We start from the raw sequence: 72,089 nt of genomic DNA, 5'->3' as shown, positions 1-72,089 counted from the left end.
CCTCTAACCTGATTCCAGCTACTCCATTGCTGTGTGCGCCTCTTACCTGAATCCAGCTACTCCATCGCTGTGCGCGCCTCTTACCTGAATCCAGCTACTCCATCGCTGTGCGCACCTCTTACTTGAATCCAGCTACTCCATCGCTGTCCGCGCCTCTTAGCTGCATCCCGTCACTACCAGAGTCGTATCCTTCTTCTCACCTGATCCGGGCGTCCAGCTACCCAGAGCTCCACTTCGTTGCTTTTCTTCGCTGCATCTTCACCCTGCAACTGCGGAGCTGCATCGGGCATCTGGACTTTGTTCTTCACCGTCGGCGTTCTCCTGCAAGAAAAAAGAGAGAACACAACAGGTTAGAATTCATAACAATAACGAACACTTGGACGCCATACCAGTGACTAGAGTTCCATTATAAAGGCCAACTTACCAGTTCCATCAGGCTCAAGGAACTCCCCGGATTCGCTCCACGACTCCGATCTGCTTCTTCCTACCTATTGGGATGAGATTAGACATTGCAAGAATTATTATTGAACAAAACAAAGACATTATAATAAATGAACTATAATCACAACCAAAAGACTTACCTTCTAAGTGGATTGGTCACAGCCGGTCTGGATCAACACTTCCACAGACCATTGAAGCAACTCGGTCTGCTCTACACGCCCCTACTACGATAAGCAGGATGGATAGCTCAACATTACAACACAACAGATGGGCTTGCATGGGAAAATGCTTGCACACTTCATTTTGGCACGAGAGGGTTGAGGGAAGTCACGGCACCCCCACATCATTCTCATTAGCTCTCATCTTCTCTCAGGGGCAATACCAGCATCCAGAACAGCAGGCTCTGCAGCAACAGGGAGAGGGAGGCGATCCAGAGGAGCCAAGTCGAGGGAGGGCTCCAACCGTGCCCCAACACCCCCGCAGAGACCAGGTGAGCATAACAGTATACCACCAATAGGCCAACGGGATCATGGAATGGTTAAAAGGGGTTTGTACGTACCTGTTAGCAGAATTATGTAGTGATTTAAGTAAACCATGGTTACACTGGCTGCAGCTTTGTTTTATTTGAGAAATCAGCCAGGGAAAGAGAACCACCTTAGCCCTCATAAGATTGTGACAGCGTAGATTACCTATACCATTCTCACCTGCATACACAGCATCGAATGCAAATAAGACCGCTGAGGTCGGGGTGAGGAGTTTAGGGGGTACCTTAGGGCTTTAATGAAAAAAAAACATCTGAATTATATCTTCACAGGTTGTGTCTTGTCGCCAACAGTCTACAGGAGGAAGCAGCAAACAATCTGACGATCAGCACAAGCCATTATTGCTCCCCTTAGACTGGATATTTATCCAGATCTTCATGCAACGCTGGAATGATCAGTGTCTCCATGGGCCACACTGTGTGATTTTCACAACTCCGACTGCGTGAAGGAGGAGGGCCACAAGTGCTGGGTCCATATCAGCATCATATGAAGGGATACCGGTACCCCTCACTGACACAGGAGCAGGCTCAAAGTTAAGTATGTCCTAAGTTTTTGCAGTTCATTCCAGTGGAAAAGGGGGGTGCAGAAAAAAAAAAAAAGATTTAACTTTTTTCAAGAATAATAATATCTTGGATTTAAGATGTATATAGAATGATTGTTTATATGTTTTTTCTACTTCTTTTGTCATCATGTTCAAAGATGACAAACGGTATGGATGTGAATGGTTTACATTTATCTAGGATGTTAAAATGTAGGTTACAAAGAAATGTTGATGCTGATTTCCTGAGCAAGGATGCCAATGAAATATAGACCCGGTAGTTGATGCACATGGGTGGCATCAGATAATGTATGGTAAATCCACAGAGAGTTGGGAGAGAGAGATCTGTGGGATTTGCTACACCTGCTTTCTCATCCCCCATGCTTCTGGTGCCCCTTTGTTAGGCCATACATGGAAATAAGGCACAATAAACATATACCCAATGACACGTCAGTCGTGAGGTTCGATTTCCAAGCAAGTCTGGTTTTATTCAAAGTATCTCAGTCGGCTGACTGGGTCTCAACCCCTCACGACGTGTGTTCCCCGACACTGTGAGATGAGAGAGAGAGCGAGCAGCGCTCAAGCAGTCATATATATACATAATACATCATCATTTGTTAATGCAGTTCATCCCGCCCTTATACATGTCATACAGTTATGACACAACCTTATTTAGTCTAAACAATAGTTATTCTAGCAAAGGCTACAGAGACACTTTTCTGTTAAGAGGAACATGGAATGCTGGCACAGGAAGGATATCTTGTTCTTAGCAGAGAAACATTCCATACAATGTTGTCTGTTTGCCGCGGCTCATGAGCTAAGGGTCAGACAGTTCTGAGGCAGAAATTCCATCCTTCGTGAAGGAGCACCGCTAGCTGCATATAATTCATGTTTAACTGCCTTTTACAACAGCGCTTGCAAGACAAACCGGCACCTGGACTACTGATTAGGCACAGCTTCTGCACAGCTTCAAGGCCTCAGTGAGAGGGAAAACAATGTATTTTTGCATGGCTCTACATTCCTGCCTACGTTAGTATTTCAGAGTTCAAGCTGTGGCCTCGAACCGTGTGTGAGTCTAAAGCATTTAATATATTTTGCACAGCGTCTACTAAAAGAAAAACAAAATAGCCTGTACTTACAAAATGGACTCCCTCTGGTCACATTCAGGTTTCTTAATTTGCAAAGTTTGTCACATGATGCGATTCGCTTATGGCCAACATACTATTCATATTATTCGGGCTATGTGATTACTTTTTCGGTATAACAAACCCTCCTTTTGGCCTTAAGCCAATAGCATCATTATCCAAACATTGCATCCTCATCAAACCAGGTGTCACTTTCTGAACTACCCATGTCACTATCATCATCAGAAATATTGATTGCCATAAATTCCTTCATAATTTCATTTTTGTGCTTCAGACCATCATTTATCATTCTGGGAGGAGGCTTCAAAATCGTTGTACTAATTGTTTGTACACATTATTTCGAAATTATATAACAAATGTCTGGCAAGCACTGTATTCAGCAGATTATGAGGATACCGAATATCATAACCAAAATTGCAATTAGTTTCCATCCTCAGGATCATAACAGTTCCCAGAACCATGAACCTATGTTTAGATTCCAGCCACCTGCGGGAACATGAATTTCAGAACTTAGGACATGTAATTTCTTAATTGCTTCAAATATTGTAGGTGAGGAGTCACTTACAAATAACAGCACGCTGACCCTACTAATTTGCATACACCTCCATGGTCAGCCAAAATAATATCAAGAACCATTCTATTCTGAAGGGCAACTAGTCTGATTGCTTTTTGTTCCAATGTCATATTGTAATGTATGTCAGTGGTTCCATTTATTGTTTTCTCTAATACCATGGATAGTTTTCTTATATTCCATGAGTGTATTGCTTGTCCCCAGAAAGGTATAAACAATTTTGCTACGTCCCCAAAAATTTGCCCAGCAGTATCATCTCCTCGTGGCCGAGATCTAGAGATTTTTGCTATTTCAGAGGTTTTGGAAAGGTACACACCAGGTAAGAGTATCCCTAAATAACAGGTACCTTCCCAATTTCTAGGTAACCATGGATAAGCTTGGTCTCCACACACAAAATAGACAGAACCTCCTATATGTAACGGTTTCGCTTCTTGCTCAAGTACAGCAGTATTCATACACCTAGTAAATGTTCACACCGGGTAGGCCTTTTTTATGCAATCAAAATGGAACAGAATGTGGACTATGATTAATGGTACAGGAGGGAGGCTTGGCATCCTTGTTTCCAAACGGAGCCATTTTGAAAGTAATCAGGGACTGTTGAGGCCTAGACAGTATATCTATAGGACTAGTGGATGCAGTGTTTATTTTGCTTTGGTTTGTGAACACAGAACAACCTAGCGGATGTTAATACCAATCTTTAAAATTCATTTATGTTTGTTTCATTAAAGTTTCCAGTGACACTATCATTCCATTTTCCAAAAAATAGAGCTCTTAATGATGCATAAAAGGCAGTATTAAGCGGTAGAGGATGTATATACCAACCCATTCCTCTTTCCCCGTGCTGGGGTAAATATGAACAAACCCAACAATTGGATCTATTTAAAATAGCATGTGTCATATTCATAATCAGTAATAAAGTGTTATTGTCATAACCTTTTCTGTGTTTCACCTCTCGTGACGGAAGAGTGTAAGAAAGCACATGAGCTGGGGTAAAGGTTGTGGGAGCATTTACAGTTGGCAATAGAATCTTCATAGGATACATAGTTTCCAAGTACCAAAACATTGGTGTCAATTTAACTACTATACAGATAGGTATTGTAATCAGGAGCAGGTAAATCTTTGTAGACCAAGTCTTTCTTGAGGCAGGCTTAATGTCAATGTCTGTATGTCTATGAATGGCTACATCAGTGCAGGTGGCAGCAGAAGCGAATACAGGCATGATCAAGGAAAGTTTCTCAGCAACCATCGGAAAAGTTCTCCACGGCAACACACGTTGGCAGCAAAGTTCAAACAAGTTTGGTTCAGCCTGCTTATGATGGCAGCAAGCGGGTGTTTACCTTGACAACTCCAAAAAGGCAGGAGCAAGTATCGATCTCAATTTTATAGTGTTGGTACCTTTTGCCCCCGCTTGTTCACACTAGGTCGCAAAGGCCTTCACATTCAATGGTAGCACAGGGAAACTGCGTGTCAGACTCTTATCCGATACAGCTCATGCGGTCCCTTTCCCTAGGCCTCCATTCCCAGCTCTGAAACAAAGGCGAAACAAAAGCTGCTGATTACTTCCGATTTCGTGAACGAAGATTGTACCTTACAGCCTCAGGTACGGTATGATCAATGAACAATGCACTGTCCTTGTTTGCAGCAGATGCAAAAACAGTGCCAGTCGGTGATGCAATTCGTGATGATGAGACAGCAGTCGAACAATGTTGAGGTAAAACTGAAGTTTCAATTTCCGCTGAAATCTCCCCAGGCCCCTTCTCGGGCTTAGGAAGAACTTCTGACTGAAATTCGGTGATGTCTTTCTGATCGATCATTGCTGTCTGACTTTCGACGTCAGGATCAAAATCTCTTTCTCATGTGGCAAAGGAAATGGGATTCTTTTTGTGTGTGTTGCGTGGATCCAATGCTTTCGACCATTCACTCAGACTGCAGTCTGCGTACCCAGTAACACCTGGTAGGGACCCTTCCAGCGCGGTACAAGCCAAGATTTTCTTTCAAAGTTAATTGTGCTGGGGATATATATCTTGTCTTGTGAGCTCTCTTGCGCTTTCTGGCAGCTCCCTTCCAGGCCCATGATATCAATTGTCCACATGGCCAGGCCAGACCCAGTGTCTCCCAACTTCCCTCTTCACGACCACGTCCCTGCAATTAACATATGTTTTTGTCCGTTGAACAGTGTTCCCGGCCTATGGCACTCAGCTCGTCCCCATCCATCATCCTCCCTAGTATCAATGGCAGTTGGCACCTATGAACAGGGTCATATAGGGCCATATAATTGTCTCGGTCACCGATGAAAACATGGCACACAGTTCTAAGTTGCTATTCATTTCTTTTTAGGCACTGTTTGATTATTACCCAAAGGTGAGTATTTTGATGAAAAGGTGATGCATATTGTGCATTTCAAATAATATATATTCAGCAACAGTGTTCACTACTACTAACCGCTTATTGAAGTAACTCATCAAACTGGCACACATGGTCCAAAAAAGGAAGCCACTTTCATTAACAAGAAAAAGCCCACACAAGCATTTTGCGTTTGTGTTGCAACCCTGGCCCTATTGCCCTATAGGCTGTACGAGCAGGCCTATGCCTGTTCGCTCGCAAGGGTGCTTGGTGGGTGGGTCGTGCGAAGGAAAGGACACGTGTTATGTTACAAGATTGTCGAGACAGGCCACAGTATTTTAACGTGGGAGCTCAGCAAATGCAATCCCTGACCATGCCATATTCCCCAGGTATCTGTGCAATCGCAGCAGGCACGGCTTGAAAGATCTGTGCAGCCCCCAGCAACTGGGGCTGTACAGACCTTTGTGATTCACCCAACTATGCCAGCACAGGCACCAATACAAATATTGGAAAAAAATCATTTAACTCAAGGAACAGTCACCAATTACAGCAAGTGTTTTCAGAGGGAATCCTTTCTCGTTCCGCAGTGCTAATATGTACCAAGAGTAGGACAGCCCAGAGGGATCACTGATGTGTCCAGTCCTGTCCGTTACCACCGATCCAGAAGAGGAACCCCAGATAGGTGTGCAGGTAGGTGACCAAACATTTACATTCATGGTCGATACAAGGACTACGAAATCTTGCATCAAGGAAAGTGTGTTCCCGTTGGCAGGCAAAGCGATTGACATAGAGGGATTCTTTGGAGCTACCTTGTTGGTTCCTTATGCTGAAGATCTACATATTAAAGTAGGTACACAAAATGTACCTCGTCCTTTGTTGTATTGCACAGATATCCCGGCAAATATCTTGGGCAGGGATCTCCTAAGTAAGCTCCACATGTCGATTGCTTTCACGGGAAAAAAAAGTATATTATGCCCGGGTTCAGGCTTGTATCCAGTAAGATAAGCAGGATGTTTGCATCCATACTGTAGTGATGGCGCAATAAGAGGGCAGGGGGTGGGGGGTACCTGTACATTTAACTTTGTTTCTTTATGGAGTAATCGTTTTGTTGAGTTGGGTCCTGGGAATCAGAGATCAAACATGCCAGGTACCGACTGAGTTTTTGTTTTCGACTTGTTGTGCTGCAGGAGGTAACACCAGGCACCATTGATATGATTCTCCTAAAAGCAGTAGTTATCAAGGAGAACAGGGTGGTTCTCCCAGGCACGGATAAAGGAGGCGGACAGTGGTTAACAGTTCTGTGCAGCTATCCAACCTTATCGCTAATGGGCATGTCTGATGAGCAATGGTTATTGAGATGGGTGCTTTGTGAGATAGCGATAGAGCAAAGGGAAGTTTGGAGTACATTGCACATTGGAAGGAGGATTTGGTAAAAGTGTTGGGCCATTTATGGACCAGCAATCTTTATGATGTGGGGCTACTAAATAGTGTTTGAGCAGTACGGATAAAATGAAAACCTGGTGCGATAGTACCATCGGTTGATCAGTATCCCATGTCTAGAGAGGCAGACGAAGGGATTTATGAGCCATTATGGTGTTGTTGAAGCAAAGCATAATACAACCTTCTGTGTCCCCATGTAACACAGCCATCTACCCTATGATGAAGGCGAAAGAGTTCAGTTGGAAGATGGTTGAGGATTTGCGCCCCCTCAATAATATTGTTGCGGTGGAATTTTCAGTGGCACCAAATTCTGATACCATTCTCTGTAATATCCCTACTGTGTCGACCCAATTCACGGTGATTGATTTAAATAATGCATTTTGCTAGGTCCCCTTAACCTCCGATCCTCAGTACCTCACAGTGTTTACGTATCGTGGTCAGAGATTCTAGCACACGAGGTTGCCCAGGGGTACTTTGAATCTCTAAGTGTTTTCAAAAGGGTGGTTCAAATGGATTTGGGGAATTTATATGTGACCAGTAAAGTAATACAGTACGTGGACAATTCACTAGTCTGTAACATTTTAGAAGAGCAGTGTCAAGGAGATTCAATAACGCTCCTCACCCTGCTTGCGGAGAAGGGGTACAAAGAGTACAAAGAAAAATTGCAGTACTGCCAGACAGAGGTAGCAATTTTGGGGCAAGTGATATCACCCACAGGAAGGAAGGTAATGCAGAGAGAGCATTTCAGAATACACTTCAGCCAGTCACATTGAATCAAATGCTGTGGTTTTTGGGACTGTGTAACTATTGTAGATCTTGGATCTTGGACTACACTTATTAAGTGAGGCCCTTACTGCAGGGACTTAAAAGTGCAGACGGTGAGGTCCAACAATGGAACCCACTTTTGTAATGCCTTGTTCTCAGAAATCACTTCGCTCTTGGGAATCAAGCACAGGTTGTGCTTGGTATATGTCATGGCCACAGAACTAAGGGCCAGTGCTCCCTCAACCCCAGGGTCCAAATGGACCCAGGCCTGGCACCTCTGGCACCAGGCTCATGTAAAAGTGTGCCTAGTACACTCTGTGCCTAAGGTACATGCAGCAGGGCCGGGCGTGGCCATAGAACAACATTGGAAGGCACGTGCAGAAGTCCCTGGTGGGGCAAGGTGGAGCCACTAGGCGGGGCTAAAGGGAGGGGCCAGGGCCAACCTATAAAAGGCCAACCTATCGACATGCCTCTGCTTCGCGTTGTTCTACTTTTGCAGCGTAACACTTACCGCTGTTCTTACCTGTGCATCCACTTGATTCATCTCTGAAGACATCTTACCAGATTCCAGCATCTCCACTGCTGCGGGCGCTTCTTACCTGCTTCCAGCCGCTCCATCACTGTTCGCGCCTCTAACCTGATTCCAGCTACTCCATTGCTGTGTGCGCCTCTTACCTGAATCCAGCTACTCCATCGCTGTGCGCGCCTCTTACCTGAATCCAGCTACTCCATCGCTGTGCGCACCTCTTACCTGAATCCAGCTACTCCATCGCTGTCCGCGCCTCTTAGCTGCATCCCGTCACTACCAGAGTCGTATCCTTCTTCTCACCTGATCCGGGCGTCCAGCTACCCAGAGCTCCACTTCGTTGCTTTTCTTCGCGGCATCTTCACCCTGCAACTGCGGAGCTGCATCGGGCATCTGGACTTTGTTCTTCACCGTCGGCGTTCTCCTGCAAGAAAAAAGAGAGAACACAACAGGTTAGAATTCATAACAATAGCGAACACTTGGACGCCATACCAGTGACTAGGGTTCCATTATAAAGGCCAACTTACCAGTTCCATCAGGCTCAAGGAACTCCCCGGATTCGCTCCACGACTCCGATCTGCTTCTTCCTACCTATTGGGATGAGATTAGACATTGCAAGAATTATTATTGAACAAAACAAAGACATTATAATAAATGAACTATAATCACAACCAAAAGACTTACCTTCTAAGTGGATTGGTCACAGCCGGTCTGGATCAACACTTCCACAGACCATTGAAGCAACTCGGTCTGCTCTACACGCCCCTACTACGATAAGCAGGATGGATAGCTCAACATTACAACACAACAGATGGGCTTGCATGGGAAAATGCTTGCACACTTCATTTTGGCACGAGAGGGTTGAGGGAAGTCACGGCACCCCCACATCATTCTCATTAGCTCTCATCTTCTCTCAGGGGCAATACCAGCATCCAGAACAGCAGGCTCTGCAGCAACAGGGAGAGGGAGGCGATCCAGAGGAGCCAAGTCGAGGGAGGGCTCCAACCGTGCCCCAACACCCCCGCAGAGACCAGGTGAGCATAACAGTATACCACCAATAGGCCAACGGGATCATGGAATGGTTAAAAGGGGTTTGTACGTACCTGTTAGCAGAATTATGTAATGATTTAAGTAAACCATGGTTACACTGGCTGCAGCTTTGTTTTATTTGAGAAATCAGCCAGGGAAAGAGAACCACCTTAGCCCTCATAAGATTGTGACAGCGTAGATTACCTATACCATTCTCACCTGCATACACAGCATCGAATGCAAATAAGACCGCTGAGGTCGGGGTGAGGAGTTTAGGGGGTACCTTAGGGCTTTAATGAAAAAAAACATCTGAATTATATCTTCACAGGTTGTGTCTTGTCGCCAACAGTCTACAGGAGGAAGCAGCAAACAATCTGACGATCAGCACAAGCCATTATTGCTCCCCTTAGACTGGATATTTATCCAGATCTTCATGCAACGCTGGAATGATCAGTGTCTCCATGGGCCACACTGTGTGATTTTCACAACTCCGACTGCGTGAAGGAGGAGGGCCACAAGTGCTGGGTCCATATCAGCATCATATGAAGGGATACCGGTACCCCTCACTGACACAGGAGCAGGCTCAAAGTTAAGTATGTCCTAAGTTTTTGCAGTTCATTCCAGTGGAAAAGGGGGGTGCAGAAAAAAAAAAAAAAAAGATTTAACTTTTTTCAAGAATAATAATATCTTGGATTTAAGATGTATATAGAATGATTGTTTATATGTTTTTTCTACTTCTTTTGTCATCATGTTCAAAGATGACAAACGGTATGGATGTGAATGGTTTACATTTATCTAGGATGTTAAAATGTAGGTTACAAAGAAATGTTGATGCTGATTTCCTGAGCAAGGATGCCAATGAAATATAGACCCGGTAGTTGATGCACATGGGTGGCATCAGATAATGTATGGTAAATACACAGAGAGTTGGGAGAGAGAGATCTGTGGGATTTGCTACACCTGCTTTCTCATCCCCCATGCTTCTGGTGCCCCTTTGTTAGGCCATACATGGAAATAAGGCACAATAAACATATACCCAATGACACGTCAGTCGTGAGGTTCGATTTCCAAGCAAGTCTGGTTTTATTCAAAGTATCTCAGTCGGCTGACTGGGTCTCAACCCCTCACGACGTGTGTTCCCCGACACTGTGAGATGAGAGAGAGAGCGAGCAGCGCTCAAGCAGTCATATATATACATAATACATCATCATTTGTTAATGCAGTTCATCCCGCCCTTATACATGTCATACAGTTATGACACAACCTTATTTAGTCTAAACAATAGTTATTCTAGCAAAGGCTACAGAGACACTTTTCTGTTAAGAGGAACATGGAATGCTGGCACAGGAAGGATATCTTGTTCTTAGCAGAGAAACATTCCATACAATGTTGTCTGTTTGCCGCGGCTCATGAGCTAAGGGTCAGACAGTTCTGAGGCAGAAATTCCATCCTTCGTGAAGGAGCACCGCTAGCTGCATATAATTCATGTTTAACTGCCTTTTACAACAGCGCTTGCAAGACAAACCGGCACCTGGACTACTGATTAGGCACAGCTTCTGCACAGCTTCAAGGCCTCAGTGAGAGGGAAAACAATGTATTTTTGCATGGCTCTACATTCCTGCCTACGTTAGTATTTCAGAGTTCAAGCTGTGGCCTCGAACCGTGTGTGAGTCTAAAGCATTTAATATATTTTGCACAGCGTCTACTAAAAGAAAAACAAAATAGCCTGTACTTACAAAATGGACTCCCTCTGGTCACATTCAGGTTTCTTAATTTGCAAAGTTTGTCACATGATGCGATTCGCTTATGGCCAACATACTATTCATATTATTCGGGCTATGTGATTACTTTTTCGGTATAACAAACCCTCCTTTTGGCCTTAAGCCAATAGCATCATTATCCAAACATTGCATCCTCATCAAACCAGGTGTCACTTTCTGAACTACCCATGTCACTATCATCATCAGAAATATTGATTGCCATAAATTCCTTCATAATTTCATTTTTGTGCTTCAGACCATCATTTATCATTCTGGGAGGAGGCTTCAAAATCGTTGTACTAATTGTTTGTACACATTATTTCGAAATTATATAACAAATGTCTGGCAAGCACTGTATTCAGCAGATTATGAGGATACCGAATATCATAACCAAAATTGCAATTAGTTTCCATCCTCAGGATCATAACAGTTCCCAGAACCATGAACCTATGTTTAGATTCCAGCCACCTGCGGGAACATGAATTTCAGAACTTAGGACATGTAATTTCTTAATTGCTTCAAATATTGTAGGTGAGGAGTCACTTACAAATAACAGCACGCTGACCCTACTAATTTGCATACACCTCCATGGTCAGCCAAAATAATATCAAGAACCATTCTATTCTGAAGGGCAACTAGTCTGATTGCTTTTTGTTCCAATGTCATATTGTAATGTATGTCAGTGGTTCCATTTATTGTTTTCTCTAATACCATGGATAGTTTTCTTATATTCCATGAGTGTATTGCTTGTCCCCAGAAAGGTATAAACAATTTTGCTACGTCCCCAAAGATTTGCCCAGCAGTATCATCTCCTCGTGGCCGAGATCTAGAGATTTTTGCTATTTCAGAGGTTTTGGAAAGGTACACACCAGGTAAGAGTATCCCTAAATAACAGGTACCTTCCCAATTTCTAGGTAACCATGGATAAGCTTGGTCTCCACACACAAAATAGACAGAACCTCCCATATGTAACGGTTTCGCTTCTTGCTCAAGTACAGCAGTATTCATACACCTAGTAAATGTTCACACCGGGTAGGCCTTTTTTATGCAATCAAAATGGAACAGAATGTGGACTATGATTAATGGTACAGGAGGGAGGCTTGGCATCCTTGTTTCCAAACGGAGCCATTTTGAAAGTAATCAGGGACTGTTGAGGCCTAGACAGTCTATCTATAGGACTAGTGGATGCAGTGTTTATTTTGCTTTGGTTTGTGAACACAGAACAACCTAGCGGATGTTAATACCAATCTTTAAAATTAATTTATGTTTGTTTCATTAAAGTTTCCAGTGACACTATCATTCCATTTTCCAAAAAATAGGGCTCTTAATGATGCATAAAAGGCAGTATTAAGCGGTAGAGGATGTATATACCAACCCATTCCTCTTTCCCCGTGCTGGGGTAAATATGAACAAACCCAACAATTGGATCTATTTAAAATAGCATGTGTCATATTCATAATCAGTAATAAAGTGTTATTGTCATAACCTTTTCTGTGTTTCACCTCTCGTGACGGAAGAGTGTAAGAAAGCACATGAGCTGGGGTAAAGGTTGTGGGAGCATTTACAGTTGGCAATAGAATCTTCATAGGATACATAGTTTCCAAGTACCAAAACATTGGTGTCAATTTAACTACTATACAGATAGGTATTGTAATCAGGAGCAGGTAAATCTTTGTAGACCAAGTCTTTCTTGAGGCAGGCTTAATGTCAATGTCTGTATGTCTATGAATGGCTACATCAGTGCAGGTGGCAGCAGAAGCGAATACAGGCATGATCAAGGAAAGTTTCTCAGCAACCATCGGAAAAGTTCTCCACGGCAACACACGTTGGCAGCAAAGTTCAAACAAGTTTGGTTCAGCCTGCTTATGATGGCAGCAAGCTGGTGTTTACCTTGACAACTCCAAAAAGGCAGGAGCAAGTATCGATCTCAATTTTATAGTGTTGGTACCTTTTGCCCCCGCTTGTTCACACTAGGTCGCAAAGGCCTTCACATTCAATGGTAGCACAGGGAAACTGCGTGTCAGACTCTTATCCGATACAGCTCATGCGGTCCCTTTCCCTAGGCCTCCATTCCCAGCTCTGAAACAAAGGCGAAACAAAAGCTGCTGATTACTTCCGATTTCGTGAACGAAGATTGTACCTTACAGCCTCAGGTACGGTATGATCAATGAACAATGCACTGTCCTTGTTTGCAGCAGATGCAAAAACAGTGCCAGTCGGTGATGCAATTCGTGATGATGAGACAGCAGTCGAACAATGTTGAGGTAAAACTGAAGTTTCAATTTCCGCTGAAATCTCCCCAGGCCCCTTCTCGGGCTTAGGAAGAACTTCTGACTGAAATTCGGTGATGTCTTTCTGATCGATCATTGCTGTCTGACTTTCGACGTCAGGATCAAAATCTCTTTCTCATGTGGCAAAGGAAATGGAATTCTTTTTGTGTGTGTTGCGTGGATCCAATGCTTTCGACCATTCACTCAGACTGCAGTCTGCGTACCCAGTAACACCTGGTAGGGACCCTTCCAGCGCGGTACAAGCCAAGATTTTCTTTCAAAGTTCTTAACATGGTCCAGTCTCCCAGTTGCACACAATGTCCTGGGCCTGTATATCTGACAGGAAGAGCCTCCTGCACCTTTTTGAGTGAACTGTTTACAATAGTCAATGAGCAATGGGTATTCAAAAACCCTCAATATTTTTGGACATGGCACATTCCAGACATTTGGTGGTCTCCCCATTATTATTTCATATGGGGAGAGGCTAGTCATTGCCTGCAGAGATGTGCGCATACACAGTAAAGCTAGTGGCAATGCATCTGGCCATTTCAAATTGCTTTCGGCACAAATCTTAGCTATTTTGTTTTTCAAAATACCGTTTTGGCATTCTACCAAACCGCCCCTCATCGAGTGTCTGGCTGAATGGAATCGCTTATCGATTCAGAGGCCTGCACAGATTTGTAATATCACGGCCACTATAAAATGCGGGCCATTGTCAGACCATATAACATGGGGCAGCCTGAATCGGGGAAAATATTCTTTTAACATGGATTTCGCTGTTGACATGGCTGAACAATCTTTCAGGGGATAGGCCTCCACCCATTTGATAAACGCACCGACCACTACGAGGACATATTTATAGTTTTGGAATATTTCCATTTCTATGAAGTCAAAATGGATGACCTCAAAGGGCATAGAGGGGGGCCAAAACTTCCTACTGGTGTCGATGTTCCTTTTCCAATGTTATGTTGTAAAAAAGTCATGCAACTCTGAACCAATCTCTCTGCAGTTTTCTTAAGGTTTCCATTACACCATACAGAATCGAGGTACTGTGACATCTTTTTTGCACATATGTGTGTTGGACTGTGGTCCATGGTAATTTGCAACATCCATTTATTATTCTCTTTGTCCACCCAACAACCCTCAAGATCTAATTCTGCTGGACCCCCGGACCATTGTTTTATTTCATCTGGAGTGGCTTCTGCTTGTATCTCTCGGACTGTCTCAATTCCGTCCTCTATCATGCAGGACACTTTCTCCGCTGTTTCGACATACATTTTTGTGTGTATATCAATGGCAGTTTGTTTCGCAATTGGGTCAGCAAATGCGTTTCCCTTACCTACATTACACGTTATTTTCTTATGTGCATCATATTTCATTATTGCTAATCACTTGGGAAGTGCAAGTGCTGACAACAGTCTCGCTATCAAAGTACCATGTTGAATCTTAGTTCCATGTGACGTTAGGAAGCCCCTTTCAGCCCATAGTCGGCCAAAATTTTGGACCACCCCGAAAGCATACTCGCTGTCAGTATAAATGTTTACAATAAGGTTTGCTGAAATTTCACAGGCTCTAGCTAACGCTATTATTTCCGCAGCTTGTGCTGAGTTATATGGGATTCGTTTGCTCTCTACAATAGTTTTCAGTGTCGTAATGGCATAAGCAGCAGTTGATGTGCCATTCGGTATTTTAAAACAAGAACCGTCACAAAACAGTTCTCCATCTGGATCTTTCAGGGGGTTATCAGTTAAATCAATTCTTCCTTTTGTCTCTTGCTCAGTAGTGATTAAGCAATCATGTGACACTTGTTTCTCACTCCCTTTTGCACTGGGAGGGGGCAATAACTCGGCCGGATTTAAAGTGCAACATCTCTTAATTTGAATATGCAGTGCAAATAGGACAATTTCATATCTCGTTAGTCGGGCGGATATGAAATGTTGCATTTGCATTCTATTTAGAAGAAAGTCTACTTAATGGGGTACCATCACGGTTAAAACGTGACCTAAAACCATCCCCTCGGTTTGTTTTACTGACGCTGCAGTTGCAGCACAGCTCGCAAGCAACGTGGCAAAGCACATGCAACAGGATCCAGCGTGGAAAAGAAATAACTGCATGGTCTATTTCTGCCCCCATGTTCCTGAGTCAAAACAGCCAAAGCATATCCAGCCTTCTCATGCACAAATAACAAAACCCTTCCCATAATATGGCGTGTGCAAAACTGGAGCTGAACATAACGCAGCTCTGATCAAAAGCTTCTTGACACTCCATGTTTCATGGCAAAGGTAAGATAACATCCTTCCTTGTCAATGCCACTATGGGTTTCACAATCATTGAAAAATTAGCTATCCACTGCCTACCATACAAAGCCATGCCAATTAAAGCCTTGACTTCCTTTTTCGTGTTTGGAATAGGCATATCAGAGATGCTCTCTATACGTTCTGGTGTCAATCTTCTTCCCTTCTTCGATAGGAGGAAGCCGAGATAGGCCACCTCCTGTCGACAATACTGGAATTTCTTCAATGATGCCTTGTGACTGTGGGCCGCCAAATGTGTCAACAATGCAACAGTTCCTTTTTTACAAATGTCCTCTGAGTCTGCTGCTATAAGCAGGTCATCAATATATTGTAACAATATACATCCTGATGGTAATTCAAGCATGTCCAGTTGTTCTTTTAATGCTCTACTATAAATACTTGGACTTTCAGTGTAGCCTTGTGGAATACGTGTTAATGTAAATGAGCGCCCTCCTAATGTAAAAGCAAACATATATCTGCTCTCGGGATGTACTGGAATGCTGAAAAATGCGTTCTTCAAGTCAATTACACTGAAGTGCGATGCGGAAGCAGGAATCATAGTCAAAATTGTGGTTACATCAGGGACTAACAGGAATTGGGGATCAACTACTTTGTTAACAGCGCGTAAATCAATTATAAAACGTTAAGGGACGTCATTACCTCCTTTCTTGCAAACTGGAAGAATCGGCTATTACAAACACTACCAGAAATGTCTTCAATTACATTTCCAGCAATTAAGTCTTACACAATATATTTCAATGTCTTTTCACCTTCACTCGAAATTTTGGATTGCGGAATACACGGTAATGTAATTCCTTCCTTCAGAACAATTTCTACTGGTTCTACTTTCAAACATCCAACATCATTATCGTTCACTGCCCATATACAAGCTGGTACTTCACACAATTCAGTCGGCAATGGCATGGATACAAATTGCGATATGGGAGAATTTTGTGGCGAAATCGTCAGGAAAACAATAAATTACTGCATTCAACTTTTTCAATAGATTCAATCCCAAAAGATTTTCCCTGCAATTTGTCATCAAAAGGAATGGGCAAGATTCAATAAATGGACCGAGGATAATTGGCACTGGTTCTGAAACTGGACTAACCACTGGTGTACATGAGAACCCTACTGAGAAATTCTTATGCCCTGACAGTGGTATGATTGGAACCCGCTGATGATCAATCAAACATTTTTGTGCACCTGTGTCCACTAGAAAAATGTGCTCCCTATCCCCAACTTTCATTTCTACGTAGGGCCCTTTCTGGTCAACGGGAATAGGCACTGGTTCCAACCCCTGTTTCGGGCTGTCCTAATGGAACAGTACATCATCAGATGTAAAGTCTCCAGAGTAATATGCATTGCAGGGATTATCAAAAACATTTCCACCATTCATGGTGTTCTGTTGTTGATATTGATTAACCTGATTATCCTGAAATTGTGGCTTCATCTGATTTCTATTCGGACCTGCTATTCCTGGCCAACCTCTAAATGGTCTTCTCAAAATAGAACCATTTCTATTCTGCAAGTGTGGGCATTGTGCTCGTCAATGCATCTACAATAGGCACATTGACTTATACCTATTGGACGCCCTTGCATGTTGGATGTTAAGGCAAATTGAACTCTAGACGGTGCGTTCCCACCATCTCTTTTATTATTTGCTACCTGTTTCAGTAACACTCTGGTTTTCAAATCTCCTTTTCCCTTATTTCCTTATCCTTCTCTGAATTTATTTGATTCTCATAATATTGGGCCATATGTAATACTTCACTTTGTGATTTTGCTTGCCATGCACTTTCAGATGTCATTATTAATGTCTGAATTTTCATTAACAATCCTAGCACAAATTTATCAACAAACAATCTCTTCCCAGGTTCAGTACTTAGATCTTGACCACTAAAATCTGCAAATACATCTTCAAATCGGTAAAAATAATCTGTCACTCCTTCCGATTTGCCTTGTAAGCAAGCAGTCAATTTATCCCAAACTAGTCTCTTCTCAGGCACTAAAGTTTTCAATTTCTCTACTATCCGTAAAGGCAAAGTCAAAATGACTTGCGGAGGCTTCTCCCCAGCCTTTCTTTCGATATCAACTCTAATCAGGTTCTCCCATGTATCGCCTAATATCGGCACATCATTTATACTTCTAATCTGTAACCATATGTCTGCAGAAACAATCACAGGGAACAATAAATCAATGTCACTTAGCGTAAAAACAGACAAAATTAAAACAGATTCAATTTCTTTATAAAATCCCTCTGGATTTTTCCTAATGTCAGGGGCGGTCTGCTTTATCGTATTCACTTCTTGCCTAGAAAAGGGAGCATGTACAAACTGTGCAATATAACGGGCTTCTACCGTTCATGCTGGAATCACTCCATCAGCAGCAACCTCTACTTTCGGGACAAACGTGGGAGGCACCTCTCTCATGGGTAATTGCAGAATAGGGGATTTTACCTCTGTTTGTCTATTAAGCAGCAAAGCCAAATCAAGAGAAAAAGCAGTTGTTCCGGTGTCAGGCGAAAATGCTCTTTTATAAATCGTCATTAAATCAGCGGGACAACACACCTTTTTCTTCATACATTCATCCTGGAAATACTCCACCATAACTTGTAACACCTTTCTCTGCATCTCTGGTGCATACTGACTAAAGGTATCATGCACTTCAATCGGGGGGAAATGGCGGCATCTGTAATCCATCTAAGCGCATCTCGCGTACAAATTCGCATCTCTTCACTGACCGGTTTCAACGGCGGGAGAAACCATTGCTGAACATATGACATATGCGGTTCACTTTTACTCATTATCTCTTTATGCAATCGTCAAGTTCTCGCTTAAACACAAATATTCACCATAAATGTTCTCGTATTTTCGCCGCATTATCTCGCAAACCGGAAAGGACAATCAAATCAAACAACTCTAGCGGTACCGCTGTATTAGTCAAATCACTCCATATTTTAACAACATAATCTCCCATTCATTCTAATAATACCTGCTGTTCACCAGTGCCTCTATGATCAAATATGGAAATTTGCACAGCAACTTCATCGCCATCATCAATATAGGTCTCAGCCCACTGGTTCAATTCGCCTTTCCGTCCCTTGCTAATCGTATTTCGAGTCGGTCTAACACTTCCTTTTTCGGGCCCCCTTGATGCAGAACTACCAGCTAAAGCATATAACTCATGCTCTGAAGGAGGTGGAGGAAATGATGTCACGGGTGCCGATGGGTCGGCTACTGCTGGTGCAGATGGGATCATGGGACTAGCAACAGGAGGGGATACATAAGGAGGCGGTGCAACTGGGTTAGTGCTTGAATGTTCATTCCTTCGCTCAATAAATATCTTATTTATCAGTTTGTCTGATGTATGGAAATCTTGTGAAGGATATATTTTCTGTGCGTCTAATTGGAAGCCTTTCCGTGTTCCTAATAGCTTCTGTATGTTTCTGCTGATCATGCTCTAGCGCTTTTTCTGTACTTGATTTATGTCTTTGTGCGTGTTTTTCTCTCTTGCCTATGCCAAACTGCATTAAACACTATTGCCCCAATTCTGTATTTTATGTACATATCATGTGCCAGCGACCCCTCAGATGGCGCGACCTGGCCAGATTCCAAAGATTGTCTACCGCAGTGAAAAAATCTCTCTAGACCGGAAGACAATTTCCCAGGCATGGTTAACGTTTACCCTTTTCTTACCCTGGCCGTTTGTACTTGCAAGCGCAACTCTCAACCAATATCAGGACGTTTAAAAATTGGGGCATGACTCACCTGATCAACAACTTCGTCTTTCAGGACGCAATTTGCCCATATACAGGCGCAACCAAGAATCGTCATAACCGTGCGTCTGGCTCAATTTGCCTCACTTCCAGGACCCTCGTCTCGATGTTCTCTGGCCACCGCTCATCGATCAGGGATCGGCTTGTACAGATCTGCAGAGGAGTCTCTAATCACATCTGCTGGGGCGCCCCGAACACCTTCCAATCCCGGTCCAACAGCTTCGTCCTCGACGTCGTCACTGCCTTCAACGTAAGCATGGGAGCATCACAGAGAGGGTCCCTCTTCGGGCGCCATCTTTGTTAGGTCATACATGGAAATAAGGCACAATAACCATATACCCAATGACAGGTCAGTCGTGAGGTTCGATTTCCAAACAAGTCTAGTTTTATTCAAAGTATCTCAGTCGGCCGACTGGGTCGCAGCGCCTTACGACGTGTGTTCCCAGACACAGTGAGATGCGAGAGAGCGAGCAGCACTCAAGCAGTCATATATATACATAATACATCATCATTTGTTAATGCAGTTCGTTCTGCCATTATACACGTCATACAGGCTAGGGTTCGGTAATTGACAGTTATGACACAACCTCATTTAGTCTAAACATTAGTTATTCTAGCAAAGGCTGCAGAGACACTTTTCTGTTATAAGGAACATGAAGCGCTGGCACAGGAACGATATCTTGTTCTTAGTAGAGAAACATTCCCTACAACATTATCTGTTTGCCGCGGCTCATGAGCTAAGGGTCAGACAGGTCTGAGGCAGAAATACCAGAAGGAGCACCGCTAGTTGAATATAATTCATGTTTAATTGCCTTTTACAACTGCGCTTGCAGGACAAACCGGCATCTGGACTACTGATTAGGCACAGCTTCAAGGCCTCAGTGAGAGGGAAAAACAATGTATTTCTGCATGACTCTACATTCCTGCCTACGTTAGTATTTCAGAGTTCAAGCTGTGGCCTCCTATTTTTATTATTGGCCGGTATTTACAAAATGGACTCCCTATGGTCACATTCAGGTTTCTTGTTTTGCAGAGTGTCACATGATACGATTCGCTTATGGCCAACATACTATTCATATCATTCGGGCTATGTGATAACTTTTTTGATATAACGCCTTGGGTGTTGATCCTGGATGAAATAGGGTGTTTATGTTCAAAATTAGAACTTTTACACATCTACAATACATATTTAATCAATAGAATAATAAACAGAATTGTACCAATTTTAAAATAATACATTCATCAATCATTCACATTTCAATATATAAATGTACAATTCAAACATTCATCACTAATTCACAATATAAATATACTATGCCAATACTACTAAAATAAATCAAAACTCATTCTTTTCATGAGATGAACAAGCACCAACACAAACAGAACACTACTCCGTTATTATCCAATGCCTCATAAAATTCCCCATAGCATTTACAAATGCAATGTCATTACTTCCCAGTGAGACCAAGCTCATCCCTCATTCTAATCACCTCCGCAATAAAAACATCATTGCCTGCACTCAGCCTATCCCAAACTACTTGTGCCAAATCTACATTACTTAATTAATAGAATCTACTCAACTAGTGCGTTCTCATATCTTTTAATGCTCCACATTCTACTAATAAACTCTCTTCTGACATTTAGCAGTAATGACATAGGCCTATATTTTCAGACATGCCTATTATTGTATTTGCTAGGATTTTCCCTGTGGAAAGATTAAAGTAAAGATTTACGCGAAATTGCGGGAATTGTCTCTGAATTCTTGGGCAGGGGAATTGCTTCAAATAGGTTGGCAATGATACCAAGGGATTGTCGTTCTTAGCTAATGTAGTATGTGTTCTATAATTCCGGACTAAAGGGATTGTTCTAATCCAGCCCATCTCCTTCAATCGTTTTTTAATTGCATCTGGATTTTCATGCATCTCTATACGGTCCTTACAACATTCATCCAAGATGGCATCAGCTCTGTAGTTCATTGCAGTAAGAAATGGTGAATTATTTTTCTCCATTTCTTTAGCCAGGTTTTCAAGAAGTGTTTTTGTAGTAGGATAAAGAATGTATGTCACTAGACTCAGGAATTTCCATTCGACCAAGTTTTCCAATGTAACAAACTCAGATCATATCGAATTGCTGGCACAGGTGTCCCCCTTGGTAGGTTCAATACTCTCCATATATAGCCCTTATTTTTGCCAATGAAATAGTTAGATTCATTGGGTAGACTTCCGCCCCAAATGTTATCTTAGGCACTACTTTCCCCACGTACTATGTCAGCAGGGGCTTTATTGTAAATTTACAGTATTTACCTAGGATCTTCTTCATTTGGTAGATCATTTGGCCACTTTTATACAGCATAAGATTAACGCTGTCCTTGCATGATGTTTTATCCAATACTTGGAATCCTAAATAGATTATTTCCCTTTGGGGTATAATCATTATGTTGTCTGCTTGCTAGGTATATTTTGCTCTAGTCGTCTTGGGGTGAGATAGCTGAATCACCTGGCACTTCTTCCGTTTGATTACCAAACCCAGTAATTTTGGCATATTCACTAGTTTTTGTAAGAAGACGGAGCCCTACCGCGGTATGATCTGAGTGACAATTCATCTGCATATGCCAGTCAGTTTATTTTCTCACCTCCGAATTTAAGTGAAACCAGGCCAACTCCCACGATTGCCCGCTGAAAAATCTGCCATGAAAAGATTGAATAGACATGGCGCAAATATGCATCCTTGCCTTAGCCCTCTGTGTCTTCTAATTAGTGATGTTAGTACTCCCTCTAAGTTTAGTCTTATTTTGATCCAGGTCTCTTGATGGATATGCTCTAATATTGCCAGTAATGGTGGAGGAATACCCCATGCCCTAGGTTTCCTCCATAGATGTTTCCTGTCTACAAGATCAAAGGCTTTAGAGTAGTCTTTTAGTGCTACATAGACCCTCACTTGACTTCCTCTTTGATCCTTAGCAATTTTATCCTTCAGTACCGATATGATCAACCCATTTAGAGTTGTCCCCATACCTTTTTTGTAACCCAGTTTGAGCTTTCGGTAGGATGCATTTCTCCTTCACCCAATCATTGAGTTTTTCAAGGACTATTGTTGAAAAAATCTTGCTGTCATGGTCCAGCAAAGCAATTGGGTAGTAATTCAGCGAATCTGAACGATCCCCCTTTCTTATGTATCGGTACAATGATGTACTCTCTCCATGATTGTGGGATTCTGCATTTCAGCAAGATATCCTTAAAGAGTAAATTCAACATACCCACCCATAATTTTGCGTTGTTCTTAAAGACAGTATTAGATAAGCTGTTTGGTCCACATGCAGCCGACATAGATGCTTTTAAAATGAGTATTTATATGTCTGATGGATCGAATTCCAAGAACCAATGTATTCTGCTATTAGCCACTTGTATCGACACCTCAAATCCCTCTCCATTTATGGTATTCCAGTGCGCAATCCAAGCGTCCTCAGACACACTTTTCGATTGCATTACACATTGCGGGTGGTCAATATCATTCAGCACGGTCCAAAATTGTCTAGTGTCATTTTTGAAGAGTACTCTCAGCATTATCTCCCCAGTTTTGTAATTCATTAATTGTCTATGACCCCTTAGCCAGCGTTTATAGGCTAAGTGGACTTTTTTCTTTTAATAGATGTTTTTCCATGCCATAATCAATTATTCTGAGCTGCCTCAGATGATAGTTCCATTTTTTCTTATTTAATCAGATATCTTTATTAAAGGCATATCTGTGCCAAGTAGGCAGTATCTGTATTACATTTGGTGTTTAATGCACTAGAGAAAAACATTGAAATTCTCCACTGAGCATTCATCGATCAAGGCCCCCTCAGTCACCCGTTCTACGTGATTTTTTTTGTTTGAGATTCAATGTACTTACCTTGCACTTATATTTCCGAATCCGGTTTCCAGATGCATTAGCCATCAGATCTGAAAGTGCTTGGGCTACAGAACATTTCCCCTTCATTACTAGAGGAGTGACTAACATATCATGATCGCTCAGATCTGCCTTTTGCACTGAGAAGTGGCCACAGACATCTGATGAGGGTCTATGCAGAATTACAAAGTCAATTGTACAACGTGATTTCCCTCGTATTACAGACATTATCCAATGTTTGTCCTTTCACTTGGTCACACCATTTTTTAGCAACTGAAGGACATTCAAAACCAACCTGTGATGTTCATCTGAAGGGGGGTTAGATGACATTTTATTCATACTTGCACTTCTTACATCCATCCTACTCAATGCATTAACTTTTGCCACTGTGCTGTCACGCTGCCTCATTCCTTCATTCGGTTCAGACAACATATTTCTCACTTCCTGTCATTCTTCATAAACCACACAATCAAACTTCATTATTTCCTCCCTTTCTTCTAAGACCATGCATTTGACCAATGCAGACCTCCAGCCCACTTCAGCGAGGTCACACCTGTCTTGAAAGAGGAAGCTTACATATACTATGTCCCGTGTCAAAATGTTTGCCAAACTACTGGTCTGTCTTAGTAATGTCAAAATAGTGGATCTGTTGAGCGCAATGTTAAGATTGACATAGGGACACATTCCCAAATGCATGATGTTCTCGTCTTGAGAGGATTGGATCCACCCATCCAAATTGCCTTTCTTCCCAATTGACTGCTCCAGACCTAGCTTAAACTGTCTGTTGGGGTGATTATCCTCCTTAATCTCCTTTACAGGACCGAACAGAACTCTCAAATGATCCATCAGGCCCACCATAGGTTTGGGCAGTGCAGATATCGTAAGCCCTACATCAGAGCTGGTTGGGGCATCAATAACTATTTTCTTAATGGTAGGTTGATCATTCACAGTCACTGTTGGCCTTGGGATATCTCCTTGTGTGCATGAAACCCCTGGTTGTCCTTATGGTTGTGAACCTGGTTAGCCATGTGGGTAGAAACAGTGATTCCCATTGCTCCTTAGCTCTTGTTGATAGCACCCAGACTGGGAGGCATCACAGCACTAGAAGACTGGTACAGTACAGGTAATAGGTGTTACAGTATGTGTTTCAAGCAGTACAGCATATTGTGGGAGTTACAAATGGGAGGCAATTGTATGTATCTGACAGCACATTTCAGGTAAGACAAGCACGCGCATTTATTGAACAGGCCCGTTTTTACTTTCTTCTTAAAAAAAGAGACGCATGAGGGTTGTTTTTGGATACATGGTGGTAAGGAGTTCCACAGGGTGGGAGCGGTAACGGGAAGCTGTAGCCTCCAGCTCTCTTTCTGTTGAATGTGGGGGTGGTAAGGGAGGTTAAGGAGGATTTTTTGTGATGTGGCAGGTGAGGTAATGGGGGCTGTATCGTGTAGGCAGCGATGGCTGATGGAAATGATTTTGAACTCAGTGTGTGCCTTAATTTGGAGCCAGTGTACCTTGCGTCTGACTTGAGAAATGTGGTCTGATGGTTTCAAGCCCAAGACTGCCCTAAGGCCACTGTTTTTGATCAATTGTAATTTATTGAGATTTTTCACTAATGGTCCGGCTAGGATGGCATTGCAATAATCGAGTTTACTTCCAATAACGGCCCTGGCTAGGGTGAGGCAGTTGCAAGTGGTAAGACATTTTCTGGAGAGGTTGATACGTTTGGTTGAGTGGGCAGAGGATGAGGCGCCTACTTAGACATGTTTCTGCATGTTTAACTCTGAGTCGAGGCAAACTCCCAGAGCTTTGACATGGGAGGTTTCCATCGATGCAGAATGAGGTAAAGGTGGAGTTGAGGTGTTTGAGACGGTGCAGGGACAAACGATAAGGCGCTCCATTATGTGATCATTCAGACAGAGATGGTGGGGGGCCTAATAACCTTTATGACTTAACTGTGGACCGGTTATGTAACATGACAGTTTAGCTTCTGAAGCTTGCACACTCTCTTCAGAAGGGTAAGCATGGAACTGTATATTTTTGCTTGAAACAAGACTTTACTTTTTATCATTGATTGAAAACCCCATACTGGTCTCAGACATGTGCAGGCGGCACTGTTCTGTGCACCGTTAGCCAGTCACCCAGATCAGGGATGCCCTGGCCGCACAGGTGAGCTGCCACCACTGAAAGCACTTCAGTGAACACACAAAGTTCATCAGCAATCTCATAAGGAAGCACTTTGAATAGAACATGTCCTTGAAGCAGAGAAATTAGCAATCACTTGGGATCATTGAACTATGGAAGTATGCTATAGGAAAGATATTTTTTTCTACTCCTTTCCTCCAATAGGCTTCTATGGCCCACCCTGCCTTTCTGCTTTGTTTCAACTGCTGACCTGACCATCTTGGGGAGGAACTAATGAGTCCTCAAGCCAGTCAGTACGGGTAGACTCTCTACCTTAGTAAGTTTCTTGTATATAGCTACACACATCACCTTAATGTTACTGGTCTTGTGCCATGCACTGCTGCCACTTGGGTAGCCGCTTGGCACTCTGGCAGGTCTGGAAAGCAAGGTAGGTTGCAGGGTTTGTTAGTGGGATCGAGAGACATAATGACAAGAGAGCTTTGATGTGTTGCTGGCAGCTTCAGCTCGGAGAAACCGGTCACCGAGCATTGGTGCCTTGTTAGTAGCCATCGTGTGGTGTTGGGGTGTGTGATTGCATGTGGTTTGTTTTAGGTCAGGTGTTGCAAAGTGTGCACATGTGGTTTGTTATGTCCAAGGTGTGTGTACTTTCTGGTCCGGTCCACATCAGTGTCCCCAATTGACTTGTACCGGGCAGAATGTTTGGCCAGTGACTACATTAACAGATGGAAACGAACAATTAGAATTGTGACAATCCTTACCATTGGTGAACCTGGTGGCAGCTCCATTATTCAAGGACCCTTGCAGCCATTTGACAGGTCATCAATGGAGCCAAGACCCCAATGAAGTGTAGCCCGCTGGAGACCAGAAGACAACCTTTGCAGCATTGCCTCCAGACAAACAGCCCTGCGTCACTGTTCTTATCTGAAAAAGGCTCTAGTCAGTGCGTCAAACCCTGGGCCAGGGGAAACAAACAGTCTCAAACTCTTCTTGACGATTGCTGAGTCTTCAGAAAGTGTCTCTAAACCGCTCTCCACAGCCACCTCACTGTAGTCAGCACCGTTCAAAGTGCATCCTTAGATCTTAAAATATAAGACTCCTGCAGGTACAGCCTTGTAGTCTAAAACAAACTGCTCCTTTCCTCACCAACTGAAGATTACCTATCACCACCAGATTGTGATACCTCGCATGGAATTTCATCTACACTCCTTGGAGGTCTCCTGCTCCACACAAATCTTGTTCAGTGACAATGGTGACAAGCTCAGTAATTCAGGTACCCCAACCATAACCAATTTCTGATGCCTCAAATAGGGAAGGCAGCAAAAAAAAAAAAGTAAGGTGCAGAAAATCACCTCCCTCCACACAATAGTGTTTCGGGGCCATAAAGTCTTGTCCCTACCTCATTTGCCAAACTTCGATAAGGGGGGGTGAGGTCAGTTTAGGATCCATCCACAAGACTCGAGTAGTAGGATTGCATTCAGAAATCCCTCCCTAACCAACACAATCGCAACCACTGGCATTGTACAATCCAATAGTAAACCTATCTGGACAGTATACATTTATATTTGTTTAAGTTTAAAGGTCTTTATATACTCGTATCAGATACCAGTACACAGCAATCAAAGTAGCTACCAGTGACTTGTGATCACCCCGCATCTCCACCCAACCCATAACAGTGCCATTCGTTATGGCCCACACCAACTCTTGTCTTGCTTAGCCACAACACACACAAGGCTCCTTTCTCAATCACAGAGTAACAACAAGTTTCCACTCCTTTCAGTACTCCACGAAAAAGCTACCACCCATTCCAGACCACTTTGGTACTGCAGATGCAAGGCTCCTACACCACTGTATTGCAGGCATCCATTAGTCTCAGGGCCTGATTTGTAATGGAAATGCAACATTTTAAAACACTTACAAATCACCCCGCTAGTGTCAAAACTGCTTAATACCAACACACTGGATATTGCCCTTTCTAATTCCTAAAATTAATTCTGACATTCCAACAACCAATTAAAAACCACATTTTTTACACAGCATACTTATGTTTTTACAACAGTCTGCAAAATGTCTAAACTTGGAGTAATACTCTACTACGCCCAGAAATGTCATTACACCATGCCTGACTTTAGGTGGCTGCAATCAAGCTCTTCTTTAGGGTGGGGGGAGGGCACCCTTTTCACTTATTCTGAGGGCCCAGATAGCCAATTTCGACTAGACTGCAATGGCATTTACTTCTTTGCAATGTTAGACCCACCTTGCTCAACTGAGGCAAACCATCTGCTAATCTACCATCATGTGCTTCCACAGTACCCACTTTATATCTTGAAAATATAAAGTTATCCCTCTAAGAATGGCATGCATGACATGTTGAAAAGGCTGCTGCCACTAGAGCCCAAATGGAAGTACGCTCATGGATAAATGCAGTGAAGTCCTTCAAATCTGGATGGAGTGTGACCAGACATGCTGATGCTGGATCCAAAATAAATACTTTGCACCAGCTGATTAATTTGGAAATCAGTCTACAACCACACACATGTTGAGCCCACAAAGTCTTGCAGTCACAATGCCATTGCTCTTTCAGCCCCACTACCGCTGCAGTAACCAATTCAGAAACTCACGATTCAATTATATTCTCATTTCAGTGTCATAATTTCTCGAGACACACAATGTTACAGGCACACATTTGTTCCTAACTGTGATCGGCATAGGCCCTTCCTTCACTTATATTTCATTAACACTGTAGGGTATCCTAGAAAACCTTAAATTAGTCTTCAGGTTTCTTGACTCATCGTAGCATTGTGGCATGGAACTCATTAATTATGAAGCGCATGGAACTCTCATTAATTATGAAGCCCATGTTTTCACTCATACAAATCAAGCAGACTGCCTCCCTTCCTTGATACTTATACTTTCGGTCCAGCTTTCTTTCCCTTACACTCCAGTATGGAACAAAAGAACCAAACAAAGTAGACTAGTACACCTCCATAAGCACTTGTATGTGATTTTTAACTACACACAATTGAATTTGTCCAGCCATAATCTATTATGGTGCAGTCAGATCCATTGAGCAAGCACACACCTTCAAAACCACTACGTTTTGTATTCTTCCTAGTTTGGGATCCACCTGACACAAACCAACTGAGACACTCGGTCACCATTCTCACACTCTTCAACCCCATGTTCCTTCAAAACTCCTTTATGCCTTTGTAAGTAACAAGTTACTTACCTGTAATGGTTGTTCTCCAGAATAGGTCTGGCACGGATTCACAGGCTCATGAATATTCCCCGTCAGGCCGTGAATCCTCAGTAAAAGAAATAAGTTCACTTACAAATGGTCTTTCTCCTACAAACCAATCCCTAACGTTTGGATCATACTGCCCCCACCCAATGACTGCCCTCTCCACAAGGCCCTCCCTCTGGCAGTCATCTTCAGATTTGGTAGCAGTATGGCCAAGAAGAGCCAATGGAGGAACAATTTGCATGTGAATCCACGCCAGACCCATGATTGAGAACAGTTACAGGTCAGTAACTTGTTCCTTCGCCAGAATGGCATGGATTCATATGCTCATGAATAAAGAATACACTGCCGTACGTGTATATATACACACACACCCCTACGAGAGGTGGCACGGCTCAGAAGCAATTACTCTCAATTCCAGACCATGCTCACCTTGAAGGAAACAGGTTGCATAGCACTGCTTGGTCGACCCTTGACTCCCCTCTGGAATCCCCATTGACACAGAAACTAGTGATGGTGTGCTTAGACCTCCACATAGCAGTACTGCAGATGTCCAGCAGGGGCACACCAGACAAGACCACCACAGCAATCGCTCTGGTGGAAGATAAGACCAACCTGGTGTAGCAGGAGATAGCCACCAGATGCACTTTGATGGATGCACACACCAGCCCCGCCTTGGCCCAACAACAAGTACAGAAGGATCGGAGGGGCTGTGACCCCTCAGAGCGTTGATCTTCTGCAAACGGCTCCAAGTCACAAAACACTTCCACTTGTGCCCGTAGCACTTCGAGTCAGAGTTCTGGCCCTGGCAAGGACCTTTCTGCAGTCCACCAGTAGCTTGTACCCACCAAACTAAGGCTGCATGATCCTGGCCTTCTGGTTCAGCGAGCCTGGGTCATGGTGCAGGGTTGCACCTCCTCTGGCGAGCAGATCCACCACTGGCAGCTTGACTGGAGGCAACATCAACAGGCTGAGAAGGTCTGGGCAGAAAATCTGCCTCTGCCACAACAGGGCAACGAGGATCATCCTGCATCAGCACCGTCTGAATTGACTGATAACTTGATCTAGATCAGGCCTTCCCACGAGAGGGAGAAAACATTCCATTCCATTCCCACCCCCACCCCATGCCACAAGTCCTACACCTATCTGGAGAGAACTGGGGGGTCAGGATCTGGTGCCCCCCCCCGATGTAGAACATCATGCTGGTATTGTCCATGAAGCGCCGCGCCATACCACCTTGCCCTTGGGGGTCCAGAACAATGCTCACAGTTCCAGGAATTGATATAGCAATCTCTCTCCTCCAGCAGCCACAGGCATCTGGCGTGGAGACGTCCAGTGTGGGCTCCCCAGCCCGCCAGGGAAGTGCCCACGGTGACAAATCTGGTATGGGGGACTCTGGAAATACGTGCCACCGGCAATGTTGGTGCACACACCTCATCACACAACAGAACTCCTAATCGAGAACAATCCTGTCTGTGAAGCTTCCAGACATTTGGACTGACTGAGCATCCAGGAATTCCTGGAGGAGTCCCTTGCGCAAACTGCAGCGTATGATCAGGTAGATAAAGTCAACACCATGCCAAGCAGTAACAGGATGGCACTGAATGCCACTGTGCGAGACCATTTTGAGCCTGGCCCCCACAGAGCATCATGCGATGGAATCAAGCAGGAGTTCAGATAATTCACACAAAATTCCAGATCCATCAGAAGCCAGACAGTACTGCCCATGTGGTCGACACAAATTTCCCTTGACTTGGCCTGGATGAGCCAGTCATCAAAGTACAGGTACACATGTGTCCCTTGCCGACATAGATGGGCCACCAATGGTGCCATGCACTGTAAACATCCTAGGCGCCAACTTCAGTGGGAAGGGCCTTGAATTTGAAGTGCTGGCTCCGTACAACGAAGCACAGGAACTGCTAATGCTTCTCTGAATGGGGACACAGAAGTAAGAGTCCTCTAGATCAAGCAACATTAGCAAGTCCCCCTCCTCCAGTTGGCCGAGCATGTGCTACAACACAACCATCCTGAATTTCTGGAACTTGTTTAGTCACTGCAAATCGAGAATGGGCCTCCATCCACCAGTCTTTTTTTTACTAAGTAGTATCTGGAGTAAACTACAGCATCCCGGTGTCCCTTTGGGACCTGCTCCATCACCCCTTTTTGTAGCATGGTCCATACCTCCTGCAGGAGCTGAGGGATGTGTTGCTCCCGTCAGGCCAGCAGTGGTGTCCACAGGCAACTTCGTTGGAATTCCAGAGTGTGACCATGGGCAAGAGCGAGCTTCCTCCCTTTCCTCCCTCCCTCGTCAGGGCCAGGGGCTATGGTCATGACAGCACTCCCCACCAAGGCCCCTCTCAGGGTGATTCTTCTGTCTGGTCCTGGCTTGGTGGGGTAATCAAAATGAAAACGTATTAAACATGGGGCATGGATGTACTCACTAGGTTCCCATTTTCTGTCCGTCGGACCATATCCCTTCCAGTCAACTAGATAGTATAGTTTTGCACCGACATACTTTGAGCCCAGAATGTCCTTGACTTCAAATTCCTGTTCTCCATTGACCATTACAGGTTCAGGTAGTATGGTCACAGGTTGAACTGGTTTTAAGAGGGATACATGGAACACAGGATGACTATGCATGTTGGGTGGCAGGGCCAGTTTAACTGCAGCTGGATTTATGATGGATTCAATGGTAAAGGGTCCTAGATATCATGGTCGGAATGTCCAGGTCCCCTTTGGAGGCACATGCTTTGATACTAGCCACACTGTCTCCGACTTGGTAGTTGGGGGCCTTTTCACAAAGTAGGTCTGCGTATGTCTTCTGGCAAAACCTTAGCTTGATGTAACTGCTCTGGGGCACTTGCGAAGGCTTGAGAGATTATGGTGTGTAAGGTCTTGACGGCCAGCATTTCCAGAGTCATAGGGACCTCCAGTTCAGACGTGCGTGGGCGTCTCCCAAAAATAGTATAAAATGGAGTCTGTCCAGTACTGCGGTGTTGGGAATTATAGGCATACTCAGCAATCCGCAATAAGTCTTTCCAATTCCCCTCCACTTGGTGGAGCATACAGCGCAGGTACTGTTCAAGTGTTTGGTTCGTTCTTTCCATTTGGCCATCCGTTTGGGGATGGTGACTGGTGGATAGTCTAACGTCAATTTGAGCCATTGAACAATATTTTTTCCAAAAGTTGGATACCTCGATCTGAAATCAGTACTAATGGGAACCCATGGAGTCGTACGATGTGTTCCAGGAATGTTTTTTGCCAGGCTGCATGCGTTTGGGAGACCTTTAAACGGCAAGAAGCGGGCCATTTTAGAAAACAAGTCTATGACCACTAGGATGGTGTTGTATCCTTGACTAGAAGGTAGGTCGGTGATAAAGTCAAGAGATGCCATGGAGCCAGTGGAATGTCCAATTGTCTAAGGTGCCCAGCTGGTTTCTTTTTCAATGATTTATTCTGTACGCAAATACCACAAGAGGATGACCTGAATGATGTCCTTGCGCCACATTGGCCACCAGTAGCTCCGTTTTACCTTGGCCAGAGTTTTGGCGATTACTGGGTGGCCTTCCATGAGGGAGTCATGATATGCCGAGATGAGTTGTTCCTGAAGCCCTTTCTTGGGCAAGATGGTAGTTGGTCCTTGACTGCGTGGTGTGCTCCCCGATTCAGGAGTCATTGCACATCGTATGTCTTGTAGCAATTTGTCTTGTGTCATGGCGGTTGTAATGCCTAAGAGTTTGTTGCTCGGGATGATAGCCACAGGATCCAGGGCCATGTATACCTGTTCATCTATACCCATGCGGGAAAGGGCATCTGCTTTGCCATTTTTAACCCCGGGTCGAAACAGGATTACATAGTCATACTCCGCAAAGAAGAGGGCCCACCGTAGTTGTCGTGAAGATTGATCCTTCGCACTCTTTAGTTATTGTACATTTCGATGGTCTGTTATCACAGTGATTGTACGCCTAGCAGATAATGTTGCCAATGTTGCCAGGCCTTGAAGGCCGATTCCATGGCCAGAAGCCCTTTGTCCGTGATGGCATAATTGAGTTCAGATGGTGAAAACGTACACGACCAGAAGGCTACCAGATGTAACTGGCCGGTGTGTCGGTCTCTTTGTGACAGAACTGCGCCCATAGCCATACTGAAGGCATCCGTTTCTACCACATACAGAAGATCTGGACGGGGGTGTCGCAGAATTGGAGCAGAAGTGAATCCCACCTTGAGTTCCTGAAAAGCCTTTTCAGCCTCCTGTGTCCACTGGAATTGCTTGTTGCACTTTCTCAATAATGACGTTATTGGGTGTACTATTTGGGAGAATCCTGTGATGAATCGGCAATACAAATTTGCCAAGCCCAACATGCTCTGGACCCCCTTGAGCAAATTTGGGGCTGGCCAATTTAGAATGGCATCAACCTTGTGCACATCCATTCTGATTCCCTTTGGAGTGAGGATAAATCCAAGGAACTACCTCGGTAACATGAAATGAACATTTTTCAAGTTTGGCGTAAAGGTGATGTTTGCAAAGCTTGGCAAGGATGGAGCAAACATGTTTGACATGGTCCTGTTTTGAGGCCGAATATACTAGGATAGCATCTACATAGACGAGAGCACAGACATCATTCATGAAATACTAAAATGCCGCAGGGGCATTGGTCCAGTTTCGTGTAGCTATGGGCTTCTTTGACTTGGTCTAACAATTCCGGGGTAAGGGGTAACAATTTTTAATAGTGACTTGATTCAGTGCGTGATAATCAATACTGGTCCTCAAATCACCTTCCTTCTTCGGCATGAAGAACAGGGGACACACTGCAGGTGACTTCGAGGGGCGGATGAAACCATTGGCCAGGTATTGTTCTAGGTAGGACTTCAGATGTTGATTCTCTGGTTCTGTAAGCGCATAGATTCGACCACAAGGGATTTGTGCACCAGGTATCAGGTCGATCTGGCAATCGTAGGGCGTGTGGGGAGGCAAGGTATTAGCCTGTTCCTTTTGAAACAGGTCTTGAAAGTCCTGATATTTGTTTGGTAGGGTACCAACCACGCCTAAGGTATTTGCCGCCCCTTCCTGGACTGACATGCCTGAGGTCGCTCGTTATAATAGCAAGTGTGTGTACAATCTTCGGAAAAAGTCACTCTTGTGCGCCAGTTGATTCGTGGATTGTGTGCGACCAGCCATGGCATTCCTAAGATCAACCGGAACTGGGGTGCCTTGATGAGATCAAAAGCGATTGCTTCCCAGGGACCGTCCTGACATAGGAGGGTTAAATCAGTGGTACATTCAGACACTGGGCCGGAGGAAATTTCAGTACTGTTGTTACAGTCTGAGTTTGACTTAGGGCGGAGTGAGAGCCCCATCTTTGCTGCAAGATCCTGGTCCATGTAATTCCCCACAGCTCTGCTGTCAATGTATGCTTTAACCGAATGCATCCTTGACAGCCGTTGGTGGCTTATCAGGATCACAGGCAAAGCAAAATGTGAGGTCTGGAGTTGAGTTTCTTCGCTCGACAAATGGACCCCTACATTTGCCAGGCCTGGTAGTTTTCTGACTCCACACTTGGTTTTTCCCTTATCCGTGGCTCCTACAGTCCTTCTTGGTGGCTTTACTGGGCACTGAGAAAATGACCTGCCTTTCCGCAGTATAACTGCTGTTCTCTCCTCTTGTCCCTTTCAGCTTTGGTTAAAGGGGGTCAGACCCCTCCTAGTTGCATTGGTTCCGTGGAATTATCCGCCCCTCGATGAACATGGTCCTTGGAGCGCACAAACATAGGGCATACATCCGGTCTACTTCAATCAGCTCTTTGATCTTGCAACCTATGATCAAGTTGAATTGCCAGGTTGAGAAACTCAGCACAGTCTTTGGGTGGATCCACTACCTGGGCAAGAACGTCCCTTAGCTCTCCCATTAAGCCCCGATGGATTAATGTGGTCCTTTTGTCCTCCGGCCACTCTGCTTCGACCACCAACCTATTGAAGGTCGCTATTTAAGTCTTGGTTTCTCTGACGTAGGGACAAGAGTTCATTGTCTAAGGCATGTCCATGAGAACAGGCGAAGAGTTTCCCCCCCCCCCCCCCCCATCTCCTGCTGGAAACCCCCAAAATCGTGTCGCAGTGGGTCATCTCAGCTAACAAAGGTACAGACCAATCTGTAGCACTATCACTCAGATAAGACAGTACAAAGGCCACTCGTGACTGGTCATTGGAAACGCCACAGGCCCGCAAATGAAATGTAGGCAACACCGATTCATAAAAGTTGCGTACTTCCTAGGGTCCCAGAGAAACGCTGGTGGGGCTAAAGGAACTGTTCTAGGAAGGGTGATCTGCACCCGATTAACTGATGGTGATGGAATAGCCCCAGGCAATGGCGATTGTCCGGCCTGTGCTTGAAGGAGTGGTCTACTTAGATCATCAGTGCGTTCCTTGGCCACAATTAGTGCTCTCTGCAATGCATTGGTCTCATCTGGCTGAATGCTCTTCAGCACGTAACTGCCCCAGCACCTGGGCTAACTGGTCAGTTTCCGAGGTTTCCATTCTGGACACCTGGGTGGATTATGATTTTTGAGGCTTTGCGTTCTGTAACGCTCACCTGGTATCCACAGGGACATCTCCCGATCTGGTTAGCCTGCCCTTCGACCTGGATTGTCCTCCCCTGGGTTCTCACTCTGCCAAGGATCGGATCTGGAATACAGTTTGAATTTAGCCTAGTCTATTCCTCTCTGGGCCCACCTCCCTCGTGACCCCACCGATCCCCTGAGAGCCTTCCTCACCTTGGATTGGGATATGTGCGCTCTCCATCCTGTAGTTCCATGCAGGGGTGCGTTGTGGTTGGGGTGCCTTGCCACCGAGTTGCTTCACTGTCGCAGGCCCATGAATCCAGACCTGTTCCGACTTTCAGGCAAGTCTTTGTTTTGCTTGTCCTCATTTGTTATTGCTCCCGTTAATGTCCTTTACCTCCCTCAGGTGCGGGAGGAATGGCGAATTTGAAGAGTCGGATGGAGCTGTGCCTCAGATGGTTGGTGACCACGCTGTGTGCAGCGCTATGTGCACTTTTATGATGTGCTAACCTGTTATTCTTCTTTACGGGTCGTCTTGATGTTCCAGGTAGTTGCTGCCGAAAGGATGCAGAGTGGTGAGAGGAAGATGTCAGGTAAGCGTGCCTCTGAATTACTGTTCAAATGTAAAATGCAAACGCATACTAATGCAGTCTTTAGTTTCTTTCCTTCCAGGTTGATTTCCAGAGGAAATGTCTGCCTTTATGCCGGAGATTCACGACACTGGAGTGAACAACCAACGCTGGAGTACTCGCAGGTAAGGATTAATAATGAGGTTCTCATACTTAAGTGCAGGCCCAGAATGCAGAGAACAGACCTTGGTGAACATCATGCTGCGAGTGCAGAGCAACGCAAAGCATGTTCTGCAGCTCGGGCGTGGCTTTTATAGCATGTAGTTATCCCAGGTGTCTTAAGGCCTGTGCTATTCCCATTGAAGTTACAGCCCCTCTTTCTGCCAAAGGTGCCAGGCCTGACTCCAAGAGTGTCTTTGGGAGCATGATTGGGCCCTTTGGGCCACACAGGAACGATGCGATTTGGTCCAGAGGCCTCAAATGTCAGGGCCAGGGGCTATGGTCGTGGCACCTGCTTGAGGGGGAAGGGGGGGGGCGGGGATTTTCTAGCAACAGGACCATCTTGTACCACAGCTCCCCGTCGTACCTGTCCAGGATTGCAAGAGCATTTGCTGCCTTGACCATTGGTGCCACAGTGTATACCACCTTTCGGCCCATGGCATCCTCCCTCGCTGTCAGGGAAATGTAGGGGTTCCTCAAGACAACCAAGTCTGGTGAAGGCTGTGATCGCAGGCACTTGGATGTGGACTCCAGCACCCGATACTTCTCCAGTCTTTTTGCCAAGGCTGGATTCTTCATCAGCAACAGGCCTCATCCCAACCATCCTCCAGAAGAAGCACAGCCAGAATGGTCTTCCTTTTGGCCTCTTGGCACTGGTACAGGACCCCTTCCTTAACAACCATGGAGTGGAATGATCCCACTGTCCAGTGGAGACAGTAGCAGTGAAATTCCACCGTTGCAGTCCATATCCAAAAGGGGGTGGGGTGCTATGAGGCAGCATGAAGTGCCACCTCCTCTTCGCCAGCGGTGCCATCGGCATCCTCAACACCAGCATGCAGTGAGTGGACAGGATACCCAGCAACATGTCCCTTTAAGCTTGCTGTGCATAGCACCTCACCAATTCCTCCCCTCCTCCCCCAATTCCACCCTCCTCCTCTGCATTTCCACCATCGTCATTCCCTATCCCTACACCCATGTGAACAGACACCATATCCTCTTGTTCCAAAGAAGAATCTATGTCCTAGAGCACAAGAGGCCTCCACTGCCCCAGCCCACCCCTTTTTGTATCCTGAGGGGTCTGAGCTAGGATCCTCTTCTCTGGTGTCTTCAACTCCTGGGAGGAAGGGCCACTCTGGGCACCATGGACAAGGTCAGCACATTAAACCTGTGAGAAGGCGGCCACCACCAGCACAATCATAGAGGATGATGTAGTCTGGGCCACCTGCGCCTTCAGGGGCAGGCCAGACACCTTAACCTGTGTCTGGTCTTTCTCGTTTCTCCCACAGCTTCCCCAGGTTAGCGGATTTCCACTTCGAAGAGTAGCTGGAGTGATGGCTTCAGATGGTGATGAGCACACCCTGCTCATTGCAACAGACTTGAGGTGCTTGGCCTTGTTTTGAGCCCCCAAGAATGGAGCGCCCCAAGTCCAGACAGGCCGGTCCTGGGTGAGGCATGACCCTGCTTGCTGCAAAGGGTAGAGGCCTTGGCGTTAAGTCACACCACCAGTCTGTTGATGGTTTGGAGAATCCAAGGCAAATCTCGCAATCCGCTTTTTCGTCATGCAGATGACGACAGAGGCACTAGGAGTGTTGTCCTCCACAAACATGTTCCTTCATAGAGCAGCACTTGAAGAGAACCTCCATCCTTCTCCTCAGACATGGTCCAGCGCAGTGTAGACCAGATGGCCTTCTGGAATCTACAATGAAAACTCAACAATTCTTGCCCTTGAGGGGCCACAAAAGACACTGACAAACCAATCCCCACTTACCAGTTGAAAGAGCACACTGGCTCCATTTCACAACATTTTGAAACCAAAACGAGGACTCCAACACTTGAACATGCTGAAGATGGCTGCCAGAGGAGGGACTTGGGAGAGGGCAGTATGACCTACAGCTCAGTGGTTGGTTTATAGGCGAAAGTGAAACTTTGTTTTTTCCTTTACCAAGGAGTCTCAGCCCGACACCGGGGAATGAGCATGTGAATCCATGACAGACCCCATGCTGGAGAAGAGAAGTGTGGCAACACCATCTAATGTCCTTTACAGCATTAGACATCCAGCTTTGAGACCAGTGCCACGTGCCCAATTTTCATATTTATGATACATCTTCCATACCTGTGTCAACCACAGAACTTTTTCCTGGACTTGGTGATTATGTTTCCCCTTGTTCCTGTGAATCTTGTCATTTACTATTTCTATGGGAGACCTTTTTATGTCTTGCATTTTACTATGGCAGCACACAGCATCTTATGTGCAGTGTTGCCTTAGTGCTCCCCTTTTTAATTTATTTCTCTTAATTTGAATGAACTACTGTTCCCAAGAGTAAAGTGGATTCAGTACAACCCCACCTTATGTTGAGTGCTTGGAAGAGACAATTGTACCCCCTGCTCACAGTCCTGGTTAAAACAGCAAGCTAACTTAAATGGCTGGCTGCAGTGTTTTATACCTTAGTGACCTTTAGTCAATATTACTCACAGGCTGTCAAAATCAGACACAGTAATGCACAGGAGGGTCTCCATTCTGCAGGGAGAGTTTGCCGACGTTGTGCCTGGGTTTCCAATACATGCTCAGATTCTGGAAGCTGCAGACCAGTCACCCACTGGAACCAAATCTAATGAAGACAGATGTAGCTGATTCCAGCAAAGTGTGTAACAGGAACCTCTTAACCTTTCCTTTCTATTGACCTGGGGGTCCCAACAACTACTCATACCCAGAGGCTGTGCTGGTGAGAGCTACAGTCTCAAGAAGATCTGCATTTCAAGCCATCCCTCAAAAAGATGCATCCTTGCTAGGCTACAACCCACCATCACGGGGCCCTCAAGCCAGTGTGAGTTGCATGGTATTCTAAAGTTCGATTCTCTTCGATTGGTCTCCTGCTGGTATACGACAAATCCCTCAAGTCCCCTCACCAGAGTGGAGGACCAAGCGGGTGAAGGAAAAAAAAAATCCAACAGGCAATATTCCTTCATCAGGTAGCAGTAAACAGGCACACATCCACAGCCATTAGAAGCCTTGAAGACCCCTTTGTTGAAGACGCTCCCGTCAACTGCTGCCACCAGTTCCGTTCAGTCACCAGACCAAGAATCCACAGACAGGGTCCTGTGCTGCTGCCTAATAAAGACAGCATCTCCAAGCTCTTCTGACTGCTGATAGTTAAGTCTGCTAGAGTTCTTAATGTTCTTACTTCTGAAACGTTGGTTAAATGGTCTATACCCATATTAGAAATAGTGTTGATACCAATAGGTATTACTGACCTTGAAAAGCTGGTGTTCTGAAACCAACATTGGGTTATACTTACCCCTAACTGAGTTTTATTCTTACTTGTCCAGGAGTAGCCAAATGACTCTTTGGAAGAGTCTAATTACTTTTGTGAAAGTAATAGTGGTGGAGTATCAATTCTGAAGCACATTACATATGTTGAAAGAGATAGGTAACAGTATTGGGCCAAATTATTCTTGTAATTGAAGAACAGTGACTAGGGACCAATAGTGCCCGCTGCCCTTGAGTTACTTACTGTATTCAAAATCATAACTAATCTTATTCTTCCCTCCCACAAATAACATTGCCCTTCTCAATGCAACCCCTCAATTGTTCACTTAAATGCAGAAATAAATTACTTAATGGATTTTTGTTCTGTGGTTCTACAATTGCTCCTTTGTGGAAGGACACAGATGTCTCAAATGTGCTGGGAGTTTCCAGCCCCCATGCTTGGTGGCAACAAGTCAGCCAAACTGTCTCTCAAATTACAAACTGTACATAGAGCTCTGCAAATTCTATACTGAAGGGAGGACCATGAATAGCCAAGACAGTCTTGAAGTCCTCCTGCCATACCTCCACTTTAAGGTGGCCAGGAATTAGGAGGGGGTGGGGGGGCGCGCGCAAGAGCTGATGGTCAATCATCTCTCACTTACTGCCAGGTCTCAGTATTACAGGCACCAACAGCAGTTCTATACCATACCTTGCACTGGCCAAATAAATCACTGTAAATCCTCACATCAGTGTCATAGTCTCATCATGATTCATATGCCCACACAATCTTATTGTAGACAATAAGATCACAGCGCCTAGGTCGTTGTCAGCAGATTGCACCACAGAAAACCCCTTGCCCTAAGTACCCACCACACTCCCTGTTACAGAATGAACAACTCGATGTTGATTTACCGGCTACCTAGAATATTTAATTCAAATACAAACTACTGTCAAGAACACTTTGTGATCAGTGAACAAATGAGTTTGCAAATCACTTGTCTGCCAGCACAAGAACACTCCCATAAACACTATCTTTAATATGATTGTTACAGAAGCACCAAAAAAGTCCCCAAAAGACATTCACATCCAAGGTAGACAAGAGTGGACCCCCCCGTGAAGGGCGTGTAAAACAAAGTTCTAACCATAAAAATGCAAAGGGGCAAACAAGTAAACAGTCACACAGCATGGAGGGATGATTGGGGGGGGGGGGGGGGGGAACACAATTACTGCCGCTATTGCTCACTGGGGCTACGTTTGAAGTGGTGTGCATAGATGACATGGCACTCCAATGGTGGCATGCAATGCGAACAGCCTCATGAAAAAATGAAAGGGCAAAACCGTAGATCTTCTGTGGCCATAAAACATAGGCAAGTACATTTTTGCAACTAAGCATCCTTTAAAGCTGCGAGCAGATGGGCTCCGTCTGAACAAAAATATTCAATGGGTCCAAAAAACAGCAAGGCCATGTTAAGTCGGTGTTCCGCCAGCTTGAGTTTAAATCCTTGGTTACCATGCAGTTCTAAGGTGATCATTACTGTGGGGCACCATCAAACGGTTACAGTAATAAACTACAGTGTTGAATGGCCACTGGATCCACAGCTTGGGTGCGCGCAGCATATATTTTATTATTTAATCTCCCACACCCTCGACCACATTGTTCTGCTCTCCCCCAGGACGACTTCCCAAAGTTCACTCAGTGCGCAAAATGATGTGGATTCCAGAATCTGAAAAAACAGGTCCGCTCATTTCACCAGGCCTCAAGGCAAAAGATGCATCTTCGAATGGTTTCTGCATGTGACCTAGAGGAAACACAGGCAAAGTCAAATTCGAGTGTGTGTTCATTCTAAAAATGTATACATCTTAACCAAGGCACCACAGTAGACCGGGAGCCAAAAATAAAAATGCATATTGATTCTGGACCAATAAAAACCACACCCCCAAGATCTCTTAACAGAATTTTAATTGAGCATACTAACTATAAACACCCCCAAAATAGCAGGTGTACCAATAACCTGATCAATGTATTACTCAATTGTGGAGTTGGGTTGCTTTAATAATTCTCTTTATTTTTAATCAAATGGCTCAAAACTCATCATATAGGATAGCCACTTCAGATATGAAACAATTTGCATATTCATTCTCATATTAGTGAAGAAATACGAGAAGTAAGCAAACCATATTAAGCATACATATTTTGGACTCAATATATATTGACAGAAATAAAAATAAATAAAACATAGTAAAAATCTTAAGCTAAATCAAGATAGATAAGAACACAGTAAAAACAAAAATAAAAAGCACAAATAAGTGACTTCTTACTAAGGAATCAACAAATCTGAAGTAGCCACACAAGAGAATGCAGGTGCACCTGACTGAGTAAAGATAATAAATATACATGAGAGTTGTAGAATTTGATGCCACAACTGTTGGGGCTGCAGGATCAGACTCCAACTGCTGATTGGTGTCAGTTTATCCCAAGTAGTTGAGTTGGTCAGAGGTTTGAGTCTATTCCGGGAGCGATGGCATTTTGTTAAGGCCAAAAGAAAAAGGCCTTAAGAAGTGGGGTATTGAGCACAAACAGGATAAGGAATGGGTGAAGTAACTATCAGAAGATTAGCGTGATTTGGTAAGGGCAAACCAGTGTCCAAATATTCTACAGTAATGCTATGCATATGAGTGACAGCTGGCAGATTCGAGTAGAGCATATTTTCAGTGCGCATCTTATTTCCAGAAATCCTTTAGTGTTTTTTTCAGAAATCTGGAGATAGTTTGCTGCCGACAGAAAACTTGGACGTGCCTGCTGGTGACACAGGCAGCAGGCAATGACAGGCCTGTGATCGGAGCAGTTTCAAGAAAATCTATTCTGTGCGCCCTTTGAAATCGAATTGGGGTGGGGTGTAGCCAATCCAGTTCAAGGTTGCAGTGACAAGCGGTCGATGCCAAGTCTCAAGAGGTGGTGTGCTTGTAAATGGTCCTCAATGGGAGTCACAAATTACTCAAGTATAAAAAAAAAAATTAGAAGTATCATTCTAATAGAATTAACATCTACAGTCACTAGATTAGGGCATAATACAGTTCAAACACTTGCAAAGGAAAAATACATATTGTGCTAGCATCAGTCCCCACTGGACAGCCACCCAACCCCTTCTGTAAACTGCAGGGAGAGTTTACAGAGGTGAGTGGATTCCTGTATATCTGTACTGGATCGGAGCATCCGGCCACTGGAACAGAAGATATGAAGCAAGACTGATGTAGCTACTTCCCTTCCAGCTACTAGAGATGAACGCTGTTTTAACAGCTGCCTGTGCCGTCCTTCGATGCAACCAGAGTCCTCCCTGCCCATAGACTGATGGCCCCAATCAATTTTGATCAATCCCACGACAAGCTGACCTGTTTGGGCTGCAAAACACCAATACCCTATGACAACGAGCACAAGTGCTGTGCAACATATGCCAAAGGAAGTTTGCTAAAACTTGGTTGACCTCCTGCTGTACTGCCAGAGACCAGAATCCACTCCTTGAAGTCCCCTCACCAGAGTGCTGGACCAAGACAGCGAGTACTTACTGGTAACATTGTTGGTATATATTATTCCCGAAACTGACAGTTTTACCAAGAGGGACTGCTTTCGTTTAATTACATAGGGTCATTCTTTAAAAAAAGAATATATGATTTTACTACCCATGATTAGCAGAATTCCCTTCTAATCGTGTATCCCTAGGTTCTACCCAACTTCATCTGAATACTGGTATTCTAAAATTAGATTTATATTTTGGTTTGCACACGGAAGTATGATTTGTTTTATAATTGTGTTTGACACAGTGCCTACCTTTCTAAGGAATTTGACTGTGTATATATAAAATAAACCATTATTTTGCAATACATCAGTGTATACATGTTCCTTTGGACCACATTATTGCCACAGGTTCTTTGTACCCATCTACAGCCCTCTCACCCTCCCAATATAAGCCTGACTGCTCAGTCCACACTACTAAATTATGCAATGCAGGTATGTACAAAGAGTTGTGTTAACTGCATTACCTACAACCTTGTGGAAATGATGAGGGACCTAAACATTTCTGCCCAAATTAAGGATTTCAAAAAGCATAGAGTTCTCTGAAGGAGAGATCACTCTCCAAATGCTAGTGGATTGGTCCAGTGTAAAAACAAGACTATATTGGTTGGGAGGTTGGTTCTCAGCACTAGAAGGCAGAAAACCACTTTGCTTTAAGGAATCAGAATTCAATTTGGTTACGGTGCAAGTTGCTAACACCCCCGCCTGCACCTCTCCTGCACAATCACTACACTATAGCCATAGCATGTTGCTTTTAAGTACCACAGTGAGGTTGGATTGCAGAAGGCGCTTGTCTAAGATGCCCTGCAACACAACTGAGCGAGTACTTTTTCTAAAATAAAAATGACCTAGATTCAAGCTTTAGTAGGGCCTTAGACTGGATGGATTTTTGGGTGAAGTGGCAATTACTGCTGCATGAGAACAAAACAAATACCATGGCCCAGTCGTAAAGGGAGTAATTTCTGGACTACTAGTATTTTAGTTATGGTTTTCCCCCCCCCCCCAATCGATTGCCAGCTTCAAATGTGGGGATAGATGCTATATTTAAAAAAAAGTAATCCTTTTATGCTTTAAGGACACATTAGCAATGCACTTGGGTAATTCTCACCCCCCCCCCTCCTCCTCCTCTCCAAGACCTTCTAGTTGTGTTTCTGTTGAATCCTTGGATGACTACAGGTTCAGTGTAGAGGACACTACCCATCTGACCGGAGTAACTGTAGTGTCACATTTTATAGCAGCCCATAATTCACACACTATACTGAAATTCTGATTGTTTTAGACAGGAAAAAGGAAAACACCCATCCGCTTTCAGCAAAGGATGCGGTTTGCATAGTTTGATTTATTACTGGGCACACTGTTGGCTTATTTGTGAAACATTTGTAGCTGGCAGTTGCATAGTGTTCTTTGCTTCCAATAGGGTTGTTTAAGAAAACAGCCACAACAGGCATACATACGACAACTAATGCAAATGCTTCCGCCCCCCCCCTTACTTGAGAACAAACTGCAATTTGAGTGTTTCACATCATCACTGCACCATATAAAGTCTTGAAAGTGAAAGAGCACCTCCGAAGGCACCAGGTGTCACGGGCAAGTTCCTTTATTTCTTCTAGTGATTTCCGTGGCTCCCGCTTCCTGACCTGTTCCCGCCTCTCCCATGCCCCGATAGGCTGATCTGTAGCTGAACCAAGGGAGGCCGTAGGGCCGGCACTGCAGCTTTTTCTCCATTCTGCTGGCGATTTTGAGGTGGGCGCACCACAGACCCAGGCCCTGCCTCACTGCAACATCCTGTTGGGCCTGCAGGTACCGCATGTGCAGAGATTGTCCGTGGCTCCCACTTCCTGACCGGCTCCCACTTCCTGACCTGTCCCCACCAACCAACACCGATTGGCTCTTCATCTAGGTCTTGAGACCCTCCCAGGGCAGCCTTCTGTCAGTGCAGCCTCAGCGGCTAAGGGCCCCGAGGCAAAGGGCGGCTCCTACAATGGCGACTCCAAGATGTGTCTTCAGGTGTCTGCAGGCGAAGCAATGGAAGCCAGCAACCAACAAAACTGTAAGTGTGGTATGGGTGGGGTGTAGAGCAATTACTCTACACCAGAAAGCCCTTGCCAATCTGTGTTATGGAGAGGTAAGTAGTTCTACAACATGCATACTTAGAGTGATTAGTGACCACCAGTCCAAATCCATTCTTGGCTGGACTGTAAATGCTGCATTGCATCATGCACTAACATACTAGCCAATGTTAACCAGTGCTACACCTATAGAGAACAGTGAAGATCAACCTGTGTAACCATTTGACAGGGGCAATAATATCAGCATGTGGCACACTTGGATGGAATTCTTAACCTCAGCTTGCGTCACATCTAGACAGAATTATGGTTGTTAGCATGTGCCACACTTAGCACAAGTCATAACCTTAGCTCACAGTTTATGATAGCAGGCGCCACACCTAGACATAACTGCAAGCACAGCAATGCCAACTAACCAATCCACTAACATTTTCATCCCTCTGCACACACCTCTCAAATTCCAACCAAACAACCACAAAAACACAGAAAACTGCACAAACTTCACTGCAACAACAAAACCCACACAGACCTGCACAACAGCAAACAACAACACCTAAGCCCAGCCAACGGACCCACCGGGCTGAGGCTGCCAACGGCACATCATTGCTATCTTGCACTTTTCCAGCTCATTCCAACTCACCCCCCCCCCTCACTTTTTCAGAGCCACCAGAGCGCCAGGTGACCACCGGTGGTGATAATGTTAAAGGATATTTGTACCACTAACATTCTTATAAAGTTATATTAAGCTGTTACACGAAGACCCACTGGATCCCATCACACAGGCTTGATCTTCAACTGTCTGGGTTCAAACCTTTTTCACAAATTCCCTCATTAAACATGACATGTCGATTCATCCATACCCCACACCCCACCCCCCCAAAACCATTGATGGAGCCAGCACTCACATTCCCCACCATCATTACTGCTTCTCACTGATGGGTCATGCCTGGGCACCTTCAATCCCAGCCTCATGCAACCCCCTACAACCAAATTTGCCTGCTCAGCTATTGTCCCACTACAAACCTCAAGTTTATCTGCAAAAGATTGGAATGCACTACAAACCCGCCTGCCAGAATTCCAACACATCCTTCAGGGTTCAAAGTGTATAGCATCTTTACAGTGGTGAATGCCGCCCTCCAAACCATGGATAGCTGCAACTCCTGCCTCGTCCTTGACCGCTCAGCTGCATTTGACAGGCGACCACTGCATCCTCCTCTCCCTCACCAACAGGAAGAGATTTTGGCGTGGTCCTGATTGGTTTACTGTTCTGGGGCAAGGACCGGGCTGTCCAGAAGAACATGTTGCATTCAAGTTTCGTGTGGAGTCCCACCAGCATCCTGACGACCCCCGATCCCATAAAATCCCAATGATTATATATACTTTTGTACATGAGTAAAAAGCCCACAGGACATCAGTCACAGCGATTACCTACCCATCATCCATTCCTGGAGGCACACCTCAAATTCAACCCCCGCCATAGCCAACTTTGGCCTCATTGGTCCCCAGCTAAACAACTCACACAATGGGTCAAGGATATGCACCACAAGGATTAAATATGCACTTGATCAGTAAAAACCTTCCAGAAACCTATCAAGAACACCCAAGTAAAGCACCCATACCTCAGCACATTTATCAGGCATCTGGCTGTGCAGCCCAACTATTACCCAATAATGTAATGCAATTTGGATGAGTTGGACCTACCTCTCTCAAAGTGACCCAGGTCTCCACCTGCTTTTGCGGAGCTGCAATCACTAAACTGGGATGCTAGTGCCTCAAAATCCTCATCTCCAGATTTGATTTTTTGAATGAAGCCTGTTTAAGGAGGTGGAGAAAAGAGTCAGTGAGCAGAATACACCCCCAAAAGAAGAACACTCATACAGTACAGGCAAAAATAAAGACCGCCATGAATGAAAAGATGCTTTAAAATTAGGAGGGGCAGTTGAAAATTAAATGTTCTGCTTTTACCAGCATATGCTACTACACAAGGATAAAAAATAAAAAAAAAAAAGTGAAATTTCACACCAAAAAGGCTGCTTTGCATAGCATTTCTAACCGTGATCAGGTTAACATCTTTTTAGGATGAGAAGGTGCAAGCAAGCCTAGACCCATCGCGCAGGTTTCCACTAGTCAGTTCTGCCCTTCACCTTATCCATTTTATAAACCAGATAATAGCATCTCCAGCTGAAGGCCACAAGAATCTCCTTTCTGGAGCACCAATCTGGACGAAATCCCCTCATCCCACCAGCAACAAGGGACAATATCTGAGACCAACCACTGATGACTAGGCGATCACATGACCAGATCGCGGGTCATCCTCAACTCCCTTGGTGCTTCCAGCCAGGTGTCCCAGGTAGGGGTAAAGACAACAAGGTTCAGAAAAAGTATCCATTATTGCTGCTTCAATACTCCCTCCTACTTCGCCCCTCCGCTCAGAACCATCTCAACTCTTTACATTCCCACCTCTTCCCTCTCCACTACTCTTCCTACTCACAAAAACCCAACATAGCTTCCAATATACAGGAAAGCTTTCTCTTTCAGCAACTTGCCATTTTGCTTTTGCACCTGTCGAGTTTACAGGCAAGTGAAGCCTTCAGCTTTCCACCGTTGGCCTTTTGCTCATTTGGAGAAAGTCTTATGCTATGAAACTAGATTTCCCATTTCGTCTTTTTACCATGCACAGAGCAGATCACTCGGGAATACATCTATGTGCCTAAATTAAAGCTGGTGTTACGTTTGTGTTATTTCGAAGTTAACTTTAGTGTTTCGTGTGTATGGCTACTGAATGTGGCTACTGCTCTAAAATGGCCACACCAGAAGATCTTCTTTGGCCATACTGTTTACGTTCTTCCTGCCTTCCCAGATCAGAAAGTCCCATAAGGTCATACACTCGCCCAGAAAACTGCAGTTTTCACAGGCTAGTGGTTGATTTGCTAGTGGTTAACAATCGTCTGCTCCCAGTCCACATACATGGTGCTTTTACTGAATAAGGGATTTAAGTAGCTAGCTGTGCTAAACAAGAGCAAGTTCAATTAGAAAACCTACAGAAATTGCACAGCAATTACCTATGCAACACTGCTATAGTGTCAATAACTAGATTTTTCTGTAACCTACCATTGATGAGCTCCACTGCCTCGTCTTTGGTACGGGTGATCTTGTCCTGCCTCCATGACGACGGCCGCCTGGACTGGTTGTGCTTGACCAATAGGTGTGAACAGCGGACTTTTGTTGGCTCTCCTTGATCCATTTTACCACAGCCACTGGGTCTTTCCCACTGGCTAGCGTTTGTCATGTGATTGAAATAATATACACGACCTAAAGAAGGGTGAGGAAAAGGGTAAAATATAACACTGATAATCCAACATCTGCAGCAACTACCCAATAAGGAAAATGAAAGAGTGGCTAGTATACCCAGTTAAACAATACATTTGTTTCAAGGCAAAATCTTTGGTTGATATTACTTCACGCTAAACAGACTCATTTAGTTTTAATTATGCTATTCCCGCACCAGTTATGCTGGCTTGAAAAGCACAGACACCAGCACTGAAGCTACCGCTACCTTTGAAGAAACAAGGGCTAATACAAAGCATTCTGAAACTTCCACGTAATTATGTAAACATGAAATCATTACGCTTTATACATTTAAAAAGCTTGTCCAGCAAAGACGATGACAGTTTTACATGAGGATTTTGACACTTGCTTACTGGGTCAAGGACCTCCAAAGCCAAATAAGTGAGTTCACTATGTTGGGCTCCTGCTCCTCGATACAGGTTGAGGAAAAGCGCACACCAAAGTTGACCCATGCAACACCTGCCAAGAAAGGCATATAGTTCAGAAATTGATTGCTAATCAAGAATTTGATTTAGCAAACAACTCCATTTGATAGCAAATGTCACCAGAAAGTGTACCCAAGAACAAAACGAGTACCAAGACCGAAAACGAGCATCACTACAGCATTTTGGTTTACCGCAGAATTACTACATTAGTGAGATGCGCCAAGCCTTCCAAACTAGAGCCAAGTACTAGGAGAAATGCATTTACCCATTGCAACAGATCGGGGGGGAGAGAAAGAGAGAAAGAGAGAAAGAGAGAAAGAGAGAAAGAGAGAAAGAGAGAAAGAGAGAAAGAGAGAAAGAGAGAAAGAGAGAAAGAGAGAAAGAGAGAAAGAGAGAAAGAGAGAAAGATATATATATATATCCCTTCTGTACATGGCACAGGAAACCAGAAATACATTTTGTTTGGAAAACAGCTGCCGGCCATTCACAGTGAAACTTTCCAAACACCCTTGGCGCCTGATTGAGCAGTGCCCCCGAGCTTCCTGGCCCAGAGCGCCTGTAGGTGAGTGCCATGGCCTGTGACCATTTCCCCTGGGCCAGCTTCCTGAGTTTGGCCCTCTGGTGACCCCCGCCACTAGCTTTCTTCTCCCCCCCCCCCAGCACCTTCTCCCTCCCACCCCACCCCTGGAGCCCCAAAACTAGGCCCCCAGAAGCATCCCCGCACCCTCTTCCTGGTTTGTCTCCCACTCCCCTCCCGCCCATTGTAACCCACCCATCTGCGCCCTCACTGGGCCTCGAGCCCTTGGCTGCCAGCTCACACAGGCTCTTCCATCCACAGAGAGGAAGCCGGCGTGAGGCAAGCCTTATCTCTGGGTTTAATTTAATTTGTGCCCAAAACTAGCCAGCACCACTGCCCCCTCCGGCCCGCTTAAAAATGCCCCGGGCCAGAAAGGGACACCAAGAAAGGACACAAGACAAGGCCGCACTGGACACAGGCACACAAATCCAACCTACCACTGTAGCACCAACCTCAAATAGAGGAAATGCAACGCCAAAAACCACAACAAAAGTCCAAAGGGAAAATTCCTTATATCTCACACCATACCTACGACACAGACATCAAGACACAAATCCGAGACAACCGGGAAAAAGACTGGAACACCCAAGAAGGCGGCAGCTAGAGTCCGACCAAATACATCACAAGACCAGAAGGACACCCTCAACAACCACACCATACTGACATGACGACAATCTTATAAGCAACAACCCAAACAAGATCCTAACTGATCAATTAAACGAAGAATCCGCCTTTACGGACCAGCACAAACGGAGAAGCAACACCACGAAACAGCCAAGCTTCGCTTCAATGAAGAGGCAGCTTCCGCTGATCCTCAAACACCCTCGTGCAATGAAGATTCAGCCTTCGCGGATCCTCATCCACCCCCAATCAACACCAACAACGATGCACCGCAATCAAACAACCACAAACCAAAACAAGGAACATCCAACAAGCAAAAACCACACCAAAAAGATCCACTGCAACCTCATCTATGCAAGATCAATGTCCAAACATGCCACTGAGATATACGATCTGCTCTGCGACGGAGGGAATCGACATCCTATTTGTAACAGAAACTTTGCTAGACGACAACTACAAGACCACCATCAGCAACTGCTTGCCTGAATACTTCAAATGCGTCCAAACAGAAAAACCAAAAGAGGGGAGGGCTGGCAATCATCCACAAGGAAACCCTGGATATCAAACTGGAAGACCTACTAATCCTCGATAAATGCGAATAGCAGTAACACCCCAAACAAACTTGATTTATTGTATTCACGCCCAGACCCTCGGGTATCACGGCGAGGTTACATTTTTCAGGATGGCATACAGAATAATCACATGGTTACAGGGGATACTCATGATTGCATACAGAATCATCCCAGGTTACACCACATTTTTTCAAGATTACATACAGAATAAACACATGGTTACACAGCAGGTTAGAGCTAATTCAATCTAGCCATTCTTTATCTAGTATGGTGATCACAAGTATAGTTCCATATTTAAACATGTGAGAAGGTTGCAGATATATTTTTAGGCACTCAGGGTTATGGTCTTCATATTATTTGAAAAGCCATGTTTTGAGTGTTTTTTCTGCTTTAATGATGTTGGGAGGGAATTCCAAGGGGCTAGGTATTTAAAGCTGCTGCTGCCGCCGCCTGCTTTGGTGTTCTTGAATCGGGGGATTTCCAGGAGTTGCTGGTTGTGGGATCTGAGGGCAGTTTTTTTTGCAGAACTTTATGAAGGTATGTGGGAGCTGAGCCCTGTTGGCATTTGTAGGAAATACAGAGTTTTGAAGACAATTCTTTCTGCAATTGGTAGCCAGTGGTGCTCTCTTCTAGTCTTGGAGATGTGGTCAGATTTCCTCATGCCAAGGGCTGCTCTTAGGGCTTTGTGTTGTACGAGTTGAAGTTTGATTTTGGAGGTGCCTAACAGTAGTACATTACAATAATCGAGTCGTGACAATATTAGAGCTCCGGCCAAGGTGACGCTATTAACGGGGGTGAGAAATTGTCTGCTTAATGCAATTAGTTTTGCGGTGGAGGATGTTCATAGTTGGCATCCAGGTAAACTCCTAACGTTTTTACTTGTTTCAAGACAGGTATCATGGTGCCATCAATGTTGATGAGGCATTTGGATGATCGCGTAGATATTGTTAATGAGTAGGGTGTCATGGGTATAGTTTTCTGAGAGCGGGATGAGGATCAGGGTGTCATCTGCAAAGTTAGTTTAGAGACACCCATATTGTACAGCGCTGAGCAGGAGCTTCGTATAAGCATTGTGTAGGGGAGAGGCAAGAACCTTGGGGTACCCCCGGGGGAAACGGGGATAGGGTCAGAAGCCTTTGCCTATAGACACTGGAGATACGGTCAGCTAAGAAGGATTTAATCCACATGGTAGCATCCATGGAAAAGTTGAAGTCTTTGGCTAGGGTATTGCAGAGTTTATCATGATCCACAAGGTTGAACGCTGCAAAGAGGTCTAGGAGGATGATACACAGTTTGCCTGAATCTCTAATGGAGTCCATCTGGATTTTGAGATCCAATAGGGCTATTTCCGTAGACCACCAACCTACAATGCAACCTTCGTCGACTCCTTCACAAAAGCAATCACCGTCCTAGCCATCAAACACAAACCACCTGATAGTCCTAGGAGACACCTGGTTTTGAAAGAGAAAACATGACCATACAAAAACCCGCTAACCAGCCAACTAGCAGCAATGAACCTACAACAACTAGTCAAAGGAGCAACCCACTTGGCAGGGCATACACTTGACGCAATAGTCGCTAACACGCTACTCCTCACCACGGCACCCCAATTCAAATACCCTGGAGCGACCACCTCATCATCCCCTTCGTAATCAAAATGACAAGGCAATCAACCGAAAAAAACAACGAAAACGATTGGCGAACCATCAAAAACTCAACCTAAAGAACCCCTGGAGCTAAACAAACCACACCCAACATTCATGGAAGAATATGACCTGGACAAAAAGTTAAGCCTGCTGCATTCCTGGATTATATCTACTATAGACAATCGCCAAAGAAAAACCCTTTGCTTCTTCTAAACGGCCAAGAGCAAAATGGTTCACCCCACTACTCAGCACCATGAAAAGAAAAAACTGAAGAAAAAACAAAAACGACGCAGCAAACAAAAATTCCTACAACACAACCAGGCTTACAAAAGGAAATACAAAAAGCAAAGAGGAAACACTACTACAACCGAGTCTTCAAAGCACCATACAGCCAAAAAGAAGTCTTCAAAAATCATAAACGAAATCAAAAATCCTCCAGGATGTAACACACCCAACTCCATCCGCGAAGATCTGCAATGACCTTGCAGACCACTTCAAAACAAAATCGCCAACATCCAACAAACCATACAAAGCAGACCGTCCGATCAGACCACAACCCCAACCCACACCCGGTAGGAGCACCCAAACAAACTACAAAGCTTTCCAGAAATATCAGAGGAGACATGTCAAACTGGCGACTGCAAGCAATACCTTCGGGTCCCTGCCCACCAGACATATACAAATCTATTCTTAAACAAGGAATGCCCATGGAATATCACAGGAACGTCCTCAACCACTCCATCACAATTGGGAAGGTGGCACAAGCCTTCAAAACTGCATACATCAGGCCACTACTCAACGATACAGCGCGAAACAGAGGACCTCTCCATCTACAGACCCAGCTCCAACATCCAGTATACAGCCAAGCTGCTCGAAACGTACATATACAAAACAATCCAAGAGGTTTTTAGAAGAGAACGGCCTACTAGACCAGGCACAAGTTGGCTTCAGACCACTGAGAGGAACGGAATCAGCTCTACTCTCAATATCAGACGATCTGGGGGGGAGGGGGGGAAGAGAAAAAAAAAAAAAAAAAAAAAAAAACAGACTCACTCGGACAGCAGCACTGCCTTGATACTCCTAGACCTATCGGCAGCATTTGACACAGTCGACCATGACACCCTCATAATGAGACTAGAAGGACTTGGAATAAAGACACCGCCCTACTATGGATCAAATCTTTCCTAACAAACAGAACGGAAACCGTATGGATGAAACCGTTCAAATCCAGCCCGAGTGATTCCACCTGTGGGGTACCACAAGGATCATCCTTCTCCCCACTACTATTCAACATCTACCTGTAGATGTTGAACAGAATCATCAAAAGCCACGGCCTCACCTGCGACAACTACGCCGACATCTTCAAAAAAACAAGACAACCCAGAAAGAAAAACGCTAGAAAACTGCCTCCACGATGTATTCTTCTGGATGAATTTAACTGCCTCAAAATCAACCCAGGCAAAATTTTAAAAAATAAAAAAAACATTCATCCCTTGGCCAAGGAACTCGGGACAGCCCCAGCGCCGATTGTAAAAAAACCTGGGGGTTCTGATGAACAATGGACAATAATGTCACGCTAGAGCCAAAAGAACGCTCTCCTCAAGAAATGCTTCTTCCTGCGAGCGGCAAAGAGAATCTTACCATTCCTATCATTCACCAACAGAACAACCACAATCATCACTCTCGTCATGTCCAAAGTAGACTACGCCAATAGCCTATACCTAGGCACGCCCGAACTCTCTAAAACAAAGCATTGAAAACACTGCAGCCAGACTACTTCTGAACCATTCAAAGCCTTAACCCACCAGGGTCATACAAGATCACCTAAGATTAGATATCACCCACCCAGTCCCACACCTGAAGATTAGGTTAAGACGCACCCACCAATCCAAACTATACTCAGAGGATACAGTTGGATCAGCGCAACACCAAAATGAATCGGCCCACGAGGAACCAGCAACATCCCAACCCACAGGTATACAACTCTAACGGAACCCTGCGTTACCCTCACTACTTAAATGGCCAATGGCTGTGCCCATTGAGCTTTGACCACGATTGTCAAAATGGTCCCAGTCTGCCATTTTTTTAGTTGAGGTTCTTGGGTTTTACTCTGCACGCCAAGCCAGGTTTGAGCCCTTTTAGTTTTGCTTTTGGCGGGCGTCGCTGCCTCTGGAAGTGAGGGAGGTTCCTAAAACTCCTGTCCTTGTCTCTAGGAGTGCCTGAATGCAACTAGTCCCGATTGGCTGGCTGTTCATTCAGGACAGCCACCCCGACAGCCTAGGCTGTGCAGGAATAGGAGAACCGCTTAAGGCGAAGGTTTTGGGACTAGAGGTAGAGTCACCCACTCGGAAGCACAAAACTGAACAAAGCTTGCGGTATCCTCCTGAACCTTTGAATTGCCCGGTGAAGCCCTGTGCGGAAACACTTTTCTGAGGACAACTTCTTCCCTTGCGTTAGTGGGACCAACTAACCGAGATGAACTCCACTGGACCATCTTACGCGACTGCTGGTACTCCTTTGTTGCCGCAGTAACTGAGTGCCAGAGGTTGAGAAATCCTTAGCCAAGTGCAATGTCTGCACTTCAACAAGAAGCTCCAGGAGTCTCCCAGGGACTCTCCAAAGGCAGGACGACCAGAGATCGAGTCCCCTCACCAGAGCGCAGGACTCCAGGAAGCCACCCAAGATCTGCGGAGGTGCCATTTACTAAGCGCAAGTGCCACTGTTCTGAAAAGAGCCCCTAGCTGCAGACCTCCAAATTGAGCCCTGCAGACATCCTCCCTCTTGCCCCCCACGACTGAAGCTCAGGGACCCAGGATGTGCATCACTGCAACAGGACAGAATCCAGCTGGACAAGTTGCAAACGGTACTGTTTAGACATGGGGCACTTACTCAGCTTTGCTCTTCTCAGTAGACTTGCAGTGGATTTCAACTTTGCTTTCCACATACAGCTTGTGACCCTACAGTGATCATCTAAACTACGAAGGGCTTCAGCTCCATACACTGTTCTCCAATTGACATATGGACTGTCCTTCCTCCCTGAAGACTAGTCAATTGACCGATTATTGTCTGTCCATCGGAGGCGATAACTTGTGTTGAGGCAAGATTTTGGAAGTTACTTACATGCTCTGAGAACCTGTTAACATTTTTATTTCCTTTAACCTTTCTGCAACCTGAGAATAAAATAAAAACCCTGGGCACATTCAAAAGTCTTCAAAGTTGAAATCGCATTGGAGTTGATCCTAGCCGGGCGGAGGAAGATCAGCTTAAAAAAAACAATTAAAAAAAGTTTAAAGTTATGAACGTTCTATAAAAGGAACCCGAGCCCAGCCGAGGGGGAATCCGGGGTGAATAGTGAAAGTCAAGATGCCTCAGAAAGAGGCTTGGGCATGGAAGGTCCCGATGCCAATGGTTGAACTGTATCCTCGTGCTAGAGAAGCCAGACACTGCTAAGCTAGAGTGTACCGCCTTATCACATGGGGAAAGCAGACCAACAGCCTGAACATCCCGACATCATTTGTGGACACTTTTTAACATGGTACCCACACTATTTATATAAAGAGGCAAGGATTGGCAGTAGTTTTAGTATAAGCCCTTTCATTTTGACAAGACACTAGGAGTACTGTGTTATTTGGATTGTCCTAGCTTGCTGCCATCTGGAGATTTAGGATTAGATAGTTGTTTTGCAACGCCTTGCGGTCACTTGTGTGCCTTACTGTTGATACTTTCTTTCCTCTTGCATATGTAAGAAAGGCATGGTAAGAGAATAAGCAAGAGTGGATGGCGTGGCGGGCAGAACTATGGAATATTGTAGTTTGTGGCCATCTCACACTCACGGTAGCTGGAATAAAGCAACAAGGAGCCAAGATACAATGTCAATGATCATCTCATGGGTTGAGAACCAGTTGCACAGATGCAGGTAACTGGTTGCTCCATCAACAGCACTTGGCCGTGTGATTATGTAAAGTGTTGACGTCAAAGCGATGCATCTTCCCCAACAGAATGAAGTTTAGTTGACACTATATTTAGATGCACAACAGTCACTGTTAAGCAATGCAGTATTTTTTGCAGTAGCTATACTGTATTTATGCAAAACAAGTAAGGAATGGAATTTCAGGACTGTCTTTAAAAAAATACAATTTAAAAAAAACATACATCTTTGCCAGGCAGGATATAGTTATCACCCCGATTACTTCTGGTTTGCAATTATTTGAATAAGAAAAATACTTTGCCTGCACTCTCTCTGCTAGCCCCAATGAACTTGCACAGAAAGGAGGGTGGAGGGAGCCCCGCGGGCAAGAGGGGAGTGTTTTCATCAATAGCTTTGCTATACAAGTGCCAATTTAATTAGCAAACCTACAGAAATGCATGCAACACTGCTTATTTCATGCCTTGGTAATGTGTGGGGCATTTGTGTAGCGAGTGAATTGTGGAACCCCGAGGAGGCCCAGGGATGTGGGGGTGGGGAGGCAGGCTGGTTAGTGGAATAGAGTCACTCAAGCCCCTAGGCTGACAAAGCTAGAGGTAACTCCTCTAACCATACCTTTAGTTACTGCTAAGGTGATTGAGCCTCTTGAAATCCAACATATAGTGATGTCAACCAGTTGCCATAAACGTAAATTCTTCTGTCCTACTACTGGCGTGATATTGCCATGGTTCAGGTCACCCCACTTTTAGTGAACACGGAGGTGTTAGAACCTCTTTAAGGAAGTGGTTAACCATAAGAATTTAAGTGTTCCTGTTCAATTTACAAAATTGTGCAGTAACTTTGTCCAAGTCAAGTCCCTCTGAAACCTCACAAACAACGGAGGGGGTCCTTGAATCTCAAAACCCGACTCCCTGCTGTGGAGGCAATTCCTAGGGCTAACAAGAACCTTGGTGTTCCTGTCACACACCCTGTGTGGTATGTCCTTTAGACTAAAGACCCCTTCAGTTAAATCTGAAGTGGCTGAACCACTTGAAACCCCACTTACAGTGGAAGGGGTTCCTAAAGCTGGATACTCCTACAGTAGAGGTGATCCAGATGAATGTAAAGGTATTTAACAAACCTAAGAGGTTGGAAGTTCGATTACATCAAAGTGCCTAGAAGGAAACTTCCAAGCCTGAAAAAGAAGAAGTTCAACTATAGCTTTTTTACTGGCCTAATAAAAAAGCCTGGGGCTCCAACTACTCCTACAGGAGAGCTGCAAAGGTGTTCTAGGTCTCCATTTCAAGAAAGAACTCTAATCTGTGGAATTCTCAGAGGATCCCCCTCAAATCCTTATGTTAGTAGGGCAACCACTAACAAAGGCAAATCTAAAACTAGCCTTAAGGAATTGGGAGCACAAACCATGCTCCACCATTTCGATTCAATTTAAAAGTCTCTGACACACACCGCTTCTGAGGAAGAAGCAGATAGACAAGTTGGAAACCAACCATCTAGGCCTCGGAGGACTGGTAATTCTCAAAGCTTGCGGCAATCAAGAAAACCTAAGTCTAAGGGTACACACCCTGACACTGGGGTCTTCTGCTGAAGACCCAATTGTAAATCCTAGTATTAGGAGGGGAAACCCATAACCAAGCTAAAACCAGGTCTAGGAATTGAAGCATGTAGTGCTTGGGGGTCTGAAGTGCAGATGGGTTCAAACGTGAGTGGATTAAGTGGTGTGTTTTCTTGAATTACAGGCCAGAGATGGTGGTAGTCGCTTGGGAGGGGAGCAGGAAGGGGTTGACTGGTTTACCACAGGGATGGCAAAGGTGATTATATGTTGGTCAAACCATGGGTAATAGCGATGTTGCAATTGAGGCTGACTTGCCAGTCAAGTGTTCGTCCTTTGATATGCATAGGGTTATGCCTACAGCAAGAAGTGAATGGGCGAAAGGATGGTTCAAGGTCTGTATGGTCATTGAGTCCAAGGTTGAAGTCACCTAGGAGTGTTACTGGAGAGGAGAGTTTGAGGTTGTGACTTAGTGTCTGGAGGAGGTCTTCTTTGAAAGGTGTTGGTGGCTCCAGGAGGTTGATTATGTGGCTCATGATGGTGTTGGTCAGAGTGATTATTTTAGTGAAAGGATGTTGCAGGATTCATTGAGCGAGGTCGAGTTGCCTGATGCGCAGGTGTTTTTTTTTGCTATGAATGCAGTCCCTTAGGCGAGGAGTCTTTCACTTATAAAAATAAAAGTGTAGTCAGGGGAAGGGCCAATGCTAGGGCAGGGCCCCAGGCTGCGTGTAGCCATGTTTCTGTAACAGCCAATGCATGTAGGTCATTCATTGTTAGGTCACGATATCTAGAGCGTGTGCAGGGAGTGAGCGAGCATTGATTAGGGCCAGGTTGAGGGTTTTTTTGGGAGGTCTTCTGGTATGGGTGGCCATTATGTTGGGATGCTGATCTTGGCGTGCATTGGTTTTGTTCTATGGGAATACCTTTGGTGGTGGGAGGGGTGGTGGTATGGGGGCATACAGGAGTCAGCCGTTTGTGCAAGGCTAGGACATGTATCGGCAGTGGGTGCTAGGCTATTGCAAGACAGGGGGCATGGAACAGCAGTGAATACTACTAGGCTATTGAATGATTCAACAGTAAAGATTGGGTATGGAACAGCAGAATGAGATGGGGTATGGCTTGAGAAGGCAGTGGGTATAATTCATTTGTTGCTTATATAGCGTGCTAAGCCCAAAAGCACCTGGGAATATCTCCCAATTTGTTACATTTGTACATATATATTTACAATTCTACATTTTGCAGTGTTGGACATTTTTCTAGTCACTAATACACAGAAACATAGATACAGATATGCAGCAGTTATTTGCATAGTGTGTGTGTGTTAACAGGTGGATTTTGAGCGGCTTACGGAAAATCCAGAATGATTCCTGGGCTCTCCAATGGGTTGGTAGGGCATTCCAGAGCTGGCCATTGAGCGGAAGCTGCTGTCCCCAGCTCTTTGAAGCTTATATTTGGGTTGACGAGGCAGATTCTGTCTGGCAAGTAGGCCGGGACAACACTGAATACACTTGTGCGTCAGCGCGAGTGTTCTGAACCAGATCCGTTCTTGGATGGGTAACTAGTCAAGTGCAAGCATAGTTGCTGAAATGTGGGCTGATCTGAAGGGGGCTTGGGGGGGGGGGGGGTGTTTAAAGCTGCTCTGGTGGCGTTGTTTTGAAGCACCTGGAGTTTATGAATATTGTATGTTGAGGTGCCGGCATATAGGACTATTGCAGTAGTCTTAGCAGGCAAGGACCAATGCTATGGCCAGCGTGATGCAGCTGTCCAGAGAGAGGGTCTTTAGGGGTTGATGAGTTTGCATGCGTATAAGGTGGCAGAGGCATTCACTTTGTTTGCTAAGGTGAAGAGTAGAACCCCAATGTTTTTACCCGATTTGACACTAGGATAATGTTGCCATCACCGTCAATGTTAAAGCATTGAAATACAGTGCTGAGTAGCAAGCTGGAGTTGAGGTCCTATGAGAAGCAACTTGTGTCTTGTTGTTGAGACAACTCATGATGTTCCATCCAGGAGTGTGGGTGTCACTGACATGATCTCTTGTGATGGGTATGAGGACCTGGTGTCATCTGCATAGTTGGCGTAGGTGATGCCCAGGCCATCAATATGGTCAAACAGTAGCTTTGTAAATATGTTGTACAAAGTGGGAGACAATGCAGGAACCTTGACTGGGTGGGTGCCGGCTCTGCCTTGGATGAAAAGGCCCTCATTGTTTCGGAAAGGAAGGCCCTATCCAGAGGGTGGCACTGGGAGAGACTGGAGCGGCTGAACCGAGGTGGCTGCAGAGGATATTGTGGTCTACCAGAAAAGCAGCCGAGAGATCCAAAAAAGTGGAGCAAGGTGAGCTTCCCTTAATCTTTCAGGTCATCCATTTGTACATCTAGTAGGGCTGTTTGTCTCATATTCCGGGCGGAAGCCCAATTGCCCAAGACCCAGAATATTGTTATCTTCCAGATTTCTGAATTTTGTCTATTAAAAATGGAACAGTTATGGGTCGGAAGAGTAGTAGAACCCAGGTGTTTTGAGGTCTGTTGGGACAATTGTTATGGAATTAACATTTATAAAAGATTGGTGATGAAAGGGGTAAGTTGGGGTGCGCAGTCCTAAGGATGGACACAGGTCCCCTTGGCACATGGCATGGTTTTAAGCTCGAGAGGATTTGCAGGACTTCCATCATGCTGACCATGGAGGGGGTGGGTATTGGGGTCATTAGTGGGTTTAGGTTGGTTGACTGTAGCTGCAGGGTTTACTGAAGTTTATTTTTTTGCAGCCATTTTAGCCTGAAGTTGCGCGATTTTACCCAAGAGCATTCTGAATGTCTAGGGACCAGCTGGTATCTTTATTACAGTTTTCCACAAGGGGCGGTTTAGGGGGGGGTTTAACTCCAAGGATCAGGAATAGTTAATTCGATTTTGCTTTGGCTGTACTGTCGTTGAACAGTGCACTTTTACCTTTGAGGATTTGTGTTTTGTAGTCTTTGGCTGCCTTGTGGAAGGTTTCATTCGGAGGGCGACATTTTCCAGGAGGCTTCTGGAGTTTGGGGGTGAACCACCCGTGAGATGCACGGGTGGTTCGGCTTTGCAAGTGTAAGGGGTGCCAGCTTGTCTATAGCTGCCAGTATGGTGTCACTGTAGTGCTGTGCCATGGTGGTTAGGTCTTGGTTGTTCTTGCTTCTGGTTTCTATGAAAGGTTGTAGTAAAGGCATTAGGTTGTTTTTGGTTGGGGCTTCTTTCTTTAATTTCGTGTTAAGGTTCCTATTGGTGTGCATTTCAATTGTAAAAAGGTAACAAGGTAGTGATCAGACCATGGGCAGGGTGAATCAGAAGAGATGGTGGACTCGCAGTGATGTCAGCGTGCCATCAAGGATGCGGCCTTGAGGAGCCTACGAGTAAGTCCAAGGGCAGACATGGTGTTGGCTAAGGTTTTTCTGTCTGAAGGTTTGCGATACCCTAGGCTGAAAATCACCCAATGGGGTTTGGAATATGTGGATTTGGATAACACTTCTGAAAAAGAGTATGGGCCCTGGTGGTCTGTAGAAGGGATTACCGTTTAGTGCAGTGTTCACATTCAGGGACATTTTAACAGATGTGATGGGTGCCCCTCATGTTTAGGGAGGTTTTGGCTATGATGACTACACCTCTGCCTTTGGCTGTGGGTCTGTCCCTTCTGCAGATGGAGTGAATTTCTTTGGGAATGGAATGAGTGGTGGTGTATGTGTTGTCTCAAGTGACTTTAGTTCTAGGAGGTAGCTTGTTGTCAGAGTGCCTTAGATGGTGGGGTATGTGAGAATGTGATGGTGCTTTGAGGGGAAAAGGGGCATGTTAGTTTAGGAATTGTGCTCCAGGCTGATCCTAGACAATGTATGTTATTGAGAAGCGCGTAGACATGGTGAGGAATATTGTGGCGCAGTTTGTGAGCTCTTGAGTGGCTCGTTTAGGTTGGTGGTGAGGTACACCCACAAGTGAAGGCAAGTACACAGGCAGATATGGACTTGAGTGATGAGGTGTTGGGTTCCTGAGTCAGTTCTTAATGGCTCGGTGCAAGTATGGTAGCATACTGATCATTGGGTCATCTATGTGACAGAAACCAAATCAATCCTAATGCAGCACAATAATCACAATCCTTAGGCCGCACGATACAAATTGGCATATACATATAAGAGTCCAGGATACCCAGAGGAAGGGTCTGCCTTGTAGTATGTTGACTATGTATGGTGACAGAATCACTTCAGGCATAATCACAACATTGTTTCTGATGTATTTGCAGATGAACGGGGTTGGGAGTAAGCACAAGATAGGCAGCAATCATTTTTAAAGGTAAATCACAGGGAATAAGGCAGCACAGTAATGTCAGTAGAGATGCAAAGAGCAGAAAAGAGACTTACAGTACAAGTTGCGGCGATCATAAAGAGCACTGACTCAATCACAGGCATTAAAGCAGCGCGCATGGTAATAACACAGAAACAGCCAGGTGCAGTGTTTGGACGCATGTGGGGGTGCACCCGCAGTTGTAGCGCACGGCCACACCGATTCTTGGCTTGATTACAAAGGCGAGTCGGATGTCCTTTGTGGCGATGTACATGGTGCAGGGGGTGGTAAAGCGCAATGGTGAGATCTGGTTGAAGTAACTGCACATTAAGGGCAACGGTTATAATATGGTTAATGTTAACGTTTGTAGTTGGGCGAGAGACAGAGCGTGTGGGCTGATGGTGAGCGAGGTTGCGTACTATCGCAGAGGGCAGTCCTAGCTCACGCTATAGTGGAGAAGTGTTAATGCCAAAAGATGCATTGGATGCTTGGGGTACAGGGCGCATGCAATGCGAGATACCTCAATGCAGTATTTATTGTATTTGATTATATGCCCAAACCCAGAGGTATCACAGCGTAGGTTCAGTGTTGTAGTGGTTACAGGGCAAAATCATCAAGTGATAGGACAAAATAGATTCTGATTACAGCAAGTTGGGTTGACAATGTTATACAGTTACAGCAAGTCAGTTTCATTGGCCATGCGAGGTTAGGATTTGTTAAATAGACAGGTTTTTTTAAGTTAAAGTGGGAGTGTATGGGTAGCCAGTGTGCCTCTCTCCTGGACTGTGGCGTGTTGTCCTTTTTTTTGTTGAAACCCAGAGCTTTATTTTGCAATAATTGCATTTGGCTAGATTTTTCTTGGTGGTGCCTAGCAAGAGGCTGTTAAAGTAGTCTACTTAGACATAATATGCACTCTTGCTAGGGTGATGCAGTTATCTATAGTAAGAAACTGCAGATTGAGGGAAATTAATTTGGTATAAGGAATTTTACTTTATTTTTATATATTTTTCTCTTATATATTTGTTCCTTCTCTAAAACATGTGAATGTGTAAAGTTTTATTTTAAAACTGTATCACATTAATAATAAATTAAATTAGATGTGTTTACTCATGGTTAGGCTAGAGTCTAGGCAGACCCCTAAAGTTCCCACTTGGTTGGAGATGGGAATGGAAGTACCATCTATGACACTAGATGTGTAGTCTTGTGGTGATAATTTTCTCAATAGGGTTGGGGAGCCTACAAAAGAATCTCAGTCTTTTCTCCATTATTATTATTATCCAGTTAAAATCCAATGTAAGATTCTGCCTTTGGTGTGGGTGCATTGACGAGTTGGGAAAGCTGCTTCTTGTAATGCAGTGTGTGGAAGGCTGTGGCTTTGCGTCGTTAAAGCCCATGTTTAAGTCCCCTAACAGTAAGAATTTGGTTTTAGGAGAGGGGGGGGGGGGTCACAGTAGGGGGATGTCTATGTATGATTAGAAGAACTAGGTGATGTGTAAACTAAGAGGATATAGACGGTTGTCTGTGGTCAGTCATTAGTATGAGGGTTAGAAGCTCATAGCCGTCTATATTCTTCGTGTGGCAGGCTCTACAAGGTTTTGGCAATAATAGCTACTCCTCCAAATGGACCATCTTGGCGGTCAGATCTGAGAATGGTGTAGTACAGTGGGATGGCTAGAGTCAGTAGTGTGCCTGATGGAGCCAGGTTTCAGTCATAGCTAAGAAGTCTAGTTGGTGTTCCAGAATAAGGTCATAGACATCAATAGCTTGTGCCCCTAGGGATCGGACATTAAATAGTGCCCCTTTCAGTAGTGTATTGGTGAGGAATGGAGAAGGCAGGGTGTGAATCCATGTGTGCTGCGTTAGTAGATGGGACATTGGAATGGGATGTTGAAGTTTAGGTTGAGCCGAGGTGGTCAACGTGGTTGACTTCTGGATAGGGGATAGGAATATCCTGTGTGGGTTAGTGAGTGGACTGAGGAGGGTTAGATGGTAGGCTACTCTTCCAGGTGGCAGTAGGGCGCTGGTGAGTGCAAAAAAGTGTACAGCAATAGAGGGTGCCATTAGATACAATATTCCAAATTATGGAGTAAACAGTGGGCGGCAATATTTGAAATCAGTGGGCAGCAATATGTGAAATTTAATTTTGTGATCTGGGTGTGGCTAGGTACAAAAGTCAAGTGGAGCCAGTTACTAGAGGGCAGCAATGAGCACGGCTAGTAAAAGTAAAACTGCAGTCAGCTGATGTAACAACGCTCCTAAGTACGAGTGGGAAAGTTACACATGCAACTAGTTACCGGCCGATCAGGAGGCACACCAGGCTTGTCAATCGAGCCCGATTAGTGTATTAAGCATCGTTGGGATGAGGATTCCAATCAGAAGTCCGACATGTTCACATGCCCACTAAGACTATCAGTGATAATTGTCGGGATACAACAACAACGAGGTTTCACTGTGAAATCCTAATACGGTTGAATGTGGGGTTCCACAGGGGTCATCATTGTCACCTCTTTAATTTGCATCTCTGATTGGTTAGGGAGATTCTGAGACGCCATGGAATACGTTTCCAATCCTTTGCGGACGATATTCAGATTTGCATCACAATTGACAAGGTTGAGGAAGCCCTTGCCAAGATCAGTGAATGCCTTCAAGAGATTAGTGATTGGATGGCAGACAAGAGTTTATTCTGTTTGGCCAACATCTGGCGGCTAATAAAAATTAAAAAAAAAATCTGTCACTTCCAAAGAACTTAGTTTTCTAACAAAGTGAAAAACCTTGGCTGCATCTGGCAGGACAACTTGGGTAGTGAAATCCAGTTTTGGGCATAGGTGAAGGCCATTTCGCCCAAACCCCCCCCCCCCCCCCCCCAACCTCAAGACTTCGGCAAACTCTGCCCTATATTCATGAAGAGGATCACGCTTGGTAGTGGGAGCACTTACAAATGGTCAATTCATGGGCAAAAAAAACACTGCAGAAAAAAAAACACTGCAGATTGCAAGAGCACAGTATGCAGCAGTTGGGTTGATCTATGGACTAAATATCTGTCCCCCTCGCGTCGCATACTCCACTGGTTATTGGTTGAGGACCGCATTAAAGTCAAGGTAGCACGTTTGGTGTTCAAGTGCTTGAATAATTTAGCACCGGACTACCTGAAAGATATGCTTAAGCAACCTTCCAGATGTCTTCTAGCTATCCCCTCATCTTCATTAGTGTCGAGAGGGAATAGAAGATTTTCTGTATTTGGACTCTGGAACAGCCTAGCTAGGGAAATCAGGACCTTGGAATTGTACAAGTTCTGTAAAGCTCTTAAAACGTTTCTGTTCAAATGAAGTAGATTATCGCAGGTAGGTCTGAACATGATGCCCTTTGGATGGAATGTGGGTACTATTGCAGCTCTGGTAAATCTTTCAGCATAAAAAGTCATCAACGCCATTATACGGTTTAGTCCGTTTTGAGCGCATTATAAATCTCTCAAAATCTGAAGCCGTAGTAGGGCTTAGTAACAACATTTACAGTAATGACATTTGCTAGAGATAGAGTGGTGGCTATGGCTCAGTCCCATGCCAACGTGACGCATTAGTAATCATTAGCAGCATTTGATGGAGTACATGTCAAACAAGTTAGTCTCAGATGAAACGTGAAAGCAAACATTAGAGTGCACCATTTGATATTTAAAATGCTTACCATACGATGTGTGGGAGTCGCCTTGGATATTCCTCATCGGGTGTTCGCTGTGCAGGCGGGTTGCACGAGGGGAAGTGTCTGTGAAACCTGTGATCAGTGTAATACTCACAAAGGAGCAGATTGAGGGAAACAAGTATAAGGTGGAAGGGCCGAGCAGCAAGGCCTGTCCTGCGGCCCAGTCCAAGTTGTGGCCTTATACTTGTGGGGCCTTCAACGAGTTGCACAGCAACAGGTGTGCAGATCTGCAAGCAGGCGGAAACCGGCCCATCGAAGAAGGCTCTGTCCTTTGCCTGTCGGAACCAGAAGGACTGAAAAACTATTTTGCCTTTCCTAAACCTCATCGCATTGAATGTTGGGGTGGAGAGGGGACTAGGAAAGTAACAGGTATTGCTGCCAGTTTCCTTGGGTACAGCTTGAAGGAGACAAAGGACCACAGTGGGAACAGACCAGAATAGAGAGACCCCCGCCCCTCCAACTAGAGGGGCAAACGTTCAGAGGAGCAACTCACAAAGTCATAGCTGCTGAGGTGCCCCATATCATAAGCGTTACTAAGAGCAGTTCCTGTCTTTGCATGCTGTGCTTTCAGTTGTATTCATCCATCAAGTTTGGGACTACAGGTGCCACACCACAACAGGCTATACTTGCGCTACCTCAGTGTGTATAGTTGCTAACATTCTAATCTGTAGGTACATATCCAGCACTCTTCCAACCCGCATGATAAAACAGACAAGCTCAAGAATGCAGCAAGGGAGAAAAAATAAAAATTAAACAGCGAATTGCACCTACAGATTGGAATGGGTCATGTTGGCAACCATGCAGTATGCGACATGTCAAATGGCTACTTGCCAGCTATGCAAATGGACCAAGGAATAGAGTAGACAATCAAGCCCCCTATAAATACAATGATAGAAGACGGACATAAAAATGTGTTAAAATCTTTTGCCCCAATATGTAGGTTTATGCTATTGTGTTATGTTTGAGACCCATCTACCCGTTCTTCAGTTTATTTGTATGGTTGGCAGTTCCGAAGAGGCATTTTTCTCCTGAGCTGGCATTACCTACACAACACTCGGCCAAGTACACTTCTTAAGGCCCCTGCCTCCAACGCAAGACCTTCTTCCATTTCTTTTCTTCCATACAACTCCTCTCCTTAATCCCACGTAGAGTTGAACTTTACCTGCCTCCGGCAGGTTGTCTGTTCTGTGTGCCTTTGAGCTCTGTTTGCTTGCCCCCTGAAGGGGCCGTGAAGCGGGGCCTCGGTCCCCTGAATATCAGCATGCTCCAGGTTCCCCTGCTGGGCTGGTCTTCTGGAGAGCATTGGGGCCGGCATGTGAGGCATCAACACCCAGGCGCCTAATGGCCCGTGCCAAGGTAAGTGGCTGCAAGGGTGCTCTGCCCTGGTATTGTGTGGGGCCCTGTGAATGCCCTAGTTCTCTGCACTAGCCTGGTGGGGGTGCCTACCTCGTGGTCACACAAGGCAGCTGCCCTTAAACTTCCTTTTGACAGTTTAAAACCATTTCATGATTTGTTCAAGGATAAAGTGCATCAAGTGTTTTGTGCTGACAAACATGCAGGCAGTTCTGGAGTATTCATCTCGGACTGCCCCTTTCTGGCAATCTGTTTGGCCCCACTGGTGCGGGATGGGAGGCCTCTGGTTTCCATTAGCCAGTGGATACATACCGTTATCGTTATGGCTTATGTGGCTTCTGGCCTGCACCTAACAACATTCAGGGTTACTCTTCAGCAGTTTCTAGGGCAGATGCTCAGGAGTAGGGGGGGGTTCTCTACAGGAGATTTGTGGGGCTACCACCTGGACAGGTCAGAGCACCTTTGTCAACCATTACCAGTTGAAAGTCTCCCACTCCGGGACGGTTCCTTCAGGGTTGGTGTTTTGTCTGTTAGGATGTGATTTTGGAGTGACGTGTGCTTTTTTGTTGTTGCACGTTCTGTCTCTGTATCATTGGGACCTTTCCCCCATTGCTCCTATAGTATGCACCATGAAGCACTGGGACAAGGGAGAATGGAGGGAATGCTCTCTGTAATACTCCTATTTTTAGTCTTCCTTGTCACAGTACTGAGGACACCCTCTCCATCCCTACAGGGGTCCCATGATCCAGCTTGAATATTTCAAACTGGAAGCAGGGGATTAAGGGAAGGAGTTATATGGAAGAAAAGAAATAGAAGGTCGAGTGTCAGAGGAAATAAGTACAGTGACAAGGAATAGTAATACTAGGATCAATGAAGATTATCGGTAAGTAATCAACTCAACACCGCTTCTATGCTCTGCATTACAATACATCGAAACAAGTTTGTTTCCTGGCTATTTCAGATTCCAAAAGTCAATTAAAATCCTTCAACCGTCGTAAATTATGTTGTGAACATAAAGCATTCTAAACGTCCCCAAACACCAGATAACTGCAACAATCAGACAGCCCCCTTCATGGTCTGGCAGAGGGGTGGTCCCTGTGCGCGTGGCTATTAAACATGGATTCCCCGGATTAAAAAGGAGGTCACCGTCACAGAACACGTTTACTAAATCACAGCAACAACAAAATCTATGCACCAAAAACGAGTGAGGCACACCCAAAATCGATTTCGGGGCTGAAAATGAAAGCCCCGCCCCCCCCACGGATTAGCCTGGCACTCCAATGCTGCAGCGTGACTGCAGAACTGTCCAAACCCCTTCAACAGAGCGTGGAAAGAACGAGCAAGCACGCACGCCATACCGATGCAACCTCCCCGAGAAGGGAAGCAGGGGTGGCACAGCTCCCCAGGCGCGTCATCTCACCTGAGCTACGGCTCATGCGTTTCTCCCACCCGGACGGCAGCTTCTCGTCGTCCGCCATCTTGTTTGGTTACTGCAGGGAATACAAGTACCAACAACAAGAACCACGCCCAGTGCGCCGACGTCGCAGCCTGGGAGGCCTATGCATCTGATTGGCTAGACATCGCGAAAGAGGTTGGTTCCCTATTTCCCTCAGTATGCCAGAACCGTGCTGCATTTGCGATTGGCTTGCTCTTTCTGTCCCGCCATCCAGCGGCAGCGCTGATTGGATTATGTCTCTCGCTTTACTTTATCCCGGTAGTGCGCCTGAACACTAAAACCGTCCATAGCAGACATTTTAGAGCTGGCGAGTCTTTGGGTGAATCTTAAATGAAAAAGACATTTTTTTTCCTGTTGTAATATATTATTATACGTTGTGCAAAATATCAGATACATTTAATTTGTACGTCTTTATACATAATACATCTATAAATATTATTCTCGTGCGGATTTTGCTGATATAAAAACCGCAGCTTTTATTTACATTTCGTCAAACGTGACATCCTTACAATTTAGATGGGAAGCTTTATTTTCGAAGCCGCATATTTTATTTCACCGTAGTAAAATACCCAAGGTCAGAGGACTAAATACGACAACGCAAATGAGGGGGCCATCTTGGAACCCCCTTCTTTCCTTTTTAGCTGTCTACAGTGGGAAGCCTGAAGAGAGGGAAACAAGAACACGCATTGGCAAAGCCAATAGTTTTCGTTTTTGTGGTTTTTCATGGCATTTTACATGCATACGTAAGAATAAAGTAATTACCTTCGTGTCCCATACTCCACGTAGCCAGTAATTCCAAGCATGCGTGCAAATGATTGCATGCAGAAAAATAACAGCAATACATATAATAAAAAAGTATCTGATGTGTACTGAATTCTTTTTACTATGTGCATTACTAATAATTTGTATTTAAACCATTTGATTGATTTTATAGCATTTAACAATGACATGAGTGATTGTGGAATGGAATACAGTGTTGAAAAAGCAAGAGATGAACAGAAGGATTGGCATGTATCCATACATGCCAACATTCACATACATGCCAACATTCAAATGCACCGGGGAGGGAGATTTCCACAGGGAAATCGGGAGATGCATATTTCCCCATAGAAATACATTGGGGCTACAGTTATTTTAGGCGAGAGACCGTGAAAAATAGCAATATTTTTCACCTAAAAATCGGGAGTCTCCCGCCTAAATCGGGAGGGTTGGCATGTATGCATTCAGATACACCTGGGAGGAAGATTTCAACAGGGAAATCGGGAGACAAACATTTCCCCATAGGAACGCATTGGGGCTACAGGTATTTCAGGCTGGAGACAGTGAAAAATAGCAACATTTTTCATCCAAAAATCGGGAGTCTCCCGCCTAAATCGGGAGCGTTGGCATGTATGTGTATGCATACCTCTCAACTCACACGCTTTTGGCAGGTGTCACCCACCTGGAAATAAACTCACCATCCAAGCTCCCTACCATTCTATGTAAATGAATGGGCTTTCACCCGCCAAAAACAAAATCGGGGGGTTTTCATACATGGCAACATTCCGATACACCTGGAAGCAGCGCTTGTGATTGGGCCGGCTCTTGCCGGATCTGAGATCCCGCATCAGATGTGTAGCCAGATCTTGGGATCCGGCCAGAGTCAGCACTCAAAAAAAAAAGAAAAAGAAAAGAAAAGTGCCTGCGAGCAAACTGTAACTTCCTCTAGTGACCCTGTGCAAGAGCTCACAAGATGAAGTTACAGTCCTCAGCCAAGACCGGGTCCTCAGCCACAACCCGGTTTATTTATTTACGAAATGTTTGTTGGATACATGGACCCAGATTATTTATTTATTTATGCATGTTTGCCGGGTACCTGTATCCGAATAAATAAATATATAGGTATCCGACAGACATTGCATGAATAAATAAATACCCCTATTAACATTAAAACTATCCTACACCATGCAGCCACCCAACTGCTTTCAGAGGGGAGCTGCAGGAGCTGGGTCCTGGTGTGGTTCAAGTAAAAGAAAATGTTGCTTATGGCGAACAGAAATCACCCTGTTTGAATAGTACCCAAGAGGGAGTTTAAAAAAAAAAATGGTATGTAAATTGTGCATTTTAAAGAATATTTACTCTGCAACACTGGTCAAAACTATTATCTGCAGGGTGAAGTAACTCACCAGTGCCATGAAAATGGAATTGATATATAGTCTGGGAAAGAAGCAGCATTAAAGAAATAGAGCCGTTTTAAACTATTATTTTGGACATTTCCTTTGATCGGAGGTCAACTGCCAGCTCTGCCCCCTTAAACCCTGCCTCCTTGGGCACCCCCCCAAACTCCGCCCCCACCTCGGCCCTTCTGGGATCCCCCGCCAATTTCTTTTTCATTTCCACCACTGCCTGGGAGATTTCTACAGAGAAATCAAGAGACAATAATTTCCCAATAGGAATGCATCAGGGAAATAATTATTTTAGGTGGGAGAACGTGAAAAATAGCAGTATTATTCACTGAAAAATCGGGAGTCTCCCGCCTAAATCAGGAGGGTTGGCATGTATGGTTTTTACATGCCGTATGGCGACAAAACGTTGAGACCTATGTGTATGTAATGTTGTAGGGGTCTCCCGTGGGCACACGGGCCGTCCTGATCACTGCTGGGGGCAGCCAGAAGGTTATTCATTTGCTGTGTTCATACAGGAGCAAAAATCACCGGGGGCACCCGGGGATGCAATGGAGCCGTGAGCACACGGCTGATCAGTGGCCTGAGGGCAACCACATATATGCCAAAATTCCGAAGCACATGAGAGGGAGATTTCGTCTGAGAAATCGGGAGGCGTAAAGTCCCCATAGAAATGAATTGCGGCTACAATATTTTAGGTGGGAGAACGTGAAAAATATGTGAAAAAATCACGAGTCTCCCACCTAAATCGGGAGGGTTGGAATGTATGCACACAAACTCAGGGACGCAATTAAACCTACATTTCAGTGAGAGGTAACTAGTGATGGGAGGGGGTCACTTCAAATAGGGGGCAGGACTAACTCAGAGGCTTTGCCCCCTCTGTTCTACCCCTAACAGTCATCTTGTGACAGTACCAAGTATCAAATGGTACATTTTAAAGTACAATATGGCAGTAAGAATTAAAGTGTTATTGGATGTAAATACAAAGTACACATTTAGTTTCTTTGATAATGTTTATATGCCGTGACCAGAAACTTTTGAAAAATAGTCTTCAGAAAAAAAAGTAGGTGGTACATCATAACACTTGTACAGCAACTCTTACTTGTCACAAAGCAATTTCAAGGCGACACCCCTTTTTTGCCAGTTCATAAGTAATGGCTTCTGGTGGGTTTGGGGGGTGAGCGGGTAGTATTCATCTTTGCCATCCGGAAAGGCACTCATATCCCATTGTAGACCGTAGGTAGGTTTTAAGTCTACGAACACAACTAAAGCATCTCTCTGGAGAGGCTGTTGTCACAGGTATTGTGGCAAAGAAATTTAGCAAGCAATGCAGGTTTGGGTAAAATATACCGTTTGCATGCATTAAAACATCCAAAACATTGTGTGGCCTCTAATGAGGGGGCACCTTGAGCCGCGTCAATGGCCATGTTTCGTATTCATTCTTAACATCTTCAAAAGTACCAGGCAAATCATCCTCATACAATTGCAAGGCATCCCTCATTTAAAAAAAAAGACT

The 72,089-nt window shown here is 44.8% G+C and overlaps 1 protein-coding gene across 1 annotated transcript; it reads right to left on the bottom strand.

The window, feature by feature from the left end:
- Positions 1-40,205: 40,205 nt before the first annotated feature.
- PIN1 (peptidylprolyl cis/trans isomerase, NIMA-interacting 1) lies at positions 40,206-68,529 on the bottom strand. The gene is made up of 4 exons (XM_069604035.1): positions 68,376-68,529; positions 48,051-48,251; positions 46,641-46,751; positions 40,206-41,101 (listed from the first exon to the last, which is right to left on the bottom strand). Exons 1-4 carry the CDS (start codon positions 68,431-68,433, stop codon positions 40,992-40,994), a joined length of 480 nt encoding a protein of 159 aa, XP_069460136.1. The 5' UTR covers positions 68,434-68,529; the 3' UTR covers positions 40,206-40,991.
- Between the last annotated feature and the right edge of the window lie 3,560 nt (positions 68,530-72,089).

Source organism: Ambystoma mexicanum, chromosome 3q, assembly GCF_040938575.1.
Source record: "Ambystoma mexicanum isolate Mex_15411 chromosome 3q, UKY_AmexF1_1, whole genome shotgun sequence".
Taxonomy (NCBI): Eukaryota; Metazoa; Chordata; class Amphibia; order Caudata; family Ambystomatidae; genus Ambystoma; species Ambystoma mexicanum.
Note: the sequence above shows the minus strand (reverse complement) of the source record. Positions and strands in the feature narration are given on the sequence as shown.

Bases quoted from the DNA above. Each gene is read 5' to 3' on its own strand.
- PIN1 (XM_069604035.1), bottom strand. From the start codon at position 68,433: ATGGCGGACGACGAGAAGCTGCCGTCCGGGTGGGAGAAACGCATGAGC. The intron at 46,752-48,050 runs GTAGGTTACAGA...CTCCTTAAACAG, and splicing joins GGCAGTGGAGCTCATCAATG to GCTTCATTCAAAAAATCAAA. The intron at 41,102-46,640 runs GTAGGTCCAACT...TGTTTCCTCTAG, and splicing joins CCTGGGTCACTTTGAGAGAG to GTCACATGCAGAAACCATTC.